This window comes from Triturus cristatus, chromosome 1_1, assembly GCF_964204655.1.
Source record: "Triturus cristatus chromosome 1_1, aTriCri1.1, whole genome shotgun sequence".
NCBI lineage: Eukaryota > Metazoa > Chordata > Amphibia > Caudata > Salamandridae > Triturus > Triturus cristatus.
The window spans coordinates 1218826021-1218898109 of NC_140579.1; positions in this window are offsets into that span (position 1 = coordinate 1218826021).

Genomic DNA, 72089 nt, shown 5'->3' on the forward strand with positions numbered 1-72089 from the left:
AGAACAAAGATTGCACACAAGATTTGATCTCCCTCCCCAATTATGCCAAGTTTCCAAACATTGTGGTTGTAATTGCAAATACGAGAAAAAATACAAATATGCACAATACAATTAGTGAAACCTGTAAAGGAATGAAACACATCCCACAGCATTAAAATCACATGTTTCTGATTCTTTGTTCATAGTTATGGAATCGCTAAGATATACTTTTCTCCTACTTATGGGTTATTATTTCCAGTTGTTTTAAAAATGTCGCTCTCTAGACCTGAGGTCCGTTTGACTCCAGATCAACATATGCACAGTATCAAGGGTACAAGATGGTTGTTTGACCCACAGGAGTACTCGGTGTGTAAGTTGAAAGGCACGCTGGAACCATGTAGATACTTTCTTGCTCTAAGAATTCAGCTAGTACTCAATCTAGCAATTCCCTAGAGCTCTACAATGCAAGGCAGGGGACAACAAAGTGTGTCTTGGGTACAGTTTTTCCAACAACGAAACCCTTTCAGACAGATTATGAAATCAAGCTCATTACTGCAGTGTGAAGTCATTTGAAAACAATGATAGGAAAATTTGGCCCCTGCAATTTAGAGATACACATTGGATTCCAAATTGCAAACACATATAGATTGCTTCCAACACCTTTGAGTAAGCTAAACAAAAAAAGGAGTTTAGACAGAATATTGGAAACAAAAATATTGTAGGACAAAATACTGTGTCAAAATATAGAGGACAAAAATAATGTAAACGTAAGTTTCTGTAGGCAAGCAACGTTTTACTATGTATAACTCCACATATATGTACCTCACCAATATCTATATATATTTTCATGGTATGTAGATGTGTAGTTAATTATAGAATATTTACACTTACCTATTTGCACTTACCTTCTCAATATTTTGGCCCTTGATATTTTTAGGTTTAAATCTTTTCATTGAGTATATCAAACCAAGCAATTGTGAATAAGGCGTGTAAATAGGTGCATTTTGAAAAACAATAAAACCCTCATCCCCAACTCCAGACCCAGCCCTCCCTCCGCTCTCCCCTAATCAACCCTCCCTGTACCCTTCAATGAAGGAGGGAAAGCCTGGGCCCTCTCTTCAGCTCTGATTCGGGCTCATCGATGCAGTTCTATGCTGTATTAGGGAGGGGGTCTGTGAGCAGTAAATGGCTTAGGAATCTTGGACAGCTGAGCTGCCGCAGCTCCATGCTCAGTAAGAAAAGGAATGGGCGCCATAGGTCTCCGAAAGTGGATCCATTACCCTGTAGAAGGATATGCGTTACATCCCCAACACGTGCCACAGTTTATATAGCTACCCCTGATATGTAGGGATCCGGTCTCTGTCCCAGTGGGCTAGTATGTTTTTCAAGGCTGCGCCGAAGGCTAAGCTTATTTGTCTAACTCTGCGTGATTTAATTGGGAATGTAAGTGCATTGGGAAGGCTCAGGATGACATATACTGGAAAGCGATGTAATTGCGTTTGGAAGTGTGTATCTGTCATCGAGAACTTGTGTTTAGTAAGGTGCGATGGTGGGGCAGTCCCACAATATGTGTGTTAATGTTCCTAGGGACCCGCATTTCCGCCAACAGTCAGGGCTGCAGTTTGGATTGATTTAGTGGAATCTGGACGGTGTGAGGCATCAATAAATTGCGATCTTGGTCATTGTCGGAAATGTTACAGGCTGTGTGCCACGCACGGTTATTTATATCACCCCACTCCCTATGAGTAAGTGTGCGCCCCAGTTCTGTCTCCCAGCGCCTTTGTCCTGGGTATTTAGTAATCTATTCCGGTGGGCGTATGAGGTTGTATAGCTCGGTAATGAGGAGTGTGTTACAGGTTTTGGTGAGCAAGCTTTTCTCATATGGGGTAAGGGGTATTGTGGGATGCATAACCCAGTGTCTCACCTGTTGATAATGATAGCATTCAGATTCCGGCATAGCCATGTCGGTGCAGAAGCTCTCAAAAGACATATGGCCATCCTCATCAAAGATGTGGCCAATTGATCTACAACCCTCTCGGTCCCAGTGGTTGAAGGTTAATGTGTTGAGACCTGGAGTGAAATCCAGGTTGTTGACAATCGGTGTCAGGGGCGAGGGGAAGGAAGTAAGCCCGAAACTAGTATCAGTCGAATCCCAGGCCTACAATGTAGCGCTTGTGACAGGGGAGCGGTTTAGCCTTTTTGATCGCTGGGTCTTGTGGAGGAAAGGAATCTTCCACAGTGACTGGCCAGCTATGGCTCTATCCATGAAAAGCCAGTGCTTTTTTATTGCTGGACCATTGGAGGAGCGCCCGAATTTGGGTAGCTTGATAGTAGCAGTGTATATTTAGTATTCCCGGCCAACTCCCCTCAGGTGTCTATAAGTCAGTTCTCTGTGAATCCTCGGCCTCCAGCGGCGTAATTCCTGTCAAGCATGCATTTGTAATTGAGGGAGGCGGTGTCCTGGGTGGAAGTTGTCAGCTTGAGCCTTAAATAAGTAATTGAGTCTGCCGCTCACTGTATTGGGCATGACTGTTGCAGGGTCTCTACAGGAGAAGAGCGGAGGGAAACTCCAAGAGCTTGGGATTTTTGTATATTGACCTTAAAGCCCACTGCTTGGGAGAAGGTCTCAAGCTCTAGAAGAAATGCTGGTATTGAGACCTGGGGGTCTTCCAGAGTTGTGATGACATCATCTGCATATAAGCTAATTGTGTGCCTTTCTCCTCCAAACTACACCCTTCTAATCAGGGGATTCTCCCATACACTTTGTGCCATGGGCTACATGTAAAGAGCGAATAGGAGGGGTGATAGTGGACACCTCTGCCTCATCCCTCTGGTGATTGGAAAGGGGGCTGACGTGTGTCCATTTACCCGCACTGCCGCTGATGGGCGGGTATAGCTGCTGAATTTCCATTTTCTAAATCGGTCCCCCATTCCAAAGTGTTTGAGGGTGGCTTCTAATTATCGCCAGTGTACCCTTTCGCAGGCCTTCACGGCATAGATAGATAGCAGTGTGTGTTCCAAATCCTGATTGTGGGCCTTATCTGTGAGATGAATTAGTCTTCGTATGTTATCCCATACTTTGTCGTGTTGAAACGAAGCCCGCCTGGTCTGGGTCCACCAGCCCAGGCAGCATCGGGTCTAAACTGGCCGCCAAGATCTTGATGAAGAGCTTCCTATCAACGTTTAGGAGGGATATTGGTCGGTAGGAGGAACATTGCTTTCTATCCCTGCCAGGTTTTGGGATTACAACTATGGAAGCCAGGAGCATCATAGATGGGACGTCAGCGGAGTTGCCAATTGCGTTATACAGTTTAGTTAATATTGGCGCAATGATATTACAAAAGGTTTTGTAAAATGCGGCGGAGAACTCGTCTGGGCCTGGAGCTTTATGAGGTTTGAACGGGCAATGGTAGAAATCACCTCATCTATACGGATCGGGCTGTCCAATCTTGTCTGAGGTCAATTTGGCTAGGTTTGCCACTTGGAGGTATGCCAATGATCCCTCCCCAGGAAGTTGTTGTGCTGTGTAGAGATCAGCATAGGAATCACGGAACATCTGTGTTATGTACAAGTCATCAGTGTGTTCAGAGCCAGTCTCGTCCCCCACAGTTTGAACAGTGGCCTCCTGGCTTTGCACCTGTAGTTTGTCAGCTAGAAGCAGTACACATCTGTTCACCCCCACATAAAAGGAATATCTCTGTGGCTAGGCAGCGTACTATGCTATGTCCATGTCCAGGCCAGCTAGCTGTGATCGCACCGTGGAGCCCCCGTCCTCTTGTGAATGTAAACCAGCTTGCGCACTTGTTTAGTAAGCTTGTCTCTTTTGTCCCTGCATATTTTATTATCCGCAGAGGAAATTGCAGTAAGGGCCCCTCGTGCCACTACCTTGGAGTGTTTCCCACAGGGCGGTGAGGGACATGTTGGGGTGTAATTGAGGGTCAGGACCTCTTCTAGTGTTTTTGTGAGCTTCTGTACCACGGCGGGCAGTTGAAGTAATGTGTCGCATAGCCGCCATGAGTGTGAAGGTCTGCCCGCGAACGGGGTGTCTAACGTAATGGGTCACTATCGCATGGTTCGAGAGTGGGCGAGGTTCTATATCTGAGGATTGGGCAAGGGGAAGCAATTCTCTGGATCCTATAAAATGATCAAGTCTAGAGTACGTCTTATGTTCATGTGAATGGAATGTATAAACGGAGTTAAGAGGGTGTAGGGTCTGCCTGAAGTCCACCAGCCACATCTCCCGTAACCATCTTGAACCGTCTCCCGAGAGGGCCCCTGATTGTCCCTGCCGCTGGGCCGAGCGGTCCAAGTTGTTGCCAAAGACCATGTTAATGTCCCCACCCATCAGCACCTGCCTGTCTGGTGAGCTTGTCAATTCTGTCACCACCCGATCGAGGAAAGCCTCCTGTCCCTCATTTGGGGCATAGATTGAGCCTAGTGTGACAGTTTGTGTATCTATGGTTATAGAGTGGTCTAAGAGTCTTCCTTTGAATTCAGTCTGTTTGGGACCCACCTTTCCTCTAAAGGAATGAGAGACAAGAATCGCCACCCCTGCTGGAGGAAAAATACTGAAATGGGAAGGCCTTCGATCGGAGCCTATTCACATCCAGAAGGTGGGTTTCCTGTAGAAGGCAAATATGGGCACCCACATTCTCTAAATAGGAAAAGATAGCCCTTTGTTTAATCGGATTGTTCAGCCATTTAAAGTAAGGATTTAGATGTCCGCCACCGTGTTGACTCATTTGTGGTTGAGAAGCTAGGAGTAAGTTCGCTGTTGACCTGGGGGGCCCAGTGTCTGCGCATCCTCTTGCCACCTTATGTGTGGACTTAGGGAGGTTGGATGAGACATATACGAAGGGGAGCATGTATAGTTCTGGGGGGTGAACAAAACCAAACAAACCCCAACTGTGGCAACTGCAAACAATCGAATAAGCATTTCACGAATAGTCAAAGTCCAGACCGTCGTGCTCCAAGCAAAAATGGACAGAGGGTACCAATGGCCGTGTCTCCCTGCCCTTGCACCCTGAGTACTGGATGAGAGAAGAAGAGGCCAGGCATATCTTTGCTCTGTACTCCATCCTATTCATGGCGTCTGGGAGCCAGGGAGGTCCTCCGCTATTGATGCTAGTACTGCTTGTCTTTCTTTAGCCATATTGTCGTGGTCAGGGCATAGTCTTGAGATTGAGGGTCTGATTGTTGTCCAGCTGTGGCCGCTTCAGCAGTTCTGATTTGGCTTGACTGGTTGTGCATCGTCAGTAGTGGTGTGGTCGACTCCTAGCAATTTCCCTGCTTCGGTTACTGAGCGTATTTGTCGAATCTCCCCTTGGAACTGGAAAAACAATCTGATTGGGTGGCCGCAGGGGTAGGAGACCCCAGAGGCCTGCAAGTGAACAGCGATGGGCCAGAAAGCTTTGTGTTTCTGCAAATTAGACAGAACCAAATCCTGTTAAAGTGTGGGTTTTTGGCCCTTGAATTGAAATGTGGGGTTTTGCCTAGCTTTGCGAAGAATGCGTTCCTTAAGGGGGAAGTCGTGACTGCACATCAAAATATCGGCGGGTGGGGCTGGGACTGCTCTTCTGGGTCCCACCCGGTGTGTGAGGTCCAATTTAATTTCAAAGTCTGGTGTCTCTCCCAGAATTGCACAAAAGAGATCAGAGACGAAGTCCTCTATGTTTGTGTCCTGAGCTCCAGTCACAATGCCCCTAATGCGGATGTTTTTGCGCCAGGAGCGGTTTTCTAAATCTTCTGTGTGAGCTTGGAGATCCAGATTTTGCTCGCATAGGCGTAGTACCTCTTGTTGAAGGCATTCGATTTCCTCATCTCTACTGGTCTCATGTTTTTCCACGGTGTTGATCTAGTCACCTAGAGAAACTACATCCTGGCGGACCTATCTAAATTCACTGGACAGCTCTTTCTTTATCGATTGCAGGTCTTCCCGTAGGGACGAGAACAATAACTCAATGAAGGTGGCCTCTGGTCCGCTTGTTTCTCCGGGGTCATCCACATTCTGTTGTTGGATGTGGCCCTTGGAGGAGGGGCTGGGAATTTTGAGAAGCATGTCTTTGACTGACCTGTCTATTCTCCCTTTGCTGGTGGTCATCGTGTTCAGGCCTCTGTGAGGTGTCAGGGCTCCATTCCGAGGTTGATCAGCAGTTGTGGGCACGTCAGCAGGAGGGGGCCATGATTCTAGGTGAGGCCGTGACCCACAACTCCGAAGTGGTGCCTCCAGAACCTGGGGTCTCCAATGCCCTTAGTAGCGGCTCTGAGGCACTTTCCAGGAACAGATGGGGAGGGTGGACCCTCATTTGTGAGCGGGGCAAGGCTCGCGAGGCACTGAAAAGAGGTTGGACTGCTCCATCCAGACACTGCTACCATGTAGGTAGATCCTTGAGAATGCATGGATCGTGGAGCAAACTCCAGTTCGATAGTTCAATGGGGCCTCTGCCAGCCAAACTCCTTCCTTGTGCTCTATGCGGGGGAGGCGGGGGTACAAAGCCCCGGTCCCGGGGATGTCTGCTCTCACCGCCCAGTGGGATCTTAGGCCGCCCAGTTGTCTAGGCAGTATTCTTATAGTCTCAATATGGGCCTTTATTGATTTCGCCCAAGGCCTGCCAACCGGCACTCCGTGCCTCGCCTGGGAGAGAGTGTGAGCCCCCAAGCCTCCCCTTTGCCAGCAGTCACCACCTCGGGCATGGGCGTGCCACCCCCCCAACGCTTTCAGTGGTCTGAATGTTGGTCCAGGCGTGTTGGGGTTGAAGCAAGGCCCCAATATGGCTGTCTGGTGTGTTGAATGGCAAAACGAGCTCCGTCTCTCCTGACGTCCGAGACCTCCGACCAGCCGTGCTTGGTGATTGTTCCACAGTTGTCAAAGGCGAAGGGGGGTTGGAGTCCCAGCTACAGGCTTTTCCAGACTGCAAACGCCAATGTTCTTTGCCGGTCCGGGAGCCCCCATCCCCCCCGGCCGCCACTCTCCTCACCTCCATCTCACATCACGGTGATACCCCGGGCTGCTCCGCTCCGTCATCTCATTTCATGGTGGCTCTCTCACAGGTTCATTTGCTGTCTGGAGTGGCCACACTGCTTATTCAAGGCCTACGCTTAGGTCCCAGTTAGCTTCAGTAATGTGGGTCGCGGTCCATGCAGCACTCTCCGCTCCAGGGCAGGCCGCAACACTGACCTGCCTGTGTCCGCGATACACAGCCCTTCTCCACCACCTCAATATCAATATCCCAAAGGGGGGTCCCTGTTGTGACCGCGCTGCCGGCCTAAACTGCAGTTAGCGACAGGCTCTTTGTTGCCGCCCCACGCCAGCGATGTTCAGTCGGCCGCAATCGCCGCAATCACAGCAGCTCAATGTTCTTTGCCAAAGAAGCCTTTGGAGGTCGATCTACTAGCGTCCACTGCTTCCCCAGTGGTCCCAGCGGTCAGACGCCATGCAGGTTCGCCGATGGCCCCTTGAGTGTACGGGCATTACTCAGGGCTGGCTCACACGTGCGAGTGGAGAGACACAGAGGTTCGTCTCAACCAGGCCCCATCTTGGCCACGCCCCAGGCCCTCGATTGTTTTGACACCATAGTCCTATCACATGATTCTTTTGTTTCTGATGTTCAAAAATGTGATCCAAAAACAATGATCAGACACCATAGGTGACTGTGGGTACTGGGGAAAGAAGTGAAAGAAATGTGTAGAATATAGAACAAGGTTAAATAATATGCCATTGAAAAGATATAACAAATAATAGCCATGGTTTAATCACTACACTAGTCCTAGCGAGACAAAGGATAACACAGAAAATACTATTTACCAATTTTCAAAGTATTGAAGTCAAGTGACTTAGCTGTATAGAGAAACTGCATTTGTTACGTCCCCACCAAACATCTGAGGAGGCCTCAAGCACCCCAATTAAATAAGCAAAACAAAGAGGGTGATCACTCGGGTTACAGTGCACTACGTTATAGGACTTCTTTTACCCATAGCCAATATTACAACCATTCATCATGCTCTTCAGAACTATAAGGCTCTTTTTGTTAGACAAGCTTAAACTTTACTATGTCAGTGAATAAGCAGAACTCATCCGTTCCAAAATGGACCAGGTACCACTACACAGTTACTTTTGACACCAAAAAATATTTATTATCCTGCTTTTCACACCATAACATTATCCCTTCTCCCTGCTCCACTGAAGATGTCTGATTTGGTTAACACCATACATTCATTAAGGGCCTTATTATCAGTGGTCTAAAATAAATCTTGGGTTACCTAAACCAACCATGCTCTGTAGTTGAAATAGCAGTCGTAAATGCCCATGATACCACATGCTTTTGGTGTTATGTAAAAACATATGACATGCTACTGAAATATTTCATGATGCTAAAGTGTATTTTGAATCTAAAGAAAACTGAACAATAACTATTTGTGATAATGAATGAGCTAAATTCAGTAGTGGCAGAAGTCAGTGTTCATCAAAGAATTACCATTTTCAGGTCCAGTTATTGAACAAAGTAATGACCATAGCAAAACTTTAGAATGACAACTTTAGAATCAATCGGTTCACCTGAGTTAGGTGCCTTGCTAGGTAAGCGATCAAAAACAGTGGTACTAGCATTTTTTAACTCTTATATTAACTCATTTCTTTATTACCTCTGTAGCATCAGATGGTGCTTCATCCAGGCGAACTAAAACAATATGCCCCACTGTATGTGATGATGTTATTTCTTGTTCCATAGCTTCAGTTGTGCAAACTGTTTGGCCATTGCCTGGATTGTACATTTCTTTCATTCCATCGTAAAACACACAGTAGTTATCACTATACAGGCAATGAAAGCACACAGTGGTGCCGATTACGATCCGGCAAAAAACGGGTACGAACCGTCGGACGGAGCATATTCTCCGTCCGACGCGTACCCGGTCGTCAAAATTTACAAACATGGAATTACGATTCGCACGGGAACACCGTTTCCGTACGAATCGTAAAAAACCCCGACCGAACAAAATAAACCTACAAATGCGATCCGGGAAAGCGCCGACCTGACGTTGGGACGCTCGCAGCCTGCCATTCACGAACCAGGAATTACGATTCGCACCGACGTCATCCCGCACGGTGAATATTTTACGGCTGCCAAAAACTGCCGGGAAAGCAGGACGACGCGAACAAGGACTACCAGTACGCGACGGACAGACAGGACGACGCGAACAAGGAGTACCAGTACGCGACGGACAGACAGGACGACGCGATCAAGGAGTACCAATACGCGACGGACAGACAGGATGACGCGATCAAGGAGGACCAGTACGCGACAGACAGACAGGACGACGCGAACAAGGAGGACCCGTACGCGACGGACAGACATGGACCCGAACCTACGTGTCATCCCGGCCCTCATAGCAGTCGACCTCCTCTACAGGTTCCGACGCAGACGCCGCAGAAGGTCAGAACAACTAAGGGAGGGGGGAAAGTGGGGTGGGGTGGGGGTGGCAGGACCAGGGCAGGCCACAAACCCCCCAACAAAGTCACACAGCACACATGCCCTGGACATACCTGACTCCCATGCCCTGGTCACTACGAGGGGGTGGGGGCATGTCCAGCTAAGCCAGCGACGGCCACAACGGAAGTCCGTCACAACGCGAACCGGCAACACAACCAGACAGGTACGTCCCGTACCCACGCCTGAAGAGCGTGGGTACGAGTCGTACCACGCCCACACCCACGTCACCCCAACAATGGCGGGACGGCTCGTACCCACGTGGCAAAGGCCTGGGTACGGCCCGCACAAGCATCACATAGCGTGGGGACGGATATGTACGGACCCTACCCCCACCCCTTATGCATGGAGCGTACCCCCACCCCAACAGTGTAAGTACGACCGTTACCCCCACCCGCATACGTATGGAGCGTACCCCCACCCCAACAGTGTAAGTACGACCCGTACCCACACCCGCGTACGTATGGAGCGTACCCCCACCCCAACAGTGTAAGTACGACCCGTACCCACACCCGCGTACGTATGGAGCGTACCCCCACCCCAACAGTGTAAGTACGACCCGTCCCCCACCCGCGTACGTATGGAGCGTACCCCCACCCCAACAGTGTAAGTACGACCCGTACCCCCACCCGCGTACGTATGGAGCGTACCCCCACCCCAACAGTGTAAGTACGACACGTACCCCCACCCGCGTACGTATGGAGCGTACCCCCACCCCAACAGTGTAAGTACGACACGTACCCCCACCCGCGTACGTATGGAGCGTACCCCCACCCCAACAGTGTAAGTACGACCCGTCCCCCACCCGCGTACGTATGGAGCGTACCCCCACCCCAACAGTGTAAGTAAGACACGTACCCTCACCTCGAATGCATGGAGCGTAGCCCCACCCCAACAGTGTAAGTACGACACGTACCCCCACCTCGAATGCATGGAGCGTACCCACATCCGTGTATGTCATGAGCGTACATATTGTGAAATTGGAGAGGTGGGTGCAGAGTCCTCCCAGCAGTGCCCTGAGACAGGAGGGGTGGGTGCAGAGTCCTCCCAGCAGTGCCCAGACACAGGAGGGGTGTGTGCAGAGTCCACCCAGCAGTGCCCAGAGGCAGGAGGGGTGTGTGCAGAGTCCTCGCAGCAGTGCCCAGAGGCAGGAGGGGTGGGTGCAGAGTCCTCCCAGCAGTGCCCAGACCCAGGAGGGGTGTGTGCAGAGTCCTCGCAGCAGTGCCCAGAGGCAGGGGGGGTGGGTGCAGAGTCCTCCCAGCAGTGCCCTGAGACAGGAGGGGTGGGTGCAGAGTCCTCCCAGCAGTGCCCAGACACAGGAGGGGTGTGTGCAGAGTCCACCCAGCAGTGCCCAGAGGCAGGAGGGGTGTGTGCAGAGTCCTCCCAGCAGTGCCCAGGCACATGAGCGTTGTGTGCAGAGTCCTCGCAGCAGTGCCCAGAGGTATGAGGGGTTGGTGCAGATTCCACCCAGCAGTGCCCAGAGGCAGGAGGGGTGTGTGAAGAGTCCTCGCAGCAGTGCCCAGAGGCAGGAGGGGTGGGTGCAGAGTCCTCCCAGCAGTGCCCTGAGACAGGAGGGGTGGGGGCCTATCACTCCCAGCAGTGCCCTGAGACAGGAGGGGTGGGTGCCTATCACTCCCAGCAGTGCCCTGAGACAGTAGGGGTGGGGGCCTATCACTCCCAGCAGTGCCCTGAGACAGGAGGGGTGTGTGCAGAGTCCTCCCAGCAGTGCCCTGAGACTGTAGGGGTGGGGGCCTATCACTCCCAGCAGTGCCCTGAGACAGGAGGGGTGTGTGCAGAGTCCTCCCAGCAGTGCCCTGAGACAGGAGGGGTGGGTGCAGAGTCCTCCCAGCAGTGCCCAGAGACAGTAGGGGTGGGGGCCTATCACTCCCAGCAGTGCCCTGAGACAGTAGGGGTGGGGGCCTATCACTCCCAGCAGTGCCCTGAGACAGGAGGGGTGTGTGCAGAGTCCTCCCAGCAGTGCCCTGAGACAGGAGGGGTGGGTGCAGAGTCCTCCCAGCAGTGCCCAGAGACAGTAGGGGTGGGGGCCTATCACTTCCAGCAGTGCCCTGAGACAGGAGGGGTGTGTGCAGAGTCCTCGCAGCAGTGCCCAGAGGCAGGAGGGGTGGGTGCAGAGTCCTCCCAGCAGTGCCCTGAGACAGGAGGGGTGTGTGCAGAGGCCTCCCAGCAATGCCCAGAGACAGGAGGGGTGTGTGCAGAGGCCTCCCAGCAGTGCCCAGAGACAGGAGGGGTGGGTGCCTATCACTCCCAGCAGTGCCCAGAGACAGGAGGGGTGTGTGCAGAGGCCTCCCAGCAGTGCCCAGAGACAGGAGGGGTGTGTGCAGAGTCCTCCCAGCAGTGCCCAGACACAGGAGGGGTGTGTGCAGAGTCCTCCCAGCAGTGCCCAGAGGCAGGAGGGGTGTGTGCAGAGTCCTCCCAGCAGTGCCCTGAGACAGTAGGGGTGGGGGCCTATCACTCCCAGCAGTGCCCTGAGACAGTAGGGGTGGGGGCCTATCACTCCCAGCAGTGCCCAGAGACAGGAGGGGTGTGTGCAGAGTCCTCCCAGCAGTGCCCTGAGACAGGAGGGGTGTGTGCAGAGTCCTCCCAGCAGTGCCCTGAGACAGGAGGGGTGGGTGCAGAGTCCTCCCAGCAGTGCCCAGAGACAGGAGGGGTGGGTGCAGAGTCCTCCCAGCAGTGCCCATGGAACGCAAAGGGTGGAGTAGTCACAGATACCATGCCCACAAATGTCAGTCAGGTGCACAAAGACCCTGCAGTACATGTACCACATGTGTGCGAGGCTGGGAGTATACGCATGCATAGCGCAGAAAAGAAAACATGTACACATGAAGTCATGTCAATAGGCCACATACACAAGTACAATGACTACCAAGGATGCCACGAATGATGCAGGTGGAGACATCGCTCAGCATGCATGTGCAAAGTTGAAGGACTACGTCACACACCCAGCCAATGTACACACAGCTCTGTGCCAAAGTCAGGGGACACCCTGCAGGGAAGAAGTCAGGGTACACAGAGGAAGGAATACACCTTGGGACAATTACAACATGCAGCAACTGCTTACATGAATGGAGAAAGCTAGCTAACACCGTGTGATGGCACACAGATCCCAGGGTCCCCCCTATGAGCAGCACACTACTACATTTCCCACACACCCAACACATGACCAACACCCACAACCATGTAGCAGCCCCACCAACAGCAATGCCAGCAATGCAGGAGTGTTACAAGGGCAAAAAATAAATAGCTTTATTCAGCATGACCAAAAAACTAGTATGACGTAAGTCCAAGATTAACAAAGGCCATAGGGAAGTCCAGGAGTCCCAGATGGATGGGGGACACAGTGGGATGCGTGTCCCCTAGCTTGCCTGCACAGTTACAATCCGTTGTCTTCCACAGGGGTGAGGGCATCATGTGGGGGGGAAGAAACAGGCACCGCAGGGACAGGAGGGTGAAGGGTAGGCGTTGTGGGTGCAGGGATGGAGGACTCCACCACAGGGGGTGGGGCAGGGCCAAAGGCGGAGGCCAGGATCTCGCTGCACACCTTAGCAAGGTCCTCCAGGGACTCCCCTGCACCCGAAGGAACCACAGGCCCCAAGGAGGGGGGGGGGTCAGAGGGATGGGTCGCAGCGCCACTGGGGGAGGGTGTGGACAGGGGGGGGGACTCAACCACCCTGACCGAGGACTTCCTTGACCGCTTGCGTGGTGGCGTCACTGTGGGGCTCAGGGACAGAGCGGCCATGAAGGAGTCTTTGGGGGAGATGTGGCCAGGAGAGCTGAGGGGAGGGGATTTGGAGGGAGTGGATTGGGTGGAATGCGGACTCCCACTCTGGCTGCGTGTCACACGTTTGCCCCCCGACCCAGTGGGTGTGCCTACTGCACCCTGTGTGTGCGTGTCAGGAGGTGTGCGGCGGACCTTCTCTGCTGGTGTGGTGCCTGTGTCTGTTGTGGTGGGTGCATGCTTACGTCTGGGTGTATGTGGGACAGGCATGGGAGTGGGAATTGTGGAAGGAGCAGGGGTAGGGGGTGGGACGTAGCGCTGCAGGAGACCCACTGCTGCAGTCAGTGTGGAGTCTATGGACCTCAGCAAGTTGCGTTGGTCAGCCTGCGATGAATGAATGCCCTCCAAGTATGCCTCCATGTTGTTGAGGACCTGGCTGTGGCCATGGAGGACATTAAGGATCGCAGTCTGACCAATCTGCAACTGCCGCTGGATGTCCACAGACTCAGCATTGGCGGCAGCAGTGGAGACAGGGGCAGGGGGTGCGGTGCCTGGCAGGAAGGAGACATGTGGTGACCGGGCACGTTGGGAAGGGACACGAGCACGTGGGAGGCGGCTGATGCCAATGGAGGGGGCGGTGCCAGATGTAGGGCTGCTGTCAGATGGTGGTGCAGCCACCGCCCACTCGGAGAGATCATCCTCGGACCCGTCAGCTTCATACTCTGTTGTGCCAGTCGACAGGTCCCCGGGGTCACTCTCCTCCGCCTCAGTCCCACTCGAAGTGCCAGCCCCGATGTCACCGCTGGCACTGGTGCTCGGTCGCTCCGCGCCGTCTGTGTCCATGTCTCCCTCCGTGTCCCCCGACGATGCTGTGGGCAGGGTGAAGAGACAGAAATTAATCATACACCTGTATACATATGTCACATGAGTCAAATCTACGTAGGTTACAGTGCATAGCCTGAAACAAAGGATGAGTCACAACTACAAAACAAGGTACATACGTAGGCCCTGCAAGACACAGTTGTGTGACCCACCATGCCATGGAAAAACTATGGAGAGCATGACAAAATAGCAAATGAGATGACATGGTATTCTGACTGAGGAGCAAGGCCCTGGGGACAATACAGCACTGCATCTACACCACACAGCGTGGCAGGAAATTGGGATGAGCCAGGAACTAGAGGCACATGCAGCATAGGTAATACTGAGAACATGCCCACCCTGACTGGCACGCTGCACCTTGAGTGTATGTCCAGACAAACATCACACACTGGCCAGTCCGAGCAAGGTGATGACAGTTCTTGACATGTAGGCCATGCCCGCCCCACCCACCCCCTACATGAGACAAATCTGTGGAGACACAGGAAGCACTTACATCTCTTAGTCTGGGTGAAATACACATGGGATGCAACAATTCAAGATTGCACACCAAATACCCAAAGTGCGCCTGTCCTAATAATAATCTACAAATGGGCATCATCAGATGATTGCAACAAGACACACAGGCAATGGCCACCGTGAGTATGTACTTTGAAAATCAGGTCAGGCTGGACAGTGGACACTTGTAATACATCTCACGTCAAGGAACATGGTGCCAGGGGACAATGGCACAGAGCACAACCTATGCTGTAGACACAGAGATTGTCGACATACTCGGATTACACACATGATACCTAGGAAAAGATGCCCCTGGGGACAGTAGTGGCCACACAACTCCATGCTCCTGAATGGGAATGACTGCAACACACGCTAACATCCCTGCACTATGCCCAACGCACACTCATGCACATCATGTCACAGGCCACCACATGGGACATGCCTGCTGGAAGGCCTGGCACTCGAGAGATTAACTCCCATGTCTGGGCTCAGCATTAGTGCCAACTGACATGGAACCCACAAGTCCAGAACTGGACAGGGCACAGGCAAGGTCACAAAACCTGTTACACACCACTCCCACACATGATGCTGCAGGCATTGTACACTTGGAGAAGGTGTCAGGCTACATAACCTTGTGATGGAGTGACTACACACAGACCAGGGAACACATTGCAAGGAGGGGAAGGGAGGCAGGAGAGCACTGCAATACAGTGGGGAACAGGATCTGCACAGCACCATAAACCCTGGAAGTGTATCCATGGAACAGTGCACTTACAAATGCTGGTGAAACACAACAAACACACACATGTACCTACCCCCTTCCGGCTGCTGCATGTCCTGTAGACGCCTGTCCAAGTCAGGAAAGACCACCGCCAGCACACGTTTCTGGATGTGGGAGAGACTGCGGCGCCCGCGGTTCTTGTGGCTCTCAGGTGAGTCCCCCAGCAGGAGCCGTGCGATCCTCCACGTCCAGCACCGGATATCCTTCCAGCGTTTCCTCACCTGGGACAGGTGCCGCCTCCGACCATCCGCACTCCTCACGGCGCTGACGGCGTCCAGCCATATCTGCTCCTTGGCAGAGGCGTCTACCTGTGAGGATGAACAAGTGACACTACATCAATACACCTTGCACATGTCACGGGGACACAGATTAGAACACATTTGCTGTTTACAACAAGGCATAGTGTGCATCCAACGCATTGCAACTTTGTCATAGGGACATGATCCTCTGGGGGAAGGCCAAAAGCAGTACGTGCCATTGAAAGGACACAGGTGGAATGAGGGCAACTACACAATCAATGAGCCAGGCTCACACTGTGCATCACACCCACCCCTCCTGTCTCAGGGCACTGCTGGGAGGACTCAGCGCCCACCCCTCCTGTCTCAGGGCACTGCTGGGAGGACTCTGCACCCACCCCTCCTGTCTCAGGGCACTGCTGGGAGTGATAGGCCCCCACCCCTCCTGTCTCAGGGCACTGCTGGGAGGACTCTGCACCCACCCCTCCTGTCTCAGGGCACTGCTGGGAGTGATAGGCCCCCACCCCTCCTGTCTCAGGGCACTGCTGGGAGGACTCTGCACCCACCCCTCCTGTCTCAGGGCACTGCTGGAAGGACTCTGCACCCACCCCTCCTGTCTCAGGGCACTGCTGGGAGTGATAGGCCCCCACCCCTCCTGTCTCAGGGTACTGCTGGGAGGGCTCTGCACCCACCCCTCCTGTCTCAGGGCACTGCTGGGAGGACTCTGCACCCACCCCTCCTGTCTCAGGGCACTGCTGGGAGGACTCTGCACCCACCCCTACTGTCTCATGGCACTGCTGGGAGTGATAGGCCCCCACCCCTCCTGTCTCAGGGTACTGCTGGGAGGACTCTGCACCCACCCCTCCTGTCTCAGGGCACTGATGGGAGTGATAGGCCCCCACCCCTCCTGTCTCAGGGCACTGCTGGGAGACATCAGGCATCCCCCCCCCCCCCTGGGACTCCCCCTACAGTACATAGCATGTGTGTCACACCTGGACACAATGGCAGAAGTCACAGTCACTAAAAAGGGACACAGTCTGTGCCAGTGGACACTGCACTCACCTGATAACCTGGTCGCCCATACAGCATGGGGTACCGTGGGAGGATCACATCCACCAAAGCCATGTTCTCCTCCAGGGTGAATGGCTGTGACCTCTCCACAGCCCTTGACATGGTTCCAGGGAATCAGTAGCAGCAGCTGGGTCGTGGAATACAAAGATGTGCAGGCAAGTGCTCCCTCATGGGACCTGGCTGCCTTATATCTGCCTTGCTGGCCCATCTCATGCACAGGAGTACAGAGTGATTGGTCACTCACATTTGCATCCTATGTTTCCTCCAATCCCTTCAAACCTAGCAGTCTGTGGGTTCTCTATCGGTTTCATTCTCCTGCATGATGTCAGCCCCCCAAACACATTGCAACAAAGTAGATTATTTCCAACTGACTTCTGCTGTGCACCTTCCAGAACAAATTCAAAATTTGAACTTGGTCTCCATGACAACCAGCATGCATGTAGGCCTTAATACTTGTCCCTCATGTGTCCCCTATGTAATTTGGAGCTTCACACACAGGTACGGTGCGTTCCGGGGCCCTAGGGCACCCCAAATGCATTGCAACGGCCCGTACACGCGTGCCTACGTTCACTATCACTATGGGTGTCCTCGCGTATGCGTACACGTAGTGATATTGAGCGTACAGGCGTGTATACGGCCCTACCACTATGGGTGTTCTTGCGTATGCGTACACGTAGTGATAGTGAGCGTACAGGCGTGTGTACGGCCCGTACCACTACGAGTACGCATACGCGAGGACACCCATAGTGATAGTGAGCGTACAGGCGTGTGTACGGCCCTACCACTATGGGTGTTCTTGCGTATGCGTACACGTAGTGATAGTGAGCGTACAGGCGTGTGTACGGCCCTACCACTATGGGTGTTCTTGCGTATGCGTACACGTAGTGATAGTGAGCGTACAGGCGTGTGTACGGCCCGTACCACTACGAGTACGCATACGCGAGGACACCCATAGTGATAGGGAGCGTACAGGCGTGTGTACGGCCCGCACCACTACGAGTACGCATACGCGAGGACACCCATAGTGATAGGGAGCGTACAGGCGTGTGTACGGTCCGTACCACTACGAGTACGCATACGCGAGGACACCCATAGTGATAGGGAGCGTACAGGCGTGTGTACGGCCCTACCACTATGGGTGTTCTTGCGTATGCGTACACGTAGTGATAGTGAGCGTACAGGCGTGTGTACGGCCCGTACCACTATGAGTACGCATACGCGAGGACACCCATAGTGATAGGGAGCGTACAGGCGTGTGTACGGCCCTACCACTATGGGTGTTCTTGCGCATGCGTACTCGTAGTGGTACGGGCCGTACACATGCCTGTACGCTCACTATCACTATGGGTGTCCTCGCGTATGCGTACTCGTAGTGGTACGGCCCGTACACATGCCTGTATGCTCACTATCACTATGGGTGTCCTCGCGTATGCGTACTCGTAGTGGTACGGCCCGTACACATGCCTGTACGCTCGCCATCACGATGGGTACACATACGGCAGCACTCCCATAGTGATATGGGAACGTACACAGGCCCTCTTAGCAGCAGTACGGCGGTTTTCACACATCACAGTGGTGACAGGCGGCACACAGGTAGGGATAGGGCGGACATACTTGTCCATGGATGGACAAACTTGTCCATGGATGGACATACTTGTCCATGGATGGACATACTTGTCCATGAATGGACATACTTGTCCATGAATGGACATCAAGGCATCGTCTGTGCATTACTACATGTGTGGGGCACAGGTGTGACAGGCTGTGATGTGGAACATTACTCCTGGGCCGAGAAGGCACCAGATGTATGATGAGATGTGTACAGATGTACTGTGTGACGGTGCAATGTGTGCCAGGCATGCCCTTGACTCCTTTGACATGTGTGCATGTCGTACTGCACACTTGGGGTGAGCGTCACTGGCATGGCACGGACACCAACACACGGAAGTGTCCCCTGATGCCCGGTACAGGGGTTACCACACCTGACTTGTCACTACCCACGGTGCACAATGTGACTATGTCATGTATGTGTGGGGGCTTCCCATCAGGTTGATGTTGGAGCACCCTCACAAGCAGCAGCTGTTGCAGCAACCAACATGTGTCTGTGTGTAGATTGACATTGCACACTGTTCCGCACACCATGCCACATGTGGGATCGTATGTGAGGTGCACATGTATGCATGGGACACGGAGTAGCGTGACAAGGACATGTCTGCATCCTCACAATGAATGTGTGGTGAGTCATGACATGTGCACCTTCATGGCAAGGTGTGTGGGCTGTCCTAGTGTAATGTCATGTGACCTGTGGCTCTAGTGTTCCGCTACCAGTCTCTGCAATCGGCAACCTACTTCTGCTGATGTGTGGGCGTATGTCACTCCTGTCTTGCGTCTGGCTGTTCACTTGCACTGGGACACAGCTATTCCCATGGCATGGCATGGGGAGGTTCTCAATCTCCGTGTGTAGCTGGGTCTTGGTAGGAGAGTCACCTTGCATCCATACGTGTCCTGGGCATGTAGCACATACCTGACTCCCTATGTAGCATATGTGTATTGACAGATTAACATGTGCTCAGTACATATGAATTGTTGTCGTAGTGCACTCACTCTTCCTTGTCACTTCCAAATTACTGCAGAGCGCCGCCTCTTGCCCGACCAATTCCGGACTTGGCTGCCATGCGGGAGAATGATCGGATCCGGTGCTACCGCTTCCCATGACGGTTGATTCTGGAGTTGACGGCGAGACTGGCACCACACCTGCAACCGCAGCACAGGTATCCTACGGCACTGACACCCCAGCTGAAGGTAATGGCTGCCCTACATTTTCTTGCCACGGGTACCTTTCAAAATACCATAGCTCATGTTGGTGGCATGTCCCAGAGCATGTTCGGCCGTGTGCTGCATGATTTCTTAGAGGCCATGTTGATTCACCTGGATGACTTCATCAAGTTCCCAACCCCTGAACAGTTGACTGCGGTCAAGCGTGGATTCTATGCCCTGGGAGGGATGCCCCATGTCATTGGGTCCATAGATGGGACACATGTAGCTTTGGTACCACCACACGCACGGGAGGTGGCGTACCGCAATCGGAAGCACTACCACTCCATCAATGCCCTTGTGGTGTGTCAGTCCAACATGGTGATTTCACATGTCTGTGCTCGTTATCCAGGATCAGCACACGATGCCTACATCATGAGGCGTAGCAGGATGCCTGAAATGATGATGCAGCTGCGCAACGAAAGAGCATGTGTTGTTGGTGGGTACAGTCTGTCTGTCCTGTATTTTGCATAGCCTACCAGCACGACCGCTTCACCAGTTCTAACGATGTCCATGTGCTTCCCATGTAGGGGACGCTGGCTATCCCAACATGCCATGGCTGCTCACACCTCTCCGCAACCCCATCACGCCGGCCCAGCTCCGCTACAACACCGCTCATGGCCGGACGAGGCGAGTGATAGAGAGGACGTTTGGCCTGCTGAAGAGCCGATTTCGGTGCCTCCACAAGACCGGCGGCGCGCTCCCATATGCCCCTGCGAAGGTCTGCAAAATCTTCATGGTCTGCTGCATGCTGCACAACATGGCAGTTGAGAAAGCTGTGCCACTCATCCTGGATCAACATGACGAGGACCATCCACCCGTGGAGGACGAAGGGCTTGGCAATGGGGCTAGTGATGTGGAGGATGTAGAGCCGCAAGAGGACATCCGGACTCGGCTCATACGCGACTTCTTTGCTTAGTGGTGAGTACCAGTGTCTGAGTGTGCGCGCATTGGTCCCCGTGTGGCATGTGTTGTGATGTGTGTCTCAACCTGCATGTATGTCACGTGAGTCAGAGGTGTGTGTGGGTGTGTCACTGGAGTGATGGTGGCAGTGATGGTTGTATTTCCCCAGTCATAATTGTGACCTAGCATGTTGTCATCCATACATGTGTCGAGTAAATGCACATGCAAGTGGCTGTGCTTTTTGTGGCTGACTTCTTGTGTGTCTCTCTTCCCCAGGTACTTGCGCATGCCGTCTGCTGGTTGCATTGTTGTGGCACTGCTATTCCTCATGGACACGTCATCGTGGGCTGACTCAGCGTTACAGGCACGGACACGTTTGGAAGTCTCCATAGGGTAAGGGATGCATCAGGGGTGTATTGGGTGTGGCAGTTGTTCACGATGTATGCACACTGCCCCTGTCGATGTTTGTTTCCTCTGCAGCCATGTGGCATCACCATGGGACACGACATGCAGCTGTGTACACCTGAATAGATGGTCTGCCTGGTTGACAGTCATCAGTGATGGGATAGTGGATTGTGATGATGGCATCAATGTGTGTAACACTGCCCTCGGACACATACGGTTAGCATTGGCTTGACATGGTGTGGGACTTCCACATCAGCGGATCAATGGTGTATGGCAGTCTCTCCGTGAGCAGCTGTGGGTGTTTAGCTGTTAGCCGACAATTGTGTGCCAGTTCCATGGCTAACACGCATTTGTGCTGCAGAAGGGGGGTGCCAGTGTTGGACCCACATGTTACTCCACAAGATGTGTTCATGTGTACTTCAAGTTGCCTCTGCAATCCCGAACACATGACTAATAAAGGTGTCCCTATACCTCCAAGGTGCCTCTTCTCAGTCAATGCTGGTGTGTTGCCACGGTGCATCCAGCATGTCTGGCATGGTTTTCCCTGATAGTGGCTATGTGTCGATGTGTCGAGTAGCAAGATGCAAGCTGTGTGTGTGGGCTGAGACTGTGTATTGGGCATGTAGTCAATGACTGTGTGGGTATTGTGACATGTGCCATCCCCATGCATCCAACGTTGGCCAGGCCCCCATTCTCTGCATCCACCTGACTCAAGCTTGCAGGACATGGTTCTGCCACCTGTCTACACATACCTGGGTGCCCCCCAGGACACTGGACATGATCCCTGACCTCTGCGCATGACTGTTGCTGTACTCAATGTGTCTGTCAGCACGGTTGTGCGGCCACCCCCTCAGCTGGTTGGGCCCATCACGGGTGTGGATGGTGCTCCATGTCTGTCTTGCCTAATACACTGTGACCCGTGTGTCCTGTGCCAGACTCAGGCCCCAGGGTGTGGATGGTTGGAGTCAAAAGAGAGCTCAGGCATGTTTAGACTTTACAACACACATGTAAGGTAATAATGCAACCAGCAGGCATCTTCTCTTCATGGTGTGAATTTTTATTTGGGGGGGGGGGGGATAAAGTGAGGGGCTTTCCGGGAGTTTGGAATCCAAAGTTCAGTAGGGGAGTTGGTGTCCTTGCCATTGGAAATCCTCATAGTCCATGCCACAGTCTTTGTCAACATTGGTTAGACAGTGACCAGCAGGGCCATGTGGCAGAGAATGTCTCTTGATGCTGTGATGATGTTGCTCCAGTGGGCCAGGTGCCAGGCCAGGTGTCCTGGGAGATGGTGATGTAGCGCTGACCCTCACGGTCCTTTCCGTGGACGACCCGGCCTCCTGCGGGGACCCTCAGCAGCAGGCCGTGACGATGTTTGGGATGCTCCGTCGGATGTCTCCTCCTCCTCCTGATCCCTCCCTGTGGGTGGTGATGTTCTACGCCGTCTGGCACAGGGAGGGTTGCCCATGTTGTCGGCCATCCGACGGAGTGTATCGTGAATCCCCTGGAACACCGTCACTTGCTCAGCCTGTCTGTCCTCTATCCTCCGTTGGTGTTGCAGTAGACAGGCATGTTGCTCCGCATGTTGCTGGTTCTGCTGGGTCTTTATCTCATCGAGGGTCCCCTTGATCTCATTGAGGGTGGACACAACCTGGGCCATGCCCGTGGTGTCCTGCCGGTATGTGTCCATGATGTTACGGACATGGGCAAATACCGGTTCCCCAGCCAACTGGTCAGGCTCGCGCCTCCGCCGTCCTCCACTCCCACCACCCCTGCCCACTTGCACCTGGCCTGCCCTTGTGGGTACATCGGGTCTCCGGGACCCCTGAGGGGTGGCATTGGCGTTGTCGCCTGCCTCCTCCTGGGTGCCCGGGACACTGTGTCCCTCCTGGCCAGCCTGGCTGCATTGTGGTGGTGGGGCAGGGATCCTGGGTGTCTCCTGGGATGTGGCAGGAGTGGGGGTGGTGGTTGGCACAGTTGTACCTGACGCAGGTGCTGCAGGTGGTTGGACACCAGAGGGGCCAGGTCGGTCGGGGTCGTCCACAGAGTGGTGAGAGTCGTCGCTGCCGGTGGGATCGGGCTCCCGCAGACCCGGGTCCTGTGAGTCTTCCCCCCCCAGTGTTGGGGGGTGAACCACGACGTTGACCTGTGTGTGAGAGAGACAATGTTAATTTTGGTCCATGCAACATCCATGTTTCATCAGTTTCAAAGTTGGCACTTTTCCTCTTGGAATTAGGATCTGTCTTGCATTCCACTCACAGTGCACTTGTGCATGGGTGTGTCCCTTGTGCACCACTTTGGCCCCTTTAACTATGTGTGGCACAGTCTTACTTGCTGCGTCAAGTGTGACTGCAGTCAGCAGTGGAGTGGGCAGGTGTGGCGAGCCATGCATTGGCGCCTTCCGTGTAGCACTGTACATGTGCACATGGAGTGGATCCACACACTTATATAATGCAGGTAGCTGTCGTGCTCGTGAACAGGTTGTGACATGGCCCTGTGTTTTGCCATGGTGAAGAGGGGGGGTTCTGGCACTGGCCACCCTTGGCTACATGCACGCAGTCTACCTGCTGACGAGCAGACATTCCCACACACCACACGGCTGATTTGCTCTCCCTGTGTCTCCCTCCCTCTCTGTCCCCCTCTCCCTCCCTCTCTGTCCCCCTCTCCCTCCCTCTCTGTCCCCCTCTCCCTCCCTCTGTGTGTCAGCCTCCTCCCTCTGTCCGTGTCCCTGTGTCTCCCTCCCTCTCTGTCCCCCTCTCCCTCCCTCTCTGTCCACCTCTCCCTCCCTCTCTGTCCCCCTCTCCCTCCCTCCGTACTTAGGAGGTTGTGTTGGGGATGCGACGGGAACGTACTGGGGTGTACATAGACGGTGGTACGACACGTACAGGGGTGGGGGTACGAATCGAACGTACTGGGGTGTACATAGACGGTGGTACGACACGTACAGGGGTGGGGGTACGACTCGAACGTACTGGGGTGTACATAGACGGTGGTACGACACGTACAGGGGTGGGGGTACGACTCGAACGTACAGGGGTGTACATAGACAGTGGTACGACACGTACAGGGGTGGGGGTACGACTCGAACGTACTGGGGTGTACATAGATGGTGGTACGACACGTACAGGGGTGGGGGTACGACTCGAACGTACTGGGGTGTACATAGACGGTGGTACGACACGTACAGGGGTGGGGGTACGACTCAAACGTACAGGGGTGTACATAGACGGTGGTACGACACGTACAGGGGTGGGGGTACGACTCGAACATACAGGGGTGTACATAGACGGTGGTAAGACACGTACAGGGGTGGGGGTACGACTCGAACGTACAGGGGTGTACATGCACGGGGGTAGGACACGTACAGGGGTGGGGGTTCCACTGGAACGTACTGGGGTGTACATACATGGGGGTCGGACACGTACAGGGGTGGGGGTTCGACTCGAACGTACTGGGGTGTACATACATGGGGTCGGACACGTACAGGGGTGGGGGTTCGACTCGAACGTACTGGGGTGTACATACATGGGGGTCGGACACGTACAGGGGTGGGGGTACGACTCGAACGTACTGGGGTGTACATAGACGGTGGTACGACACGTACAGGGGTGGGGGTATGACTCGAATGTACTGGGGTGTACATAGACGGTGGTACGACACGTACAGGGGTGGGGGTATGACTCGAACGTACTGGGGTGTACATACATGGGGGTCGGACACGTACAGGGGTGGGGGTTCGACTCGAACGTACTGGGGTGTACATACATGGGGGTCGGACACGTACAGGGGTGGGGGTTCGACTCGAACGTACTGGGGTGTACATACATGGGGGTCGGACACGTACAGGGGTGGGGGTACGACTCGAACGTACTGGGGTGTACATAGACGGTGGTACGACACGTACAGGGGTGGGGGTACGACTCGAACGTACTGGGGTGTACATAGACGGTGGTACGACACGTACAGGGGTGGGGGTACGACTCGAACGTACAGGGGTGTACATGCATGGGGGTAGGACACGTACAGGGGTGGGGGTTTGACTGGAACGTACAGGGGTGTACATGCACGGGGGTAGGACACGTACAGGGGTGGGGGTACGATTCGAACGTACTGGGGTGTACATAGACAGAGGTACGACACATACAGGGGTGGGGGTACGACTCGAACGTACTGGGGTGTACATAGACGGTGGTACGACACGTACAGGGGTGGGGGTACGACTCGAACGTACTGGGGTGTACATACATGGGGGTCGGACACGTACAGGGGTGGGGGTTCGACTCGAACGTACTGGGGTGTACATACACGGGTGGGGGTGTACATACACGGGGGTACGTCTCAGACGTACGGGGGCGGGGGGGAGTGTTGGGCGCGTATGCGGGCACATGTCTCCATGGTTGCTATGGGAGTTCGGTGCGGACGGTGTTTTTTCCATACGGTTGTAAGATCGGACGCACGGGATGGATCGTGATTCCTCGGTCGGACTTCACCTTTCACATTTGTACGGTAAATCGTCCGAGGACGTGTCGGACACATTTTCCGACCCGAGGACGTGTGGGAAATCATTCCCGATGCGGTTCGTATGGACTTTTTACCATGCGAATCGTGATTGCCAGTTCGTACGGCACTTGTACGATTCGTACGGTAAAAAGACCGGATACGAGTCGCACGGGGAATTTTTTTACCGGATCGTAATTGGCACCAAAGTGTGCAGCAGGATGGTATGTGATGGCCACTGGTTTATACCTAGTTTAGGTAAAAACAGAGTTGATATAAGTTTTTAGCAACATAATTTTTTTTATTATGCATGCATTTCAAGAGAATGTATCCTACGAAAGCTCTATCAAATTTGTATTTTTCTAAACAATGGACAACCAGAGGAATGGAGTAAGGTATTTGAACTGTTTATATGGTAAATAGACATAATATCGAAAATTTTATATCGAATAACAATAATATCGAAGTAAAAATATCGCGATAACATTAATATCCAAGTGTAGAATATCGATGTAAGTAATATCGTTTTTTTTTTTGTTTAGTAAAATATCGAAGTATGAAATATCGATGTAGTAATATCGTTTCTAGATAATATCGATTTATTAGTTTTGTTATGAATATCGAAATATAATATATATAGGTGCCGATTCCGATCCTGAAGAAATTTTCCCCGTACGAATCGTATCTGGATTTTTTTCCGTACGAATCGTACAAGTACCGTACAAACTGGCAAGTACGATTCTTATGGGAAAAAATACATACGAATCGCATTGGGAAAATTCCCCGATACATCCTCGGGTCGGGAAAAGTGTCCGACACGTCCCCGGACGATTTTCCGTACGAATCGTAAAACTGAAGTCCGAGCGCGCAAGTACGATCCGTCCCGTGCTTCCGATTGTACAACCGTATGGAAAAAACACCGTACGGAGCGAACTTCTATAGCAACCATGGAGACATGTGCCCGCATACGCGCCGTCCCCCCCCCAGCCCCCGTATGTACGCGCCGTCCCTCCACCCGTGTATGTACACCCGTGTATGTACACCCGTGTATGTACGAGATGTACCCCCACCCGTGAATGTACACCCGTGTATGTACACCCGTGTATGTACGAGACGTACCCCCACCCGTGAATGTACACCCGTGTATGTACACCCGTGTATGTACACCCGTGTATGTACGAGACGTACCCCCACCCGTGAATGTACACCCGTGTATGTACACCCGTGTATGTACACCCGTGTATGTACGAGACGTACCCCCACCCGTGAATGTACACCCGTGAATGTACACCCGTGTACGTACGAGACGTACCCCCACCCGGGAATGTACACCCGTGTATGTACACCCGTGTATGTACACCCGTGTATGTACGAGACGTACCCCCACCTGTGAATGTACACCCGTGTATGTACACCCGTGTATGTACACCCATGTATGTACGAGACCTACCCCCACCCGTGAATGTACACCCGTGTATGTACGAGACGTACCCCCACCCGTGAATGTACACCCGTGAATGTACACCCGTGAACGTATGAGACGTACCCCCACCCGTGAATGCACACCCGTGTATGTACACCCGTGTATATACACCCGTGTATGTACGAGACGTACCCCCACCCGTGAATGTACACCCGTGTATGTACACCCGTGTATGTACACCCGTGTATGTACGAGACGTACCCCCACCTGTGAATGTACACCCGTGTATGTACGAGAAGTACCCCCACCCGTGAATGTACACCCGTGAATGTACGAGATGTACCCCCACCCGTGAATGTACACCCGTGTATGTACACCCATGTATGTACACCTGTGTATGTACGAGACGTACCCCCACCCGTGAATGTACACCCGTGTATGTACACCCATGTATGTACACCCGTGTATGTACGAGATGTACCCCCACCCGTGAATGTACACCCGTGAATGTACACCCGTGTATGTACGAGACGTACCCCCACCCATGTATGTACACCCGTGTATGTACAGCCGTGTATGTACACCCATGTACGAGACGTACCCCCACCCGTGTATGTACGGTGCGGACCCCCAGCACGGGTGGGGGTACGTCTCGTACATACACGGGTGTACATTCACGGGTGGGGGTACGTCTCGTACATACACGGGTGTACATTCACGGGTGGGGGTACGTCTCGTACATACACGGGTGTACATACACGGGTGTACATTCATGGGTGGGGGTTTGTCTCATACATACACAGGTGTACATACACGGGTGTACATTCACGGGTGTACATTCACGGGTGGGGGTACGTCTCGTACATACACGGGTGTACATACACGGGTGTACATACACGGGTGGGGGTACGTCTCGTACATACATGGGTGTACATACATGGGTGTACATACACGGGTGTACATTCACGGGTGGGGGTACGTCTCGTACATACACGGGTGTACATACACGGGTGGGGTGTACATACACGGGGGCTGGGGGGGATGGCGCGTACATACGGGGGCTGGGGGGGGGGCGGCGTGTACCGGGCCCCCTATACCGCTCGCATCGTGGCGTCATTACCTTTTCCGGCACTTTTTGGGTGCCGTAAAAATACTGCCCTCCGGACTGCTGTCGGTACGAATCGTACTTGCTGGTACAGAAAAACATGCCTAACTCCGTCCGGACGTCACGTCCGCGGTGTCCCGGATCACATTCGTATGTATTTTACTGTCGGTCGGTGTTTTGTCCGACTCGTACGGAAATGGTGTTTTCGTACGAATCGTACTTGCAAGTTTGTAGGGTTTTTTTCCCGGGTACGAGTCGGACGGAGAAAACGCTCCGACCGACGGTTCGTACCCGGTTTTTCCAGGATCGGAATCGGCACCTTAATGTTTAAAATGTCTATTTAGTGTATATTGATTGAGTAAATTGTTTAATTATATGTAAAATTACTTTATTGATTTTTTAAAATATAATTAATAGTGTTAAGAAATTTATTGTATGATATGTTTTAGGAGCGGGATGTTGGGTTATTAGGGGATAAGGGTGGGGAGTGTTTTAAAAATATTAGTGTAAAATCAGATAATAATTAAAAAAATATATATATTAAATAATTATGAATTTTAAATTGTAATGAAATTTCTAAATTATATATTTTTAATTTAGAAAATAATTTAGAAATTATATTTATATTTTAGGAGCGGGATGTTGGGTTATTAGGGGATAAGGGTGGGGAGTGTTTTAAAAATGTTAGTGTAAAATCAGATAATAATGTAACATTTTTAAAATTTAAATAAAGTAAAATTTCTAAATTGTAATGTAATTTCGAAATTATATATTTATAAATTTGAAATGAATGTAGAAATGATATTTATGTTTTAGCAGCGGGATGTTTGGTTATTAGGGGACAAGGGTGGGGAGTGTTTTAAAAATATTAGTGTAAAATCAGATAATAATGTAAAAATATTTAATATTGAAAATTTAGAAATTTCTAAATTTTAATGTAAATTCGAAATTATAGAATTTAAAATTAGAAATTTATTATGAAAATGTTTTTTAGGTTCATGGGTGGGATGTAGGTTTATTACTAGTGTATAAGGGTGGGGAGTGTATTTAAAATATTAATCTAAAATCAGGTAATACATTTATACAATTAAATATTAAATAATTAGAAATTTATATATTTTAATGTTATTTAGAAAAAAAATACAAAATTTAAAATTTATTTAGAAAATATATTTTTGTTTCATGGTTGGGATGTTGGGTTATTAGGGTGTAAGGGTGTGGAGTGAATTTAAAATATTAAAATAAAAATAGAGATTAATTACTAAATCTTTTATTGGAAAAAAATCAAAAATGTGAAAATGTAATGTAAAATCCCAATTATGTTCTTTTTATTTGAAATTGTAATTTTAATTTTAATTTTTAATTTATGGGTGGGATGTGGGGATATTAGGGGAGAAGGGAGGATAGTAATTTATAAAAATAATAGTATAAAAAGAGATATTTTAAAAATTAAATAGATTACTAAATATTGTGAAATTAAAAATTGTAAAGAACAATTAAAATGAAATCGTTGTATATTTGCAAGTTTTAGGGAAAAAATATAGTACATTTTGTATATGGAATTAGGATTAATATGGGATAGGGGTGGGTAGTGTTTTAAACATATTATTGTTACAATCAAATTTAAAAAAAATATATTTCATAGTAAATAAATGTATATATTTAATATTTTAAGTGATGTTATAACCACCAACTTCTCTGACTTTGATCTTTCTGGAGTGGGAATAGGAAATTTTATAGGGTTAGTGTTCAGCACCTTCCCTGACTTTATGTGAACTGGAGTGGGAATATTAAATTATATAGGGTTAGTGTCCAGCACCTTCCATGATTTTATGTTAACTGGGGTGGGAATAGTAAATTATATAGGGATAGGTGCCGATTACGATCCGGTAAAAAAATTCCCCGTACGACTCGTATCCGGTCTTTTTACCGTACGAATCGTACAAGTGCCGTACAAACTGCCAATTACGATTCACATGGTAAAAAGTCCATACGAACCGCCTTGGGAATTATTCCCCAAACGTCCTCGGGTCGGAAAATGTGTCCGACACGTCCTCGAACGATTTACCGTACAAATGTGAAAAGTCAAGTCCGACCGAGGAATCACGATCCATCCCGTGCGTCCGATGTCACAACCGTATGGAAAAAACACCGTCCGCACCGAACTCCCATAGCAACCATGAAGACATGTGCCCGCATACGCGCCGTACCCCCCCCAGCCCCAGTATGTACGCGCGGAACCCCCGTGTATGTACACCCATGTACGTTCGAGTCGTACCCCCAGCCGTGTACGTGTCGTACCACCGTGTATGTACACCCCTGTACGTTCGAGTCCTACCCCCACCCGTGTACGTGTCGTACCCCCCTGTATGTACACCCCTGCACGTTCGAGTCGTACCCCCACCCGTGTACGTGTCCTACCCCCGTGTATTTACACCCGTGTACGTGTCGTACCCCCGTGTATGTACACCCCTGTACGTTCGAGTCGTACCCCCACCCGTGTACGTGTCCTACGCCCGTGTATGTACACCCCTGTACGTGTCGTACCCCCGTGTATGTACACCCCTGTACATGTCTTACCCCCGTGTATGTACACCCCTGTACGTTCGAGTCGTACCCCCAGCCGTGTACGTGTATTACCACCCTGTATGTACACCCCTGTACGTTCGAGTCCTACCCCCACCCGTGTACGTGTCGTACCCCCCTGTATGTACACCCCTGTACGTTCGAGTCATACCCCCAGCCGTGTACGTGTCCTACCCCCGTGTATGTACACCCGTGTACGTGTCGTACCCCCGTGTATGTACACCCCTGTACGTGCGAGTCGTACCCCCACCCGTGTACGTGTCCTACCCCCATGTATGTACACCCCTGTACGTGTCGTACCCCCGTGTATGTACACCTCTGTACGTGTCGTACCCCCGTGTATGTACACCACTGTACGTTCGAGTCGTACCCCCAGCCGTGTACGTGTCGTACCACCGTGTATGTACACCCCTGTACGTTCGAGTCCTACCCCCACCCGTGTACGTGTCGTACCCCCCTGTATGTACACCCCTGTATGTTCGAGTCGTACCCCCACCCGTGTACGTGTCCTACCCCTGTGTATGTACACCCGTGTACGTGTCGTACCCCCATGTATGTACACCCCTGTACGTTCGAGTCGTACCCCCACCCATGTACGTGTCCTACCCCCGTGTATGTACACCCCTGTACGTGTCGTACCCCCGTGTATGTACACCCCTGTACGTTCGAGTCGTACCCCCAGCCGTGTACGTGTCGTACCACCGTGTATGTACACCCCTGTACGTTCGAGTCCTACCCCCACCCGTGTACGTGTCGTACCCCCCTGTATGTACACCCCTGTACGTTCGAGTCGTACCCCCACCCGTGTACGTATCCTACCCCCGTGTATGTACACCCGTGTACGTGTCGTACCCCGTGTATGTACACCCCTGTACGTTCGAGTCGTACCCCCACCCGTGTACGTGTCCTACCCCCGTGTATGTACACCCCTGTACGTGTCGTACCCCCGTGTATGTACACCCCTGTACGTGTCGTACCCCCGTGTATGTACACCCCTGTACGTTCGAGTCGTACCCCCAGCCGTGTACGTGTCGTACCACCGTGTATGTACACCCCTGTACGTTCGAGTCCTACCCCCAGCCGTGTACGTGTCGTACCCCCCTGTATGTACACCCCTGTACGTGTCGTACCCCCCTGTATGTACACCCATGTACGTCAGAGTCGCACCCCCACCACAACCTCCTAAGTACGGAGCGCACCCCAGGCCCCAACATCACAACCGCATGTACGAGTCGTACCAAGCCACACACAAGGACAGCACTGTACAACCAAATGGCCCATGTACACACCGTACACACGCTAAAAACGCACGTACACAACCAGGACAAACCAAAACAACACAAGAATACACCATTCGAATGGCACAAAGCCACTAAACATGTCCAACAACCACTAAAACAACACATTCACTGACCTGCAACTGCCAAAAACAAACAGAGGCCCAAAACACCACCACTCCTTATAACACACCCACCCAAACTTCAAACACAGCCACACCCACCAATGGACCAATAAAAAGGGCCCACACACACAAACCATGAGCCTTTGCAACAGACTCACTGCTGCCAGACCCCACAGACAACCTACAGCACCATACTACAAGCTTCACCACACCTTACACTTGCACACCTTCACACAACCACCTTCACAAACACCCCCTCATCACATTCACACACACACCTGCACAACCACACCCACACACCCACAACCATCCACACGCACCCCCCACCATCCACACCCACACCCCTCACCATGCCCACTAACAAGAATCCAAAGTTCAGTAACCGAGAGTTGGAGGTCCTTGTCGATGAAATCCTCAGAGTCGAGCCACACCTCTTTGGAACATTGGTCAGACAGACCAGCATTTCAGAAAAAACAGCCATGTGGCAGACCATCGTCGATGCTGTGAATGCTGTTGCGGACACCAGAAGGAACAAGCAGGAATGCCAAGCCAGGTGGTACGATCTGCGGAGGAGGGTCCGAGCCAAGATGACGGACGAACACAACCAGGCCAACGTCACTGGAGGAGGGCTGTCCCGCAGACCCGTACACTACCATCCCTGGGAGGAGAGGGTGATGGCCATACTGCCGGTGGAGGCAGTCGAAGGATTAGGAGGACTCCGAGACCCGGGTGAGTACACAAACAACGCACCTCACATGGGGGGAACGTCATCCACAACCAAACCCACAAACAGGCACGCAACCACCCCAAGCTATCGCATGACTCAACCACACTCCATGAACACGCACATGCCACTGGCGCCACCATGCCCCATGCACCCAGCTGGACAATGTCAAGTCACAGGCCACAGAAGACACCAACACATGACACGATAAGCCGGATGGCGGGAGGGTGGGCCCCAAAAATCACATAGTGCAACTCAGAAGCAGACAACAATGCCCTCTGCCCATATGGCCTAGGTCACAGCCAGACTAACACTGTGTCCCCACACAGGAAAGACTCGCCAGCAAATGGCGGACGCCTTGCATTAACACATGGGGGTGAAGGCACGTTTTTGCACATGACAGCAGCTAATGAACAGCCAACACTGTGAAAGAGTGGCAGCACACACCACCACAGCAGCAGCGCAGACACACACACTACACCCAATGGGTGCCTGGAGATCAGAAACAAACTCACTGCAACAAGCCAAGGGCCATTCAAAGATCTGCTAACAGTGTGTGCCCAGGAAGCTGGCCTTAGGTGACAGAGGGTGACACACAGAGGGAGGGACAGGGGGACAGAGAGGGAGGGACAGGGGGACAGAGAGGGAGGGAGACACGGGGAGACGGACAGAGGGAGGAGGCTGACACACAGAGGGAGGGACAGGGGAACACAGAGGGAGGGAGACACAGGGAGACAGACAGAGGGAGGAGGCTGACACACAGAGGGAGGGAGAGGGGGACAGAGAGGTAGGGAGACACGGGGAGACGGACAGAGGGAGAAGGCTGACACACAGAGGGAGGGACAGGGGGACACAGAGGGAGGGAGACACGGGGAGACGGACAGAGGGAGGAGGCTGACACACATAGGGAGGGAAAGGGGGACAGAGAGGGAGGGAGAGGGGGACAGAGAGGGAGGTAGACACAGGGAGAGCAAATCAGCCATGTGGTGTGTGGGAATGTCTGCTCGTCAGCAGGTGGACTGCGTGCATGTAGCCAAGGGTGGCCAGTGCCAGAACCCCCCCTCTTCTCCATGGAAAAACACAGGGCCATGTCACAACCTGTGCACGAGCACAACGACAGCTACCTGCATTATATAAGTGTGTGGATCCACTCCATGTGCACATGTACAGTGCTACACGGAAGGCGCCAATGCATGGCTCGCCACACCTGCCCACTCCACTGCTGACTGCAGTCACACTTGACGCAGCAAGTAAGACTGTGCCACACATAGTTAAAGGCGCCAAAGTGGTGCCCAAGGGACACACCCATGCACAAGTGCACTGTGAGTGGAATGCAAGACAGATCCTAATTCCAAGAGGAAATGTGCCAACTTTGAAACTGATGAAACATGGATGTTGCATGGACCAAAATTAACATTGTCTCTCTCACACACAGGTCAACCTCGTGGTTCACCCCCCAACACTGGGGGGGAAGACTCACAGGACCCGGCTCTGCGGGAGGCCGATCCCACCGGCAGCGACAACTCTCACCACTCTGTGGACGACCCCGACCAACCTGGCCCCTCTGGTGTCCAACGACCTGCAGCACCTGCGTCAGGTACAACGGGGCCAACCACCACCCCCACTCCTGCCACATCCCAGGAGACACCCAGGATCCCTGCCCCACCACCACAAAGCAGCCAGGCTGGCCAGGAGGGACACGGTGTCCCGGGCACCCAGGAGGAGGCAGGCGACAACGCCAATGCCACCCCTCAGGGGTCCCGGAGACCCGATGTGCCCCCAAGGGCAGGCCAGGTGCAATTGGGCAGGGGTGGTGGGAGTGGAGGACGGCGGTGGCGCCAGCCTGACCAGTTGGCTGGGGACCCGGTATATTCCCATGTCCGAAACATCCTGGACACATACCGGCAGGACACCACGGGCCTGGCCCAGGTTGTGTCCGTCCTCGAGGGGATCAAGACCCAGCAGGCCCAGCAACATGCGGAGCTACATGCCTGTCTACTGCAACACCAACGGAGGATGGAGGACGGACAGGCTGAGCTTGTGACGGCGTACACGGGAATTCACAATACACTCCGTCGGATGGCCGACAACATGGCCAACCCTCCCTGTGCCAGAAGGCGTAGAACATCACCACCCACAGGGAGGGATCAGGAGGAGGAGGAGGAAACATCCGATGGAGCATCCCAGACGTCGTCACGGCCTGCTTCTGAGGGTCCCCGAAGGAGGGCGGGTCGTCCACGGAAAAGACCGTGAGGGTCGGCGCTACATCACCATCTCCCAGGACACCTGGCCTGGCACCTGGCCCACTGGAGCAACAGCATCACAGCATCAAGAGACATTCTCTGCCACATGGCCTTGCTGGTCACTGTCTGACCAATGTTGACAAAGACTGTGGCATGGACTCTGAGGATTTCCAATGGCAAGGACACCAACTCCCCTACTGAACTTTGGATTCCAAACTCCCGGAAAGCGCCTCACGTCATACCCCCCCCCCACCCCCCCACAAAAATAAAAATTCACACCATGAAGAGAAGATGCCTGCTGGTTGCATTATTATCTTACATGTGTCTTGTAAAGTCTAAACATGCCTGACTTCTCTTTTGACTTCAACCATCCACACCCTGGGGCCTGAGTCTGGCACAGGACACACGGGTCACAGTGTATTAGGCAAGACAGACATGGAGCACCATACACACCCGTGATGGGCCCAACCAGCTGAGGGGGTGGCCGCACAACCGTGCTGACAGACACATTGAGTACAGCAACAGTCATGCGCAGAGGTCAGGGATCCAGTCCAGTGTCCTGGGGGGCACCCAGGTATGTGTAGACAGGTGGCAGAACCATGTCCTGCAAGCTTGAGTCCGGTGGATGCAGAGAATGGGGGCCTGGCCAACGTTGGATGCATGGGGATGACACATGTCACAATACCCACACAGTCATGGACATCATGCACAATACACAGTCTCAGCCTACACACTCAGCTTGCATCTTGCTACTCGATACATCGACACATAGCCACTATCAGGGAAAACCATGCCAGACATGCTGGATGCACCGTGGCAACACACCAGCATTGACTGAGAAGAGGCACCTTGGAGGCATAGGGACACCTTTATTAGTCATGTTTTCGGGATTGCAGAGGCAACTTGAAGTACACATGAACACTTCATGTGGAGTAACATGTGGGTCCAACACTGGCACCCCCCTTCTGCAGCACAAATGCGTGATAGCCATGGAACTGGCACACAATTGTCGGCTAACAGCTAAACACCCACAGCTGCTCACGGAGAGACTGCCATACACCATTGATCCGCTGATGTAGAAGTCCCACACCATGTCAAGCCAATGCAAACCGTATGTGTCCGAGGGCAGTGTTACACACATTGATGCCATCATCACAATCCACTATCCCATCACTGATGACTGTCAACCAGTCAGACCATCTATTCAGGTGTACACAGCTGCATGTCGTGTCCCATGGTGATGCTACATGGCTGCAGAGGAACCAAACATCGACAGGGGCAGTGTGCATACATCGTGAACAACTGCCACACCCAATACACCCCTGATGCATCCCTTACCCTAAGGAGACTTCCAAACTTGTCCGTGCGTGTAACGCTGAGTCAGCACACGATGACGTGTCCATGAGGAATAGCAGTGCCACAACAATGCAACCAGCATACGGCATGCGCAAGTACCTGGGGATGAGAGACACACAAGAAGTCAGCCACAAAAAGCACAGCCACTTGCATGTGCATGTACTCGACACATGTATGGATGACAACATGCTAGGTCACAATTATGACTGGGGAAATACAACCATCACTGCCACCATCACTCCAGTGACACACCCACACACACCTCTGACTCACGTGCCATACATGCAGGTGGAGACACACATAACAACACATGCCACACGTGGAGCAATGTGTGCACACTCAGACACTGGTACTCACCACTAAGCAAAGAAGTCGCGTATGAGCCGAGTCCGGATGTCCTCTTGCGGCTCCACATCCTCCACATCACTAGCCCCATTGCCAAGCCCTTCGTCCTCCACGGGTGGATGGTCCTGGTCATCTTGATCCAGGATGAGTGGCACAGCTTTCTCAACTGCCATGTTGTGCAGCATGCAGCAGACCATGAAGATTTTGCAGACCTTCGCAGGGGCATATGGGAGCGTGCCGCCGGTCTTGTGTAGGCACCTGAATCGGCTCTTCAGCAGGCCAAACGTCCTCTCTATCACTCGCCTTGTCCGGCCATGGGCGGTGTTGTAGCGGAGCTGGGCCGGCGTGATGGGGTTGCGGAGAGGTGTGATCAGCCATGGCATGTTGGGATAGCCAGCGTCCCCTACATGGGAAGCACATGGACATCGTTAGAACTGGTGAAGCGGTCGTGCCGGTAGGCTATGCAAAATACAGGACAGACAGACTGTACCCACCAACAACACATGCTCGTTCGTTGCGCAGCTGCGTCATCATTTCAGGCACCCTGCTACGCCTCATGATGTAGGCATCGTGTGCTGATCCTGGAAAACGAGCACAGACATGTGAAATCACCATGTTGGACAGACACACCACAAGGGCATTGATGGAGTGGTAGTGCTTCCGATTGCGGTACGCTACCTCCTGTGCGTGTGGTGGTACCAAAGCAACATGTGTCCCATCTATGGACCCAATGACATGGGGCATCCCTCCCAGGGCATAGAATCCACGCTTGACCCCAGTCAACTGTTCAGGGGTTGGGAACTTGATGAAGTCATCCAGGTGAATCAACATGGCCTCTAAGAAATCATGCAGCACACGGCAGAACATGCTCTGGGACATGCCACCAACATGAGCTATGGTATTTTGAAAGGTACCCGTGGCTAGAAAATGTAGGGCTGCCATTACCTTCAGCTTGGGTGTCAGTGCCGTAGGATACCTGTGCAGCGGTTGCAGGTGTGGTGCCAGTCTCGCCGTCAACTCCAGAATCAACCGTTGTGGGAAGCGGTAGCACCGGATACGATCATTCTCCCGCATGGCAGCCAAGTCCGGAATTGCTCGGGGACGAGGCGGCGCTCTGCAGTAATTTGGAAGTGACAAGAAAGAGTGAGTGCACCACAACAACAAATAATTTGTACTGAGCACATGTTAATCTGTCTATACACATATGCTACATACGGAGTCAGGTATGTGCCACATGCCCTGGACACGTATGGCTGCCAGGTGACACTCCTACCAAGACCCAGCTACACACGGAGATTGAGAACCTCCACATGCCATGCCATGGGATTAGCTGTGTCCCAGTGCAAGTGAACAGCCAGACGCAAGACAGGAGTGACATACACCCACACATCAGCAGAAGTAGGATGCCGATTGCAGAGACTGGTAGCGGAACACTAGAGCCACAGGTCACATGACATTACACTAGGACAGCCCACACACCTTGCCATGAAGGTGCACATGTCATGACTCACCACACATTCATTGAGAGGATGCAGACATGTCCTTGTTACGCTACTCCGTGTCCCATGCATACATACGCACCTCACATCCGATACCACATGTGGCATGGTGTGCGGAACAGTGTGCAATGTCAATCTACACACAGACACATGTTGGTTGCTGCAACAGCTGCAGCTTTTGAGGGTGCTCCAACATCAACCTAATGGGAAGCCCCCACACATACATGATATGGTCACATCGTGCACCGTGGGTAGTGACAAGTCAGGTGTGGTAACCCCTGTACCGGGCATCAGGGGACACTTCCGTGTGTTGGTGTCCATGCCATGCCAGTGTCGCTCATCCCAAGTGTGCAGCACGACATGCACACATGACCAAGGAGTCAAGGGCATGCCTGGCACACATTGCACCGTCACACATTACATCTGTACACATCTCATCATACATCTGGTGCCTTCTCCACTCAGGAGTAATGTTCCACATCACAGCCTGTCACACCTGTGCCCCACACATGTAGTAATGCACAGACAATGCCTTGATGTCCATCCATGGACAAGTATGTCCGCCCTATTCCTTCCTGTGTGCTGCCTGTCACCACTGTGATGTGTGAAAACCGCCGTACTGCTGCTAAGAGGGCCTGTGTACGTTCCCATATCACTATGGGAGTGCTGCCGTATGTGTACCCATCGTGATGGTGAGCGTACAGGCATGTGTACGGTCCGTACCACTACGAGTACGCATACGCAAGAACACCCATAGTGGTAGGGCCGTACACGCGCCTGTACGCTCCCTATCACTATGGGTGTCCTCGCGTATGCGTACACGTAGTGGTACGGGCCGTACACACGCCTGTACGCTCCCTATCACTATGGGTGTCCTCGCGTATGCGTACACGTAGTGGTACGGGCCGTACACGCGCCTGTACGCTCCCTATCACTATGGGTGTCCTCGCGTATGTGTACACGTAGTGGTACGGGCCGTACATGCACCTGTACGCTCCCTATCACTATGGGTGTCCTCGCGTATGCGTACACGTAGTGGTACGGGCCGTACACGCGCCTGTACGCTCCCTATCACTACGTGAACGCATACGCGAGAAAACCCATAGTGATAGGGAGCGTACAGGCGCGTGTACGGCCCGTACCACTACGAGTACGCATACGCGAGGACACTCATAGTGATAGGGAGCGTACAGGCGTGTGTACGGCCCGTACCACTACGAGTACGCATACGCGAGGACACCCATAGTGATAGGGAGCGTACAGGCGTGTGTACGGCCCGTACCACTACGAGTACGCATACGCGAGGACACCCATAGTGATAGGGAGCGTACAGGCGTGTGTACAGCCCGTACCACTACGAGTACGCATACGCGAGGACACCCATAGTGATAGTGAACGTAGGCACGCGTGTACGGGCCGTTGCTATGCATTTGGGGTGCCCTAGGGCCCCGGAACGCACCGTACCTGTGTGTGAAGCTCCAAATTACATAGGGGACACATGAGGGACAAGTATTAAGGCCTACATGCATGCTGGTTGTCATGGAGACCAAGTTCAAATTTTGAATTTGTTCAGGAAGGTGCACAGCAGAAGTCAGTTGGAATGAATCTACTTTGTTGCAATGTGTTTGTGGGGCTGACATCATGCAGGAGAAAAAAACAGATTGAGAACCCACAGACTGCTATGTTTGAAGGGATTGGAGGAAACATAGGATGCAAATGTGAGTGACCAATCACTCTGTACTCCTGTGCATGAGATGGGCCAGCAAGGCAGATATAAGGCAGCCAGGTCCCATGAGGGAGCACTTGCCTGCACATCTCTGTATTCCACGACCCAGCTGCTGCTACTGATTCCCAGGAACCATGTCAAGGGCTGTGGAGAGGTCACAGCCATTCACCCTGGAGGAGAACATGGCTTTGGTGGATGTGATCCTCCCACGGTACCCCATGCTGTATGGGCGACCAGGTTATTAGGTGAGTGCAGTGTCCACTGGCACAGACTGTGTCCCTTTTTTGTGACTGTGACTTCTGCCATTGTGTCCAGGTGTGACACACATGCTATGTACTGTAGGGGGGGTCCCAGGGGGGGGAATGCCTGATGTCTCCCAGCAGTGCCCTGAGACAGGAGGGGTGGGTGCCTATCACTCCCAGCAGTGCCCTGAGACAGGAGGGGTGGGTGCCTATCACTCCCAGCAGTGCCCTGAGACAGGAGGGGTGGGTGCAGAGTCCTCCCAGCAGTGCCCAGTCACAGGAGGGGTGGGTGCCCATCACTCCCAGCAGTGCCCTGAGACAGGAGGGGTGGGTGCCTATCACTCCCAGCAGTGCCCTGAGACAGGAGGGGTGGGTGCCTATCACTCCCAGCAGTGCCCAGACACAGGAGGGGTGGGTGCCTATCACTCCCAGCAGTGCCCTGAGACAGGAGGAGTGGGTGCCTATCACTCCCAGCAGTGCCCTGAGACAGGAGGGGTGGGTGCAGAGTCCTCCCAGCAGTGCCCAGTCACAGGAGGGGTGGGTGCCCATCACTCCCAGCAGTGCCCTGAGACAGGAGGGGTGGGTGCCTATCACTCCCAGCAGTGCCCTGAGACAGGAGGGGTGGGTGCCTATCACTCCCAGCAGTGCCCAGACACAGGAGGGGTGGGTGCCTATCACTCCCAGCAGTGCCCTGAGACAGGAGGGGTGGGTGCCTATCACTCCCAGCAGTGCCCTGAGACAGGAGGGGTGGGTGCCTATCACTCCCAGCAGTGCCCTGAGACAGGAGGGGTGGGTGCAGAGTCCTCCCAGCAGTGCCCAGTCACAGGAGGGGTGGGTGCCCATCACTCCCAGCAGTGCCCTGAGACAGGAGGGGTGGGTGCCTATCACTCCCAGCAGTGCCCTGAGACAGGAGGGGTGGGTGCCTATCACTCCCAGCAGTGCCCAGACACAGGAGGGGTGGGTGCCTATCACTCCCAGCAGTGCCCAGAGACAGGAGGGGTGGGTGTGATGCACAGTGTGAGCCTGGATCATTGATTGTGTAGTTGCCCTCATTCCACCTGTGTCCTTTCAATGGCACTCATCCCAGGTCCGGCGGCTGGGGTAGGTCAAGGAACATTTGCGTCTACCGACGCAGGACCCACTCTGGAGTCCTTTTCCCGCCAGGCTCTGTTGCAAGATTACCTTGCTAGTACGATAGGTTACTCCCAAGCACCTGTCAGGTTACTTCTTAAGCACCTGTTAGGTATGTGGATAGTTGTACTTACCTTTGTTGTAGATAGTTTATTTTTCCGATCCTGAGGAAGTGCCATGACCAATTTCTGGCAACCAAGGCACGAAACATGTTGATCGTCTTGAGTGTAGGGCATACACAACTAGCTACCTAATTACTAGTGCCTATACCCACCTCAATCTCTATTATTTTTAATTAGGCTGTTTACCACTTCAATAAACTTCACCTGTGGACTAACAGTACCTATTTTACACACACACTTTACATCTACACTCTCTAGGGCCCCTTACCCCCACGGCACCCTTCGGCAGGAACAAAAGATCCCCGCCAAAGAGCCCCATTTTTGGGAGCCCGTCAGGAATTGCAGCGCCGACCTGACGAGGGGCAGGCTCAAATGATGAAGCATGACACCTAGCTTGCTGGGTGTGTGAGAGCCCTAGTTCTAATAAGGGTTTCCCCCCTTCCCTGAGACATGACAGTCTAACTTTCTTTCTTCTTTCTCTACTAGAGGAACTTTGTACCTTTTTGTATTACTAATTTGATAGGGTATGTACACTGGACCTCTCTAAACTTACCCTCCTTGTCCCCTATTTGTTGACACGTACTGCTTTTGGCCTTCCCCCAGAGGATCATGTCCCTATGACAAAGGTGCAATGCGTTGGATGCATACTATGCCTTGTTGTAAACAGCAAATGTGTTCTAATCTGTGTCCCTGTGACATGTGCCAGGTGTATTGATGTAGTGTCACTTGTTCATCCTCACAGGTAGACGCCTCTGCCAAGGAGCAGATATGGCTGGACGCCGTCAGCGCCGTGAGGAGTGCGGATGGTCGGAGGCGGCACCTGTCCCAGGTGAGGAAACGCTGGCAGGATATCCGGTGCTGGACGCGGAGGATCGCACGGGTCCTGCTGGGGGACTCACCTGAGAGCCATAAGAACCGCGGGTGCCGCCGTCTCTCCCACATCCAGAAACGTGTGCTGGCGGTGGTCTTTCCAGACTTGGACAGGCGCCTACAGGAGATGCAGCAGCCGGAAGGGGGTAGGTACATGTGTGTGTTTGTTGTGTTTCACCAGCATTTGTAAGTGCACTGTTCCATGGATACACTTCCAGGGTTTATGGTGCTGTGCAGATCCTGTTACCCACAGTATTGCAGTGCTCTCCTGCCTCCCTTCCCCTCCTTGCAATGTGTTCCCTGGTCTGTGTGTAGTCACTCCATCACAAGGTTATGTAGCCTGACACCTTCTCCAAGTGTACAATGCCTGCAGCATCATGTGTGGGGGTGGTGTGTAACAGGTTTTGTGACCTTGCTTGTGCCCTGTCCAGTTCTGGACTTGTGGGTTCCATGTCAGTTGGCACTAATGCTGATTCCAGACATGGGAGTTAATCTCTCGAGTGCGAGGCCTTCCAGCAGGCATGTCCCATGTGGTGGCCTGTGACATGATGTGCATGAGTGTGCGTTACGCATAGTGCAGGGATGTTAGCGTGTGTTGCAGTCATTTCCATTCAGGAGCATGGAGTTGTGTGGCCACTACTGTCCCCAGGGGCATCTTTTCCTAGGTATCATGTGTGTAATCCGAGAATGTCGACAATCTCTGTGTCTACAGCATAGGTTGTGCTCTGTGCCATTGTCCCCTGGCACCATGTATATTGACGTGAGATGTATTACAAGTGTCCACTGTCCAGCCTGACCTGATTTTCCAAGTACATACTCACGGTGGCCATTGCCTGTGTGTCTTGTTGCAATCATCTGATGATGCCCATTTGTACATGATTATTTGGACAGGCGCACCTTGGGTATTTTGTGTGCAATATTGAATTATTGCATCCCATGTGTATTTCACCCAGACTAAGAGATGTAAGTGCTTCCTGTGTCTCCACAGATTTGTCTCATGTAGGGGGTGGGTGGTGCGGGCATGGCCTACATGTCAAGACCTGTAATCTCCTTGCTAGGACTGGCCAGTGTGTGATGTTTGTCTGGACATACACTCAAGGTGCAGTGTGCCAGTCAGGGTGGGCATGTTATCAGTATTACCTATGCTGCATGTGCCTCTAGTTCCTGGATGTGGTCCCTGCTCATCCCTATTGCCTGCCACGCTGTGTGGTGCAGATGCAGTGCTGGATTGTCCCCAGGGCCTTGCTCCTCAGTCAAAATTCCATGTCATCTCATTTGCTATTGTGTCATGCTCTCCATAGTTTTTCCATGGCATGGTGGGTCACACAACTGTGTCTTGCAGGGCCTACATATGTACCTTGTTTTGTAGTTGTAACTCTTCCTTTGTTTCAGGCTATGCACTGTAACCTAAGTAGATTTGACTCATGTGACATATGTATACAGGTGTATGATTAATTTCTGTCTCTTCACCCTGCCCACAGCATCGTCGGGGGACACGGAGGGAGACATGGACACAGACGGCGCGGAGGGACCGAGCACCAGTGCCAGCGGTGACATCGTGCCTGGCACTTTGAGTGGGACTGAGGCGGAGGAGAGTGAACCCGGGGACCTGTCGACTGGCACAACAGAGTATGAAGCTGACGGGTCCGAGGATGATCTCTCCGAGTGGGCGGTGGCTGCACCACCATCTGACAGCAGCCCTACATCTCGCACCGCCCCCTCCATTGGCATCAGCCGCCTCCCACGTGCTCGTGTCCCTTCCCAACGTGCCCGGTCACCACCTGTCTCCTTCCTGCCAGGCACCGCACCCCCTGCCCCTGTCTCCACTGCTGCCGCCAATGCTGAGTCTGTGGACATCCAGCGGTAGTTGCAGATTGGTCAGACTGCGATCCTTAATGTCCTCCATGCCCACAGCCAGGTCCTCAACAACATGGAGGCATACTTGGAGTGCATTCATTCATCGCAGGCTGACCAATGCAACTTGCTGAGGTCCATAGACTCCACACTGACTGCAGCAGTGGGTCTCCTGCAGCGCTACGTCCCACCCCTACCCCTGCCCCTTCCACACTTCCCACTCCCATGCCTGTCCCACATACACCCAGACGTAAGCATGCACCCACCACAACAGACACAGGCACCACACCAGCAGGGAAGGTCTGCCGCACACCTCCTGACACGCACACACAGGGTGAAGTAGGCACACCCACTGGGTCGGGGGGCAAACGTGTGACACGCAGCCAGAGTGGGAGTACGCATTCCACCCAATCCACTCCCTCCAAATCCCCTCCCCTCAGCTCTCCTGGCCACATCTCCCCCAAAGACTCCTTCATGTCCGCTCTGTCCCTGAGCCCCACAGTGACACCACCCCGCAAGCGGTCAAGGAAGTCCACGGTCAGGGTGCTTGAGTCCCCCCCCCTGTCCACACCCTCCCCCAGTGGCGCTGCGACCCATCCCTCTGACCCCCCCTCCCCCCCTCCTTGGGGCCTGTCGTTCCTTTGGGTGCAGGGGAGTCCCTGGAGGACCTTGCCGAGGTGTGCAGCGCGCTCCTAGAATCCACCTTTGGCCCTGCCCCACCCCCTGTGGTGGAGTCCTCCATCCCTGCACCCACGTCGCCTACCCTTCGCCCTCCTGTCCCTGCGGTGCCTGTTCCTTTCCCCCACATGATGCCCTCACCCCTGTGGAAGACAACGGCTTGTAACTGTGCAGGCAAGCTAGGGGACACGCATCCCACTGTGTCCCCCATCCAGCTCTGACTCCTGGACTGCCCTATGGGCTTTGTAAATTTTGAACTTACTACATACCAGTTTTTGGATCATGCTGAATAAAGCTATTTATTTTTTGCCCTTGGAACACTCCTGCTTTGCTGGTATTGCTGTTGGTGGGGCTGCTACATGGTTGTGGGTGGTGTTCATGTGTTGGGTGTGTGGGAAATGTAGTAGTGTGCTGCTCATAGGGGGGACCCTGGGATCTGTGTGCCATCACACGGTGTTAGCTAGCTTCCTCCATTCATGTAAGCAGTTGCTGCATGTTGCAATTGTCCCAAGGTGTATTCCTTCCTCTGTGTACCCTGACTTCTTCCCTGCAGGGTGTCCCCTGACTTTAGCGCAGAGCTGTGTGTACATTAGCTGGGTGTGTGACGGTGTCCTTCAACTTTGCACATGCATGCTGAGCCATTCTCCACCTGCATCATTCGTGGCATCCTTGGTAGTCATTGTACTTGTGTATGTGGACTATTGACATGACTTCATGTGGACATGTTTTCTTTTTGGCCCTATGCATGCGTATACTCCCAGCCTCGCACACATGTGGTACATGTACTGCAGGGTCTTTGTGCACCTGACTGACATTTGTGGGCATGGTATCTGTGGCTACTCCACCCTTTGCGTTCCATGGGCACTGCTGGGAGTGTTAGGCACCCACCCCTCCTGTGTCTGGGCACTGCTGGGAGGACTCTGCACACACCCCTCCTGTGTCTGGGCACTGCTGGGAGTGAAGGGCACCCACCCCTCCTGTCTCTGGGCACTGCTGGGAGGACTCTGCACCCACCCCTCCTGTGACTGGGCACTGCTGGGAGGACTCTGCACCCACCCCTCTCATGTCTGGGCACTGCTGGGAGGACTCTGCACCCACCCCTCCTGTCTCTGGGCACTGCTGGGAGGACTCTGCACACACCCCTCCTGTGTCTGGGCACTGCTGGGAGGACTCTGCACACACCCCTCCTGTGTCTGGGCACTGCTGGGAGTGATAGGCACCCACCCCTCCTGTCTCTGGGCACTGCTGGGAGGACTCTGCACCCACCCCTCCTGTGACTGGGCACTGCTGGGAGGACTCTGCACCCACCCCTCTCATGTCTGGGCACTGCTGGGAGGACTCTGCACCCACCCCTCCTGTCTCTGGGCACTGCTGGGAGGACTCTGCACACACCCCTCCTGTGTCTGGGCACTGCTGGGAGTGTTAGGCACCCACCCCTCCTGTGTCTGGGCACTGCTGGGAGTGATAGGCACCCACCCCTCCTGTCTCTGGGCACTGCTGGGAGGACTCTGCACCCACCCCTCTCATGTCTGGGCACTGCTGGGAGGACTCTGCACCCACCCCTCCTGTCTCTGGGCACTGCTGGGAGGACTCTGCACCCACCCCTCCTGTCTCTGGGCACTGCTGGGAGGACTCTGCACACACCCCTCCTGTGTCTGGGCACTGCTGGGAGGACTCTGCACACACCCCTCCTGTGACTGGGCACTGCTGGGAGGACTCTGCACACACCCCTCCTGTGTCTGGACACTGCTGGGAGGACTCTGCACCCACCCCTCCTGTGACTGGGCACTGCTGGGAGGACTCTGCACCCACCCCTCTCATGTCTGGGCACTGCTGGGAGGACTCTGCACACACCCCTCCTGTGTCTGGGCAATGCTGGGAGTGATAGGCACCCACCCCTCCTGTCTCTGGGCACTGCTGGGAGGACTCTGCACCCACCCCTCTCATGTCTGGGCACTGCTGGGAGGACTCTGCACACACCCCTCCTGTGTCTGGGCACTGCTGGGAGGACACTGCACCCACCCCTCCTGTCTCTGGGCACTGCTGGGAGGACTCTGCACACACCCCTCCTGTGTCTGGGCACTGCTGGGAGGACTCTGCACACACCCCTCCTGTGACTGGGCACTGCTGGGAGGACTCTGCACACACCCCTCCTGTGTCTGGGCACTGCTGGGAGGACTCTGCACCCACCCCTCCTGTGACTGGGCACTGCTGGGAGGACTCTGCACCCACCCCTCTCATGTCTGGGCACTGCTGGGAGGACTCTGCACACACCCCTCCTGTGTCTGGGCACTGCTGGGAGTGATAGGCACCCACCCCTCCTGTCTCTGGGCACTGCTGGGAGGACTCTGCACCCACCCCTCTCATGTCTGGGCACTGCTGGGAGGACTCTGCACACACCCCTCCTGTGTCTGGGCACTGCTGGGAGGACTCTGCACCCACCCCTCCTGTCTCTGGGAACTGCTGGGAGTGATAGGCACCCACCCCTCCTGTCTCTGAGCACTGCTGGGAGGACTCTGCACCCACCCCTCCTGTGTCTGGGCACTGCTGGGAGGACTCTGCACCCACCCCTCCTGTCTCTGGGCACTGCTGGGAGTGATAGGCACCCACCCCTCCTGTCTCTGGGCACTGCTGGGAGGACTCTGCACCCACCCCTCCTGTCTCTGGGCACTGCTGGGAGGACTCTGCACACACCCCTCCTGTCTCTGGGCACTGCTGGGAGGACTCTGCACCCACCCCTCCTGTCTCTGGGCACTGCTGGGAGGACTCTGCACCCACCCCTCCTGTGTCTGGGCACTGCTGGGAGGACTCTACACCCACCCCTCCTGTCTCTGGGCACTGCTGGGAGGACTCTGCACCCACCTCTCCTATTTCACAATATGTACGCTCATAACATACACGGATGTGTGTACGCTCCATGCATTCGAGGTGGGGGTACGTGTCGTACTTACACTGTAGGGGGGGGTATGCTCCATACGTACGCGGGTGAGGGTACGGGTCGTACTTACACTGTTGGGGTGGGGGTACGCCCCATACGTACGCGGGTGAGGCAACGGGTCGTACTTACACTGTTGGGGTGGGGGGTACGCTCAATGCATACGTGGGTTGGGGGACGTGTCGTACTTACACTGTTGGCATGGGGGGTACGCTGCTTGCATTCGCGGGTGGGGGTACGTGTCGTACGTACAATGTTGGCATGGGGGGTACGCTCCTTGCATACGCGGGTGGGGGTATGTGTCGTACTTACACTGTTGGGGTGGGGGTACGCTCCATACGTACGTGGGTGAGGGTACGGGTCGTACTTACACTGTTGGGGTGGGGGTACGCTCCATATGTCCGCGGGTGAGGGTACGGGTCGTACTTACACTGTTGGGGGGGGTACGCTCCATGCATTCGAGGTGAGGGTACGGGTTGTACTTACACTGTTGGGGTGGGGGTACGCTCCATACGTACGCGGGTGGGGGTATGGGTCGTACTTATACTGTTGGGGTGGGGGGTACGCTCCTTGCATACACGGGTGGGGGGTACGTGTCGTACTTACACTGTTGGCTTGGGGGGTACGCTCCTTGCATTCGCGGGGGGGGTATGTGTCGTACTTACACTGTTGGCATGGGGGTACGCTCCTTGCATTCGCGGGTGGGGGTACGTGTCATACTTACACTGTTGGCATGGGGGTACGCTCCTTGCATACGCGGGTGGGGGTACGTGTCGTACTTACACTGTTGGCATGGGGGGTACGCTCCTTGCATACGCGGGTGGGGGCACGTGTTGTACTTACACTGTTGGGGTTGGGGGTACGCTCCATCCATACGGGGTGGGGGTACGGTCCGTACATATCCGTCCCCACGCTATGTGATGCTTGTGCGGCCCGTACCCAGGCCTTTGCCACGTGGGTACGAGCCGTCCCGCCATTGTTGGGGTGACGTAGGTGTGGGCGTGGTACGACTCGTACCCACGCTCTTAAGGCGTGGGTACGGGACGTACCTGTCTGGTTGTGTTGCAGGTTCGCGTCGTCAAGAACTTCCGTTGTGGCGGTTGCTGGCTTAGCTGGACACGCCCCCACCCCCTCGTAGTGACCAGGGCCTGAGGGTCAGGTATGTCCAGGGCATGTGTGCTGTGTGACTATGGTGGGGGTTTTGTGGCCTGCCCCTGGTCCTGCCCCCCCCCTTCCCCCCTCCCTTTGTTGTTCTGACCTACTGCGGCGTCTGCGTCGTAACCTGTAGAGGAGGTGGACTGCTATGAGGGCCGGGATGACACGTAGGTTCGGGTCCATGTCTGTCCGTCGCGTACGGGTACTCCTTGTTCGCGTCGTCCTGTCTGTCCGTCGCGTACTGGTACTCCTTGTTCGCGTCGTCCTGATTTCCCGGCAGTTTTTGGCCGCCGGAAAATATTCACCGTGCGGGATGACGTCGGTGCGAATCGTAATTCCTGGTTCGTGAATGGCAGGCTGTGTGCGTCCCGACGTCAGGTCGGCGCTTTCCCGGATCGCATTTGTAGGTTTATTTTCGTCGGTCGGGGTTTTGTACGATTCGTACGGAAATGGTGTTTCCGTGCGAATCGTAATTCCATGTTGGTATATTTTGACGACCGGGTACGCGTCGGACGGAGAATATGCTCCGTCCGACGGTTCGTACCCGGTTTTTACAGGATCGTGATCGGCGCCTTAGTGTCCAGCACCTTTACTGACTTTATGTGAACTGGAGTGGGAATATTAAATTATATAGGGTTAGTGTCCAGCAAATTCCTTGACTTTAATGTAGCTGAATTGGGAATACTAAATAGTATAGGGTTAGTGTGCAGCACCTTCCCTGACTTTAACCTAATTGGAGTGGGAATAGTCAATTATATAGGGTTAGTGTCCAGCATATTTCCTGAGTTTAATGTAGATGTATTGGGAATAGTAAATTATATAGGGTTACTGTCCAGCACCTTCCCTAACTTTATGTTAACTGGAGTGGGAATAGTAAATTATATAGGGTTAGTGTCCAGCATCTTCCCTGACTTTATGTTAACTGGAGTGGGAATAGTAAATTATATAGGGTTAGTGTTCAGCACATTTCCTGAATTTAATGTGGCTGTATTGGGAATAGTAAATTATATAGGGTTAGTGTCCAGCAGATTCTCTGACTTTATGTTAATTGGAGTGGGAATAGTAAATTATATAGGGTTACTGTCCAGCACCTTCCCTGACTTTATGTTAACTGGAGTGGGAATAGTAAATTATATAGGGTTACTGTCCAGCATCTTCCCTGACTTTATGTCAACTGGAGTGGGAATAGTAAATTATATAGGGTTAGTGTTCAGCACATTTCCTGAATTTAATGTGGCTCTATTGGGAATAGTCAATTATATAGGGTTAGTGTCCAGCACCTTCTCTGACTTTATGTTAATTGGAGTGGGAATAGTAAATTATATAGGGTTACTGTCCAGCACCTTCCCTGACTTGATGTTAACTGGAGTGGGAATAGTAAATTATATAGAGTTACTGTCCAGCACCTTCCTTGACTTTATGTTAACTGGAGTGGGAAAAGTAAATTATATAGGGTTAGTGTCCAGCAACTTTTCTGACTTCATGTTAAGTGGTGTGGGAATAGTAAATTATATAGGGTTAGTGTCCAGCACATTCCCAGACTTTAATGTAGGTGAAATGTGAATAGTAAATTGTATAGGGTTAGTGTGTAGAATGTATATGTATTGTGTTAATGAAGTATGTTTTTTATTTAAGGTTGGAAAAAATGTGATTATTAACATTTTTAAACAAATTAATTAGCAAAATTATACATTTGAGAGTAATAAATTATGAAATTAAATGACACATTTTATATTTGTAAATAAGCTTTATTTTTGTGGAAGAAAGTAGAGAGATGATTGCTTTTTTTTATTTACAGAATGGAGTATACATTAGTAGAGATACAGAAAATATCCATACATTTATGTATTTTTGCAATGTTTTAAGGAAAATAAAATTTGTTGATATCATCACATTTTATAACAGAAGTATTGATAATTAAAAAAAACATACATTACATTTATAACTTTTTTACATTGTTTGCAAATAAACATATTTTTACAATATTGATATAATAATGTTTTAGTTGGATATATACATAAAAAAATCATTGCATATTTAATTTCTGGAGAATATTGTGTCATTTTTATGTTGTTGTTGTACATAATTAGTACATGACAAATTATATTTTTATGGTATGTATTTTTAATGTTGATTAATAATATTATTCTAGGATATATTAATATTATTAATTTTTCTCTTTAATAATTATATGAAAAAAAATATTTTTCAACATGTAAGTTTGGTAAAAAAAAATTAATTATAAACAAACAGTTTATAGTTTTTACAGTTGTGAAAATAAATTATTGTATTATAATCATAATAATGTATTTAAAATTATTATGAATATCATTTTTAAAGGTATTCTTTATTACAAATTCCTTAATAAATTAATGTTATATTTATATATGATTATAATGATGTTTTTTATTGTTTTAATGTGTTTACACTGATTTAAGTAGGTATTTTCATTTTAATGGGTTATTTTGTAACCGCTTCATGTTATTTTGGGTCATTTTGGACTGAGGAAGCTCGCGGTTGGAAGCTGCGTCGCGTTGAGCAAGGTAAGGGGTGTTTTAAGTATTATATGTTATTAAATACTTATGTTTAGGGTATTTTGGATGTTTAGAGTGTATTTATTGATAATTTATATTGTTTTTGGTGTTTTGGAGGTGTTAGTAATGTTTTAGTTACGTGTGGTTGTTTACTGGTTGTGACGTAGTTCTTGAAGTAAATATTGTGTTTAAATATGTATTGTTTTGAAGTGATGTAATTGTATTTAATTCATGTATGATTGTGTGGGTGGGTATGTTTTGTTCTTTTTACAGGTAAATTTTGATCGATGTTTTGTCGAAGACGAAGACGCGTTTTTTTTTTTTTAAAGTGTGTGTTACTTGATTTAAGTAATATTGTTAACACACTTTTAAACTTTTGACGGGATTTCATGGAGCGTTTATTTTGATTTTTCACATATTTTCGGTTTTTTCAGGGTTTGGATATTATGCTGGAAAGAGAGACGTTTTTTTTTATTAACAAAAGTGTGTTTTAGTTAATTAAACTAATAAAGTTATCACACTTTTTTTTCCTGGGATTTCCAGGAGCGTTTGTTACTATTTTGCTCTATTTTTCGGGTTTTGGAGGGTTTCACGTTTTTGGATTTGTCGAGGATGGATTTACATTGGATGTGTTGAATTTTTGGGGGGGCTCAATTTTTATTATTACTATGGATTGACATACAAATGGAAGGAGTATTACTGGGTGGAATTCATCTTCTATGGCTACATCAATGGTAAGTTACATTTTTTTATAATTTGGGTGGGAAATGTTATTATAGTTTATTGTTATATATATTATATTTAGAGAAATAATATTTAATTGTACATATATATTTCCTATATGAAAAAGAAATGTATATGATAATTATATATTATTTAGGAAAATATAGTATTAATATATAATTGCAATTGTTTATTGTATTGACATTTTCATTTGTTAGCTGTGGGTTGTTCATTATAAAATGCTTTTGGCTACTAGTGATAGGTAGTCTAGGCCACTTGTTGATGGGTATAGGGTTACTTGACTTTGTAGTAGTTCAAACATTTGTTTGGTTTGTTTAGTTAATTTAGGACCTATTTGAGTAACAGATTGTTGCATCTGTAATTCTTGGTAGCTTTGTTCTTTTTTTAGAGATTCCAGGAGTTTTTGTAGGGTAGGTTTCACTCTGCTTGTAGTTGCTTGGAAGGCATTATGCCATCCTTCAACACTATTGTTTGTTTTGGATTGTTTATTTCAGGTACTTAGGTATACATTCCACCAAGGAATGTGGAACTTTGGTTGTCTTCTATGTCCTGATCGGTGTAATCTTCCCACCCAGGTGTCCTCAAAGTAGTCTAGGAGTTGGCTTAATTTGTCTTCGTTCTTTTTGTAATAGGGACTTTCTATTAGAATATTATAGTGTTCTGCTACATCTGTTACAGGTACGTATGCTAGTGCTATTAGTTTTTTAACCTGGTAGGCAAAAGTACTATCTGTAGCGTATTGTACACTTAGGGTGGATTTTTGCAGATGTCTCCATAGACTCTGGTTAAAATGATAATAGCAACCTTGGATTGCTGTGTGTGGATAATTTTTAAGTATTGAATTGATCATGGCTAGGGGCAGGACGCAAAACCCCCACCCAAGTCACAAATCATACATGCCCTGGACATACCTGACCTTCAGGGCCTGGTCACTTCGAGGGGGTGGGGGCGTGTCCAGCAACGGATGTGGATGTAGACGCGAACCGGCAACACAACAAGTCCGGTACGTACCGTACCCACGCCTTAAGAGCGTGGTACCACGCCCACCCCTACGTCACCCCAACAATGGCGGTACGGCCCGTACCCACGTTCTAAAGGCCTGGGTACGGGCCGTACCCCCACCCGTGTATGCACGGCACGTACCAACACCCCACCCGTGGATGTACGGACCATACCCACACCCGCGTACGTATGGAGCGTACCCCCACCCCAACAGTGTATGTATGGAGCGTACCCCCACCCCAACAGTGTATGTACGGACCGTACCCACACCCGCGTACGTATGGAGCAAACCCCCACCCCAACAGTGTATGTATGGAGCGTACCCCCACCCCAACAGTGTATGTACGGACTGTACCCACACCCGCGTACGTATGGAGCATACCCCCACCCCAACAGTGTATGTATGGAGCGTACCCCCACCCCAACAGTGTATGTACGGACCGTACCCACACCCGCGTACGGATGGAGCGTACCCCCACCCCAACAGTGTATGTATGGAGCGTACCCCCACCCCAACAGTGTATGTACGGACCGTAGCCACACCCGCGTACGTATGGAGCGTACCCCCACCCCAACAGTGCATGTATGGAGAGTACCCCCACCCCAACAGTGTATGTACGGACCGTACCCCCACACCACCAGTCCATGTACGGACCGTACTGCCACCCGTGTATGAATGGAGCGTACCCCCACCCCACCAGTGTATGTACGGACCGTACCCCCACCCGCGTACGTATGGAGCGTCCCCCACCCCAACAGTGTATGTACGGACCGTACCCACACCCGCGTACGTATGGAGCGTACCCCCACCCCACCAGTGTATGTACGGACCGTACCCCCACCCCACCAGTTCATGTACGGACCGTACCCACACCCGCGTACGTATGGATCGTACCCCCACCCCAACAGTGCATGCATGGAGCGTACCCCCACCCCAACAGTGTATGTACGGACCGTACCCCCACCCCACCAGTGTATGTACGGACCGTACCCCCACCCGTGTACGTATGGATCGTACCCCCACCCCAACAGTGCATGCATAGAGCGTACCCCCACCCCAACAGTGTATGTACGGACCGTACCCCCACCCCACCAGTTCATATACGGACCGTACCGCCACCCATGTATGAATGGAGCGTACCCCCACCCCACCAGTGTATGTACGGACCGTACCCACACCCGTGTGGTCCCTGCTCATCCCTATTGCCTGCCACGCTGTGTGGTGCAGATGCAGTGCTGGATTGTCCCCAGGGCCTTGCTCCTCAGTCAAAATTCCATGTCATCTCATTTGCTATTGTGTCATGCTCCCCATAGTTTTTCCATGGCATGGTGGGTCACACAACTGTGTCTTGCAGGGCCTACATATGTACCTTGTTTTGTAGTTGTAACTCTTCCTTTGTTTCAGGCTATGCACTGTAACCTAAGTAGATTTGACTCATGTGACATATGTATACAGGTGTATGATTAATTTCTGTCTCTTCACCCTGCCCACAGCATGGTCGGGGGACACGGAGGGAGACATGGACACAGACGGCGTGGAGGGACCGAGCACCAGTGCCAGCGGTGACATCGTGCCTGGCACTTCGAGTGGGACTGAGGCGGAGGAGAGTGAACCCGGGGACCTGTCGACTGGCACAACAGAGTATGAAGCTGACGGGTCCGAGGATGATCTCTCCGAGTGGGCGGTGGCTGCACCACCATCTGACAGCAGCCCTACATCTCGCACCGCCCCCTCCATTGGCATCAGCCGCCTCCCATGTGCTCGTGTCCCTTCCCAACGTGCCCGGTCACCACCTGTCTCCTTCCTGCCAGGCACCGCACCCCCTGCCCCTGTCTCCACTGCTGCTGCCAATGCTGAGTCTGTGGACATCCAGCGGCAGTTGCAGATTGGTCAGACTGCGATCCTTAATGTCCTCCATGCCCACAGCCAGGTCCTCAACAACATGGAGGCATACTTGGAGGGCATTCATTCATCGCAGGCTGACCAATGCAACTTGCTGAGGTCCATAGACTCCACACTGACTGCAGCAGTGGGTCTCCTGCAGCGCTACGTCCCACCCCCTACCCCTGCCCCTTCCACACTTCCCACTCCCATGCCTGTCCCACATACACCCAGACGTAAGCATGCACCCACCACAACAGACACAGGCACCACACCAGCAGGGAAGGTCTGCCGCACACCTCCTGACACGCACACACAGGGTGAAGTAGGCACACCCACTGGGTCGGGGGGCAAACGTGTGACACGCAGCCAGAGTGGGAGTCCGCATTCCACCCAATCCACTCCCTCCAAATCCCCTTCCCTCAGCTCTCCTGGCCACATCTCCCCCAAAGACTCCTTCATGGCCGCTCTGTCCCTGAGCCCCACAGTGACACCACCCCGCAAGCGGTCAAGGAAGTCCATGGTCAGGGTGCTTGAGTCCCCCCCCCTGTCCACACCCTCCCCCAGTGGCGCTGCGACCCATCCCTCTGACCCCCCCCTCCCCCCCTCCTTGGGGCCTGTCGTTCCTTTGGGTGCAGGGGAGTCCCTGGAGGACCTTGCCGAGGTGTGCAGCGCGCTCCTAGAATCCACCTTTGGCCCTGCCCCACCCCCTGTGGTGGAGTCCTCCATCCCTGCACCCACGTCGCCTACCCTTCGCCCTCCTGTCCCTGCGGTGCCTGTTCCTTCCCCCCACATGATGCCCTCACCCCTGTGGAAGACAACGGCTTGTAACTGTGCAGGCAAGCTAGGGGACACGCATCCCACTGTGTCCCCCATCCACCTCTGACTCCTGGACTGCCCTATGGGCTTTGTAAATTTTGAACTTACTACATACCAGTTTTTGGATCATGCTGAATAAAGCTATTTATTTTTTGCCCTTGGAACACTCCTGCTTTGCTGGTATTGCTGTTGGTGGGGCTGCTACATGGTTGTGGGTGGTGTTCATGTGTTGGGTGTGTGGGAAATGTAGTAGTGTGCTGCTCATAGGGGGGACCCTGGGATCTGTGTGCCATCACACGGTGTTAGCTAGCTTCCTCCATTCATGTAAGCAGTTGCTGCATGTTGCAATTGTCCCAAGGTGTATTCCTTCCTCTGTGTACCCTGACTTCTTCCCTGGAGGGTGTCCCCTGACTTTAGCGCAGAGCTGTGTGTACATTAGCTGGGTGTGTGACGGTGTCCTTCAACTTTGCACATGCATGCTGAGCCATTCTCCACCTGCATCATTCGTGGCATCCTTGGTAGTCATTGTACTTGTGTATGTGGACTATTGACATGACTTCATGTGGACATGTTTTCTTTTTGGCCCTATGCATGCGTATACTCCCAGCCTCGCACACATGTGGTACATGTACTGCAGGGTCTTTGTGCACCTGACTGACATTTGTGGGCATGGTATCTGTGGCTACTCCACCCTTTGCGTTCCATGGGCACTGCTGGGAGTGTTAGGCACCCACCCCTCCTGTGTCTGGGCACTGCTGGGAGGACTCTGCACACACCCCTCCTGTGTCTGGGCACTGCTGGGAGTGATAGGCACCCACCCCTCCTGTCTCTGGGCACTGCTGGGAGGACTCTGCACCCACCCCTCCTGTGACTGGGCACTGCTGGGAGGACTCTGCACCCACCCCTCTCATGTCTGGGCACTGCTGGGAGGACTCTGCACCCACCCCTCCTGTCTCTGGGCACTGCTGGGAGGACTCTGCACACACCCCTCCTGTGTCTGGGCACTGCTGGGAGTGTTAGGCACCCACCCCTCCTGTGTCTGGGCACTGCTGGGAGTGATAGGCACCCACCCCTCCTGTCTCTGGGCACTGCTGGGAGTGATAGGCACCCACCCCTCCTGTCTCTGGGCACTGCTGGGAGGACTCTGCACCCACCCCTCTCATGTCTGGGCACTGCTGGGAGGACTCTGCACCCACCCCTCCTGTCTCTGGGCACTGCTGGGAGGACTCTGCACCCACCCCTCCTGTCTCTGGGCACTGCTGGGAGGACTCTGCACACACCCCTCCTGTGTCTGGGCACTGCTGGGAGGACTCTGCACACACCCCTCCTGTGACTGGGCACTGCTGGGAGGACTCTGCACACACCCCTCCTGTGTCTGGGCACTGCTGGGAGGACTCTGCACCCACCCCTCCTGTGACTGGGCACTGCTGGGAGGACTCTGCACCCACCCCTCTCATGTCTGGGCACTGCTGGGAGGACTCTGCACACACCCCTCCTGTGTCTGGGCACTGCTGGGAGTGATAGGCACCCACCCCTCCTGTCTCTGGGCACTGCTGGGAGGACTCTGCACCCACCCCTCTCATGTCTGGGCACTGCTGGGAGGACTCTGCACACACCCCTCCTGTGTCTGGGCACTGCTGGGAGGACACTGCACCCACCCCTCCTGTCTCTGGGCACTGCTGGGAGGACTCTGCACACACCCCTCCTGTGTCTGGGCACTGCTGGGAGGACTCTGCACACACCCCTCCTGTGACTGGGCACTGGTGGGAGGACTCTGCACACACCCCTCCTGTGTCTAGGCACTGCTGGGAGGACTCTGCACCCACCCCTCCTGTGACTGGGCACTGCTGGGAGGACTCTGCACCCACCCCTCTCATGTCTGGGCACTGCTGGGAGGACTCTGCACACACCCCTCCTGTGTCTGGGCACTGCTGGGAGTGATAGGCACCCACCCCTCCTGTCTCTGGGCACTGCTGGGAGGACTCTGCACCCACCCCTCTCATGTCTGGGCACTGCTGGGAGGACTCTGCACACACCCCTCCTGTGTCTGGGCACTGCTGGGAGGACTCTGCACCCACCCCTCCTGTCTCTGGGAACTGCTGGGAGTGATAGGCACCCACCCCTCCTGTCTCTGAGCACTGCTGGGAGGACTCTGCACCCACCCCTCCTGTGTCTGGGCACTGCTGGGAGGACTCTGCACCCACCCCTCCTGTCTCTGGGCACTGCTGGGAGTGATAGGCACCCACCCCTCCTGTCTCTGGGCACTGCTGGGAGGACTCTGCACCCACCCCTCCTGTCTCTGGGCACTGCTGGGAGGACTCTGCACACACCCCTCCTGTCTCTGGGCACTGCTGGGAGGACTCTGCACCCACCCCTCCTGTCTCTGGGCACTGCTGGGAGGACTCTGCACCCACCCCTCCTGTGTCTGGGCACTGCTGGGAGGACTCTGCACCCACCCCTCCTGTCTCTGGGCACTGCTGGGAGGACTCTGCACCCACCTCTCCTATTTCACAATATGTACGCTCATAACATACACGGATGTGTGTACGCTCCATGCATTCGAGGTGGGGGTACGTGTCGTACTTACACTGTTGGGGGGGGCTATGCTCCATACGTACGCGGGTGAGGGTACGGGTCGTACTTACACTGTTGGGGTGGGGGTACGCTCCATACGTACGCGGGTGAGGGTACGGGTCGTACTTACACTGTTGGGGTGGGGGGTACGCTCAATGCATACGTGGGTGGGGGGACGTGTCGTACTTACACTGTTGGCATGGGGGTATGCTCCTTGCATTCGTGGGTGGGGGTACGTGTCGTACGTACAATGTTGGCATGGGGGTACGCTCCTTGCATACGCGGGTGGGGGTACGTGTCATACTTACACTGTTGGGGTGGGGGTACGCTCCATACGTACGCGGGTGAGGGTACGGGTCGTACTTACACTGTTGGGGTGGGGGTACGCTCCATATGTCCACGGGTGAGGGTACGGGTCGTACTTACACTGTTGGGGGGGTACGCTCCATGCATTCGAGGAGAGGGTACGGGTCATACTTACACTGTTGAGGTGGGGGTACGCTCCATACGTACGCGGGTGGGGGTACGGGTCGTACTTACACTGTTGGGGTGGGGGGTACGCTCCTTGCATATGCGGGTGGGGGGTACGTGTCGTACTTACACTGTTGGCTTGGGGGGTACGCTCCTTGCATTCGTGGGGGGGGGTATGTGTCGTACTTACACTGTTGGCATGGGGGTACGCTCCTTGCATTCGCGGGTGGGGGTACGTGTCATACTTACACTGTTGGCATGGGGAGTATGCTCCTTGCATACGCGGGTGGGGGTACGTGTCGTACTTACACTGTTGGCATGGGGGGTACGCTCCTTGCATACGCAGGTGGGGGTACGTGTTGTACTTACACTGTTGGGGTTGGGGGTACGCTCCATCCATACGGGGTGGGGGTACGGTCCGTACATATCCGTCCCCACGCTATGTGATGCTTGTGCGGCCCGTACCCTGGCCTTTGCCACGTGGGTACGAGCCGTCCTGCCATTGTTGGGGTGACGTAGGTGTGGGCGTGGTACGACTCGTACCCACGCTCTTAAGGCGTGGGTACGGGACGTACCTGTCTGGTTGTGTTGCAGGTTCGCGTCGTCAAGAACTTCCGTTGTGGCGGTTGCTGGCTTAGCTGGACACGCCCCCACCCCCTCGTAGTGACCAGGGCCTGAGGGTCAGGTATGTCCAGGGCATGTGTGCTGTGTGACTATGGTGGGGGTTTTGTGGCCTGCCCCTGGTCCTGCCCCCCCCTTCCCCCCTCCCTTTGTTGTTCTGACCTACTGCGGCGTCTGCGTCGTAACCTGTAGAGGAGGTGGACTGCTATGAGGGCCGGGATGACACGTAGGTTCGGGTCCATGTCTGTCCGTCGCGTACGGGTACTCCTTGTTCGCGTCGTCCTGTCTGTCCGTCGCGTACTGGTACTCCTTGTTCGCGTCGTCCTGATTTCCCGGCAGTTTTTGGCTGCCGGAAAATATTCACCGTGCGGGATGACGTCGGTGCGAATCGTAATTCCTGGTTCGTGAATGGCAGGCTGCGTGCGTCCCGACGTCAGGTCGGCGCTTTCCCGGATCGCATTTGTAGGTTTATTTTTGTCGGTCGGGGTTTTGTACGATTCGTACGGAAATGGTGTCTCCGTGCGAATCGTAATTCCATGTTGGTATATTTTGACGACCGGGTACGCGTCGGACGGAGAATATGCTCCGTCCGACGGTTCGTACCCGGTTTTTACAGGATCGTGATCGGCGCCTTAGTGTCCAGCACCTTTACTGACTTTATGTGAACTGGAGTGGGAATATTAAATTATATAGGGTTAGTGTCCAGCAAATTCCTTGACTTTAATGTAGCTGAATTGGGAATACTAAATAGTATAGGGTTAGTGTGCAGCACCTTCCCTGACTTTAACCTAATTGGAGTGGGAATAGTCAATTATATAGGGTTAGTGTCCAGCATATTTCCTGAGTTTAATGTAGATGTATTGGGAATAGTAAATTATATAGGGTTACTGTCCAGCACCTTCCCTAACTTTATGTTAACTGGAGTGGGAATAGTAAATTATATAGGGTTAGTGTCCAGCATCTTCCCTGACTTTATGTTAACTGGAGTGGGAATAGTAAATTATATAGGGTTAGTGTTCAGCACATTTCCTGAATTTAATGTGGCTGTATTGGGAATAGTAAATTATATAGGGTTAGTGTCCAGCAGATTCTCTGACTTTATGTTAATTGGAGTGGGAATAGTAAATTATATAGGGTTACTGTCCAGCACCTTCCCTGACTTTATGTTAACTGGAGTGGGAATAGTAAATTATATAGGGTTACTGTCCAGCATCTTCCCTGACTTTATGTCAACTGGAGTGGGAATAGTAAATTATATAGGGTTAGTGTTCAGCACATTTCCTGAATTTAATGTGGCTCTATTGGGAATAGTCAATTATATAGGGTTAGTGTCCAGCACCTTCTCTGACTTTATGTTAATTGGAGTGGGAATAGTAAATTATATAGGGTTACTGTCCAGCACCTTCCCTGACTTGATGTTAACTGGAGTGGGAATAGTAAATTATATAGAGTTACTGTCCAGCACCTTCCTTGACTTTATGTTAACTGGAGTGGGAAAAGTAAATTATATAGGGTTAGTGTCCAGCAACTTTTCTGACTTCATGTTAAGTGGTGTGGGAATAGTAAATTATATAGGGTTAGTGTCCAGCACATTCCCAGACTTTAATGTAGGTGAAATGTGAATAGTAAATTGTATAGGGTTAGTGTGTAGAATGTATATGTATTGTGTTAATGAAGTATGTTTTTTATTTAAGGTTGGAAAAAATGTGATTATTAACATTTTTAAACAAATTAATTAGCAAAATTATACATTTGAGAGTAATAAATTATGAAATTAAATGACACATTTTATATTTGTAAATAAGCTTTATTTTTGTGGAAGAAAGTAGAGAGATGATTGCTTTTTTTTATTTACAGAATGGAGTATACATTAGTAGAGATACAGAAAATATCCATACATTTATGTATTTTTGCAATGTTTTAAGGAAAATAAAATTTGTTGATATCATCACATTTTATAACAGAAGTATTGATAATAAAAAAAAACATACATTACATTTATAACTTTTTTACATTGTTTGCAAATAAACATATTTTTACAATATTGATATAATAATGTTTTAGTTGGATATATACATAAAAAAATCATTGCATATTTAATTTCTGGAGAATATTGTGTCATTTTTATGTTGTTGTTGTACATAATTAGTACATGACAAATTATATTTTTATGGTATGTATTTTTAATGTTGATTAATAATATTATTCTAGGATATATTAATATTATTAATTTTTCTCTTTAATAATTATATGAAAAAAAATATTTTTCAACATGTAAGTTTGGTAAAAAAAAATTAATTATAAACAAACAGTTTATAGTTTTTACAGTTGTGAAAATAAATTATTGTATTATAATCATAATAATAATGTATTTAAAATTATTATGAATATCATTTTTAAAGGTATTCTTTATTACAAATTCCTTAATAAATTAATGTTATATTTATATATGATTATAATGATGTTTTTTATTGTTTTAATGTGTTTACACTGATTTAAGTAGGTATTTTCATTTTAATGGGTTATTTTGTAACCGCTTCATGTTATTTTGGGTCATTTTGGACTGAGGAAGCTCGCGGTTGGAAGCTGCGTCGCGTTGAGCAAGGTAAGGGGTGTTTTAAGTATTATATGTTATTAAATACTTATGTTTAGGGTATTTTGGATGTTTAGAGTGTATTTATTGATAATTTATATTGTTTTTGGTGTTTTGGAGGTGTTAGTAATGTTTTAGTTACGTGTGGTTGTTTACTGGTTGTGACGTAGTTCTTGAAGTAAATATTGTGATTAAATATGTATTGTTTTGAAATGATGTAATTGTATTTAATTCATGTATGATTGTGTGGGTGGGTATGTTTTGTTCTTTTTACAGGTAAATTTTGATCGATGTTTTGTCGAAGACGAAGACGCGTTTTTTTTTTTTTAAAGTGTGTGTTACTTGATTTAAGTAATATTGTTAACACACTTTTAAACTTTTGACGGGATTTCATGGAGCGTTTATTTTGATTTTTCACATATTTTCGTTTTTTTCAGGGTTTGGATATTATGCTGGAAAGAGAGACGTTTTTTTTTTATTAACAAAAGTGTGTTTTAGTTAATTAAACTAATAAAGTTATCACACTTTTTTTTCCTGGGATTTCCAGGAGCGTTTGTTACTATTTTGCTCTATTTTTCGGGTTTTGGAGGGTTTCACGTTTTTGGATTTGTCGAGGATGGATTTACATTGGATGTGTTGAATTTTTGGGGGGGCTCAATTTTTATTATTACTATGGATTGACATACAAATGGAAGGAGTATTACTGGGTGGAATTCATCTTCTATGGCTACATCAATGGTAAGTTACATTTTTTTATAATTTGGGTGGGAAATGTTATTATAGTTTATTGTTATATATATTATATTTAGAGAAATAATATTTAATTGTACATATATATTTCCTATATGAAAAAGAAATGTATATGATAATTATATATTATTTAGGAAAATATAGTATTAATATATAATTGCAATTGTTTATTGTATTGACATTTTCATTTGTTAGCTGTGGGTTGTTCATTATAAAATGCTTTTGGCTACTAGTGATAGGTAGTCTAGGCCACTTGTTGATGGGTATAGGGTTACTTGACTTTGTAGTAGATCAAACATTTGTTTGGTTTGTTTAGTTAATTTAGGACCTATTTGAGTAACAGATTGTTGCATCTGTAATTCTTGGTAGCTTTGTTCTTTTTTTAGAGATTCCAGGAGTTTTTGTAGGGTAGGTTTCACTCTGCTTGTAGTTGCTTGGAAGGCATTATGCCATCCTTCAACACTATTGTTTGTTTTGGATTGTTTATTTCAGGTACTTAGGTATACATTCCACCAAGGAATGTGGAACTTTGGTTGTCTTCTATGTCCTGATCGGTGTAATCTTCCCACCCAGGTGTCCTCAAAGTAGTCTAGGAGTTGGCTTAATTTGTCTTCGTTCTTTTTGTAATAGGGACTTTCTATTAGAATATTATAGTGTTCTGCTACATCTGTTACAGGTACGTCTGCTAGTGCTATTAGTTTTTTAACCTGGTAGGCAAAAGTACTATCTGTAGCGTATTGTACACTTAGGGTGGATTTTTGCAGATGTCTCCATAGACTCTGGTTAAAATGATAATAGCAACCTTGGATTGCTGTGTGTGGATAATTTTTAAGTATTGAATTGATCATGGCTAGGGGCAGGACGCAAAACCCCCACCCAAGTCACAAATCATACATGCCCTGGACATACCTGACCTTCAGGGCCTGGTCACTTCGAGGGGGTGGGGGCGTGTCCAGCAACGGATGTGGATGTAGACGCGAACCGGCAACACAACAAGTCCGGTACGTACCGTACCCACGCCTTAAGAGCGTGGTACCACGCCCACCCCTACGTCACCCCAATAATGGCGGTACGGCCCGTACCCACGTTCTAAAGGCCTGGGTACGGGCCGTACCCCCACCCGTGTATGCACGGCGCGTACCAACACCCCACCCGTGGATGTACGGACCATACCCACACCCGCGTACGTATGGAGCGTACCCCCACCCCAACAGTGTATGTATGGAGCGTACCCCCACCCCAACAGTGTATGTACGGACCGTACCCACACCCGCGTACGTATGGAGCAAACCCCCACCCCAACAGTGTATGTATGGAGCGTACCCCCACCCCAACAGTGTATGTACGGACTGTACCCACACCCGCGTACGTATGGAGCATACCCCCACCCCAACAGTGTATGTATGGAGCGTACCCCCACCCCAACAGTGTATGTACGGACCGTACCCACACCCGCGTACGGATGGAGCGTACCCCCACCCCAACAGTGTATGTATGGAGCGTACCCCCACCCCAACAGTGTATGTACGGACCGTAGCCACACCCGCGTACGTATGGAGCGTACCCGCACCCCAACAGTGCATGTATGGAGAGTACCCCCACCCCAACAGTGTATGTACGGACCGTACCCCCACACCACCAGTCCATGTACGGACCGTACTGCCACCCGTGTATGAATGGAGCGTACCCCCACCCCACCAGTGTATGTACGGACCGTACCCCCACCCGCGTACGTATGGAGCGTCCCCCACCCCAACAGTGTATGTACGGACCGTACCCACACCCGCGTACGTATGGAGCGTACCCCCACCCCACCAGTGTATGTACGGACCGTACCCCCACCCCACCAGTTCATGTACGGACCGTACCCACACCCGCGTACGTATGGATCGTACCCCCACCCCAACAGTACATGCATGAAGCGTACCCCCACCCCAACAGTGTATGTACGGACCGTACCCCCACCCCACCAGTGTATGTACGGACCGTACCCCCACCCGTGTACGTATGGATCGTACCCCCACCCCAACAGTGCATGCATAGAGCGTACCCCCACCCCAACAGTGTATGTACGGACCGTACCCCCACCCCACCAGTTCATGTAAGGACCGTACCGCCACCCATGTATGAATGGAGCGTACCCCCACCCCACCAGTGTATGTACGGACCGTACCCACACCCGTGTATGTATGGAGTGTACATGGCCAGACACAGGAGGGGTGTGTGCAGAGTCCTCGCAGCAGTGCCCAGACACAGGAGGGGTGGTTGCAGAGTCCTCCCAGCAGTGCCCAGACATATGAGGGGTGGTTGCAGAGTCCTCCCAGCAGTGCCCAGACACAGGAGGGGTGGTTGCAGAGTCCTCCCAGCAGTGCCCAGACATATGAGGGGTGGTTGCAGAGTCCCCCCAGCAGTGCCCAGACATAGGAGGGGTGTGTGCAGAGTCCTCCCATCAGTGCCCAGACACAGGAGGGGTGGGTGCCTATCACTCCCAGCAGTACCCTGACACAGGAGGGGTGGGTGCCTATCACTCCCAGCAGTTCCCATACATAGGAGGGGTGTGTGCAGAGTCCTCCCAGCAGTGCCCAGACACAGGAGGGGTGTGTGCAGAGTCCTCCCAGCAGTGCCCAGACACAGGAGGGGTGGTTGCAGAGTCCTCCCAGCAGTGCCCAGACATATGAGGGGTGGTTGCAGAGTCCTCCCAGCAGTGCCCAGACATAGGAGGGGTGTGTTCAGAGTCCTCCCAGCAGTGCCCAGACACAGGAGGGGTGGGTGCCTATCACTCCCAGCAGTGCCCAGACACAGGAGGGGTGTGTGTAGAGTCCTCCCAGCAGTGCCCAGACACAGGAGGGGTGGGTGCAGAGTCCTCCCAGCAGTGCCCAGACACAGGAGGGGTGTGTGCAGAGTCCTCCCAGCAGTGCCCAGACACAGGAGGGGTGGGTGCCAATCACTCCCAGCAGTTCCCAGACATAGGAGGGGTGTGTGCAGAGTCCTCCCAGCAGTGCCCAGACACAGGAGGGGTGTGTGCAGAGTCCTCCCAGCAGTGCCCAGACACAGGAGGGGTGTGTGCAGAGTCCTCCCAGCAGTGCCCAGACACAGGAGGGGCGTGTGCAGGGTCCTCCCAGCAGTGCCCAGACACAGGAGGGGTGGGTGCCTATCACTCCCAGCAGTTCCCAGACATAGGAGGGGTATGTGCAGAGTCCTCCCAGCAGTGCCCAGGCACAGGAGGGGTGTGTGCAGAGTCCTCCCAGCAGTGCCCAGACACAGGAGGGGTGGGTGCCTATCACTCCCAGCAGTTCCCAGACATAGGAGGGGTGTGTGCAGAGTCCTCCCAGCAGTGCCCAGACACAGGAGGGGTGTGTGCAGAGTCCTCCCAGCAGTGCCCAGACACAGGAGGGGTGGGTGCCTATCACTCCCAGCAGTGCCCAGACACAGGAGGGGTGGTTGCAGAGCCCTCCCAGCAGTGCCCAGACATATGAGGGGTGGTTGCAGAGTCCTCCCAGCAGTGCTCAGACATAGGAGGGGTGTGTGCAGAGTCCTCCCAGCAGTGCCCAGACACAGGAGGGGTGGGTGCCTATCACTCCCAGCAGTGCCCAGACACAGGAGGGGTGTGTGCAAAGTCCTCCCAGAAGTGCCCAGACACAGGAGGGGTGGGTGCAGAGTCCTCCCAGCAGTGCCCAGACACAGGAGGGGTGTGTGCAGAGTCCTCCCAGCAGTGCCCAGACACAGGAGGGGTGGTTGCAGAGTCCTCCCAGCAGTGCCCAGACATATGAGGGGTGGTTGCAGAGTCCTCCCAGCAGTGCCCAGACACAGGAGGGGTGGATGCCTATCACTCCCAGCAGTGCCCAGACACAGGAGGGGAGGGTGCAGAGTCCTCCCAGCAGTGCCCAGACACAGGAGGGGTGTGTGCAGAGTCCTCCCAGCAGTGCCCAGACACAGGAGGGGTGGGTGCCTATCACTCCCAGCAGTTCCCAGACATAGGAGGGGTGTGTGCAGAGTCCTCCCAGCAGTGCCCAGACACAGGAGGGGTGTGTGCAGAGTCCTCCCAGCAGTGCCCAGACACAGGAGGGGTGGTGCAGAGTCCTCTCAGCAGTGCCCAGACACAGGAGGGGTATGTGCAGCGGCCCCCAGCAGTGCCCATGGAAAGAAAAAGGTTGGAGTACCCACAGATCCAATGGCCACAATTGTCAGTCAGGTGCACAAAGACCCTGCAGTACATGTAACACATGTGTGCGAGGCTGGGAGTACACACATGCATACTGCCTAAAAGGGAACATGTCCACATGAAGTCATGTCAACAGTCCACATACACAAGTACAGTGATCACCAAGGATGCCACGAAGGATGCAGGTGGAGACATCACTCTGCATGCATGGCCAAAGTTGAAGGGGTCCGTCACACACCCAGCTAATGTACACACAGCTCAGCACAACATATTGGAAACACACTGCAGGGAAGATGTCAGGGTACAGAGAGGAAGGAACACACCTTGGGACAATTTCACCATGCAGTAACTGCTTACATGAACAAAGAAACTTAGCTAACACCTTGTGATGGCACACAGATACCAGGGTCCCCCCTATGACCAGCACACTACTACATTTCCCACACACCCAACACATGATCACCACCCAAAATCATGTAGCAGCCCCACCAACAGCAATATCAGAAAAGCAGTAGTGTTCAAAGGAAACAAAAATGGCTTTAATCAGCATGATCAAAAATTGTGTGTTCGTAGAAAGTTCAATATTTACAAAGCCCATAGGGCAGTCCATGAGTCACAGCTGGATGGGGGACACAGTGGGACGCGTGTCCCCTAGCTTGCCTGCACAGTTCAGACCACCCTGTCTTCCACAGGGGGGGGTATCATGTGGGGGGGGAAGGACCAGGCACCGCAGGGACAGGAGGGGCAAGGGCAGGTGTTGTGGGTGCAGGGACGGAGGACTCCACCACAGGGGGTGGGGCAGCGCCAAAGGAGGTGGTGAGGATGGCGCTGCACACGGTTGCAAGGTCCCCCAGCGTCTCCCCTGCACCCGAAGGAACCACAGGCCCCAAGGAGGGGGGGGGGGCGGATGAATGGGTCGCAGCGCCACTGGGGGAGGGTGTGGACAGGGGGGGGGGCACTCAACTACCCTGACCGGGGACTCCTTTGCCCGCTTGCGGGGTGGTGACACTGTTGGGCTCAGGGACAGAGCGGCCATGAAGGAATCCTTGCTGGATTCGTGGCCAGGAGAGCTGAGGGGAGTGGATTTGGAGGGAGTGGATTTTGCGGAATGCAGACTCCCACTCTGGCTGCGTGACTTACGTTTGCCCCCCGACCCAGTGGGTGTGCCTACCTCACCCTGTGTGTGCGTGCCAGGAGGTGTGCGCTTGCCCTGCCCTGCTGGTGTGGTGCCTGTGTCTGGTGGGGTGCGTGCATGCTGACGTCTGGGTGTACGTGGGACAGGCATGGGAGTGGGAAGTGTGGATGGGGCAGGGGTAGGGGGTGGGACGTAGCGCTGCAGGAGACCCACTGCTGCAGTCAGTGTCGAGTCTATGGACCTCAGCAAGTTGCGTTGGTCAGACTGTGCGGCTGAAATGCCCTCAAAGTATGCCTCCATCTGGTTCAGCACTTGGCTGTGGCCATGGAGGACATTAAGCGTCGCAGTCTGACCAACCTGCAACTGCCGCAGGATGTCCACAGACTCGGCATTGGTGGCAGCAGTGGAGACAGGGGCAGGGGGTGCGGTGCCTGGCAAGAAGGAGACACGTGCTGACCGAGCACGGCGGGAAGGGACACAAGCAAGTGGGAGGTCGGTGATCGGAATGGAGGGGGCGGGTAGTGATGGAGTGCTGGTGTCAGCTGTGGGACCAGCCACCGCCCCCTCGGAGTGCTCAGCCTCGGACCCGTCTGCGTCATAGTCGCTGGTGGTGTGACTGGACAGGTCCTCCCCTGCACTCCCGTCGGCCTCCGTGCCACTCAATGTGCCAGACAGCTCTGCACTGCTGGCACTGGTGCTCGCTCCCTCCACACGGTCCGTGCCAGTGTCTCCCTCGGTGTCCCCCAACGATGCTGTGGGCAAGGTGAAGAGACAGAAAATAATCAGACACCTGTATACATATGTCACATGAGTAGAATCCACATAGGTCACAGTGCTAGTCCTGAAAAGAAACATGAGTAACATCTACAATACAAGGTACATATGTAGGCCCTGCAACACACAGTTGGTTGACCCACCATGCCACTGAGCAACTATGGAGAGCATGACACAAAAGCAAATAACATGATAGGGATTAGGACAGAGGAGCCAGGCACTGGGGACAATACAGCACAGCATCTGCGGCACACAGCGTTGGCGTAAAAAGGGATGAGCAGGAACCATGTCTATTAACTTTAGGCCCATGCTGCAAAGGTCATACTTAAAAACATGCCCAACATTAATGGGTCACTGCACCTTGAGTGTATGTCCAGACAAACATCACACACTGCCCAGACCTAGCAAAGAGACTCCAGGTTTAGACATGTAGGCCTTGCCCGCACCAACCACCCCCTACATGAGACAATTTTTGGAGACACAGGAAGCACTTACATCTCTTAGTCTGGAATAAAAACACATGGCCTGCAAGAAATCCTGATTGGACACAAAAAAACCCTGGTGCGCCGGTACAAATACATCATCTACAAATGGCCATCATCAGACCATTTTACCAAGACACACAGGCACTGGCCCCCGTGAGTATGAACAAGGGACATTTGGTCAGCCTGTACAGTGGACACATGTAGCAGAGTTCACGTAAATACAAATGGTGGCAGGGTACAATGGCACAGAGCACAACCTATGCTGTAGACACGGAGATTGTCGACATTTTTGGATTACACACGATACCTAGGAAAAGATGCCCCAGGGGACAGTAGTGGCCACACTACTCCATGGTCCTGAATGGTACTGACTGCAACACAAGCCACCATCCCTGCACTCAGCATATCTCACACTCATGCACATCATGTCACAGGCCACAAAATAGGACACTCCTATGTCTGGACTCAGCATCAGTGCCAACTGACATGGACCCCACAAGTACTGAACTGGACAGGGCACAGGCAAGGTCCCAAAACCTGTTACACACCACCCCCACACATGAAGCTGCAAGCATTGGGCACATCGATAAACTGGCAGCCTAGATAACCTTGTGCAAGTGTGACTACACACAGACCAGGGTACACATGGCAAGGAGGGGAAGGGAGGAAGGACAGCACCGCTACACTTTGGGGACCAGGAACTGCACTGCACATGTAAACCCTGGCAGTGTATCCATGCAACTGTGCACTTACAAATGCTGGTGACACACAACAAACACACATGTACCTACCCCCTTCCTGCTGCTGCTTTTCCTGTAAGCGCCTGTCCATGTCAGGGAAGACGACCGCCAGCACACGCTTGTGGATGTGGGTCAGACGGCGGCGCCCATGGTTCTTTTGGCTCACAGGTGAGTCCCCCAGCAGGACCCGTGCAATCCTCCGCGTCCAGCACCGGATATCCTGCCAGCGTTTCCTCACCTGGGCTAGGCGCCGCTTCCGACCATCCGTCTGCCTCACGGCACTGACGGCGTCCTTCCAGATTTGCTCCTTGGCACAGGCGCTTACCTGTGAGGAAGAAAAAGTGAGACAACATCAATACACCTGCAACATGTCACAGAGACACACATTAGGACAATTTGGCTGGTTTTAACAGGGCATAGAATGCATCAAACTCATTACACCTGTGTCATAGGGACATTTTCCTCTGTGGAAGGCAAAATGCACTAGTTGGCATTGTAGAGTACACAGGTGGCATGAGGGGTACGACACAATCAATCATCCAGCCACACACTGTGCATCACAAGCGACACCAGGATTATGTGCAGCACCTCAAAGCCGTCACATGCCACAGGCCACTGAGGCTCCCTCAGCAGAGTACACAGACACACACAGCCACAGGACAATCACCTGCCATTGCCGACTGCAGCTACACACCTCACTCTGCACATGTGCCACTAGACTGGGGGGTGTCACAGGTGTGGGGCTGGCCCATCACCGCAGACACACAGCACTGCTCCCTGCTCACATCAGATGGGCAGGGTATATCCATCCCTCATGCAGCTGGGGTGCTACACTCCACATATGCACTCACCCACATGACAGGGGACTTACACCCACCCACCAATTTCCAGGGGACAAACACATCATTTGTACACTGTCAGCACAGGTACACTAAACAAACACACATCTGTTGGTACTGCCACCTGTCACACTGGGGGGAGCACAGATTCACATTAGGACTGTAGTAACAACATTCCCAGGAGGATTAGACAGGCAGAATGTGTAATGCCACATGCAGTGATTGTCCCAGTACACACAATGCAAGTGAGGAGAGCAGACATGCACCACAGCCTGCTCTGGCTGGGAGAAATTAGGCATTCCCCCACCCGGGACCCACCCTACAGTACATTGCATGTGTGTTACACCTGGACACAATGGCAGAAGTCACAGTCACAAAAAAGGGGCACAGTCTTTGCTAGTGGACTCAGCACTCACCTGAACCCCTGGTCGACCATACAGCATGGGGTACTGTGGGAGGATCACATCCAGCAGGGCTTGGTTCTCCTTGTGGGTGAAAGGCTGGGCCCTCTCCACAGACCTGGACATGGTGCCAGGGGAATCAGAGCAGCAGCAGTGGTGTGGAATCAAAGGTAGTGCAGGCAAGTGCTCTCTCATGGGACCTGGCTGCCTTATATCTGCCTAGCTGCCCTGTTTCATGCACAGGAGTACAGAGTGATTGGTCACTCACATTTGCATCCTATGTTTCCTCCAATCACTTTAAACCTACCACAGTCAGTGCCTTAGCATTTTTTTTTAAATGAGCATGATGTCAACTCTACAACCACTTTGCAACAATGTAGATTCTTTCAAACCGACTTTAGCTGGGCAACTGATGAAAAAATTCAAACTTGAAACTCGGTCTCCATGACAACCAGCATGCATGTAGGGCTTTATACTTGTCCCTCATGTGTCCCCTATGTAATTTGGACATTCACACACAGGTACAGTGAGTTCCAGGGCCCTAGGGAACCCCAAAAGCATAGAAACAGCCCGTACACGCGTGTGTACGGGGCGTATCACTATGGGTACGCATACGCGAGCAAAGCCATAGTGAAACGGCCCGTACACGCGTGTGTACGGGGCGTATCACTATGGGTACGCATACGCGAGCAAAGCCATAGTGAAACGGCCCGTACACGCGTGTGTACGGGCGTATCACTATGGGTACGCATACGCGAGCAAAGCCATAGTGAAACGGCCCGTACACGCGTCTGTACGGGGCGTATCACTATGGGTACGCATACGTGAGCAAAGCCATAGTGAAACGGCCCGTACACGTGCGTGTACGAGCCGTTTCACTATGGCTTTG